This window comes from Oryza sativa, chromosome 11, assembly GCF_034140825.1.
Source record: "Oryza sativa Japonica Group chromosome 11, ASM3414082v1".
In the NCBI taxonomy this organism is placed as follows: Eukaryota; Viridiplantae; Streptophyta; class Magnoliopsida; order Poales; family Poaceae; genus Oryza; species Oryza sativa.
The window spans coordinates 27265804-27337062 of record NC_089045.1 but is presented as its reverse complement, the minus strand read 5'-3'; the positions used below and the strand labels follow the sequence as shown (position 1 = coordinate 27337062).

The 71259-nt window shown below is 44.9% G+C and overlaps 6 protein-coding genes across 7 annotated transcripts; 3 read left to right on the top strand and 3 right to left on the bottom strand.

Annotated features, from left to right (window-relative positions):
• Positions 1-22626: 22626 nt before the first annotated feature.
• Positions 22627-24290, bottom strand: LOC4351001 (uncharacterized). Its single transcript, XM_015760110.3, has 2 exons — positions 24116-24290; positions 22627-23368 (listed from the first exon to the last, which is right to left on the bottom strand). Exon 2 carries the CDS (start codon positions 23334-23336, stop codon positions 22851-22853), a length of 486 nt encoding a protein of 161 aa, XP_015615596.2. The 5' UTR covers positions 23337-23368; positions 24116-24290; the 3' UTR covers positions 22627-22850.
• A 23-nt stretch (positions 24291-24313) lies between these two features.
• On the bottom strand, positions 24314-26436 carry LOC136351147 (disease resistance RPP13-like protein 4). Its single transcript, XM_066305753.1, has one exon. It carries the CDS (start codon positions 26404-26406, stop codon positions 24544-24546), a length of 1863 nt encoding a protein of 620 aa, XP_066161850.1. The 5' UTR covers positions 26407-26436; the 3' UTR covers positions 24314-24543.
• A 12979-nt stretch (positions 26437-39415) lies between these two features.
• Positions 39416-45968, top strand: LOC4351000 (putative disease resistance protein RGA3). Its single transcript, XM_015762358.3, has 2 exons — positions 39416-42600; positions 45594-45968. The coding sequence occupies exons 1-2, from the start codon at positions 39471-39473 to the stop codon at positions 45767-45769; spliced, it is 3306 nt and encodes a 1101-aa protein (XP_015617844.1). The 5' UTR covers positions 39416-39470; the 3' UTR covers positions 45770-45968.
• A 3153-nt stretch (positions 45969-49121) lies between these two features.
• On the top strand, positions 49122-51396 carry LOC107275719 (uncharacterized). The gene has a single exon (XM_015762359.3). It carries the CDS (start codon positions 49136-49138, stop codon positions 51329-51331), a length of 2196 nt encoding a protein of 731 aa, XP_015617845.1. The 5' UTR covers positions 49122-49135; the 3' UTR covers positions 51332-51396.
• Positions 51397-59345: 7949 nt separating this feature from the next.
• On the bottom strand, positions 59346-63455 carry LOC4350998 (putative disease resistance protein RGA4). The gene is made up of 2 exons (XM_015762357.3): positions 63091-63455; positions 59346-62983 (listed from the first exon to the last, which is right to left on the bottom strand). Exon 2 carries the CDS (start codon positions 62918-62920, stop codon positions 59564-59566), a length of 3357 nt encoding a protein of 1118 aa, XP_015617843.1. The 5' UTR covers positions 62921-62983; positions 63091-63455; the 3' UTR covers positions 59346-59563.
• Positions 63456-66675: 3220 nt separating this feature from the next.
• On the top strand, positions 66676-68894 carry LOC4350997 (disease resistance RPP13-like protein 4). 2 transcript variants are annotated; one of them, XM_015761565.3, is made up of 2 exons: positions 66676-66741; positions 66809-68894. In XM_015761565.3, the coding sequence occupies exon 2, from the start codon at positions 66891-66893 to the stop codon at positions 68658-68660; it is 1770 nt and encodes a 589-aa protein (XP_015617051.1). In that variant the 5' UTR covers positions 66676-66741; positions 66809-66890; the 3' UTR covers positions 68661-68894. The 2 variants fall into 2 exon arrangements, with proteins under 2 accessions (XP_015617051.1, XP_015617050.1); XM_015761564.3 differs by having other exon boundaries at positions 66676-68894.
• The last annotated feature ends 2365 nt before the right edge of the window (positions 68895-71259 follow it).

The following is a 71259-nucleotide window of genomic DNA, read 5'->3' as shown; positions in this document are numbered from 1 at the left end:
TGTTTACGTCAATTGTAGCAAGGGATGTGCTCATCATCATGTGACGGGGGCTGGGGCACATCAAATAGTTTGTGCAGGAATTTCAACTTGTGAAGTTTGTCTTATTTCTAAAATTTACTCCCATGAACTGAAACTTGCATTTATAGCCCTGAACATTGGGAAATTGTGAAGCTGCAGAAATTGCGATTCGTCAAGTTTGTGTCTAGTTAGGCCCAGTTTAGTTCACGAAAATTTTTTTTAGGGTGTCACATCGGATGTTTGATCAGATGCCGGAAGGGGTTTTTGAACATGAATAAAAAAACTAATTTCATAACTCGCCTGGAAATCGCGAGATAAATCTTTTGAGCCTAATTAATCTGTCATTAGCACATGTGGATTACTATACCACTTATGACTAATCATGGACTAATTAGATTCCAAAGATTCGTCTCACGATTTCCTCCCTAACTCTGCAATTAGCGTTTGTAATCTATATTTAATGCTCCATACATATGTCTATTGTTTTTGGAAAAAAAATTAGGAACTAAACCAGGCCTTAGTTCCAAATCAGTTGAATTAAATGTTACTACTTTCATATGAAGAAAAAGTTATTGAAAACTTGTTAACTATAAGTTACTTCTATAATAGCATAAGAAAGAACGAAGTTACCTCAATTTCTATTTTAAATTACTCCTTTAAATCCACTAAACATTGTCCCCCAACGTGTATCAAAAGGGCACTTCTGTGTGATGATAAAGTTAGTGATAGTCATACATCAAAACCCACATATCAATGCAGATAAGCTGCCACAGCTGCAACCAACAACATCATAACGCAACGGTAAACAACAAGCAAGCAAACAGGCTATTAGAAGTAGATGACGTCTGTTTACAGCTCTGCTCGACCGGTCAATCGCGCCCACACTAGGGTTTACCAGACTGTATGGTTATTGCACGGTTATTACGTGTGGTAACTTTTTCAGTTTTGAAACCACGGTATATCTCGTGATAACCGTATGGTTACCGTGGTAACCACCAAACCGCGAGGTAGCGATAACCTCACCCTCACCCTAATCTGTTTGGTAAACCCTGACCCACACTATTGCTGCCTGCATCATCGGATATGTGGGATTGTGCGGAACTTTTATTATATTGTTTCAACGTTTCTAATATTTTATTTGTAAAATAAGCCCTCCAAAACATATTAACTTTTCGACCGCACCATATCATAGAGGGCATGACAAAAATAAAGAGACGTGACAATTTTATGTTGGACAAGGTAGAAGCATTGTTTTGTCATGCTAGTCCAATTGGTGTACTGGTGTGACCAAAAGACTTAGATATAAAAATAAATTTTAGAACAGTTTATTTTTAAAATAGAAATAGAAATGTTAAGAAAATCGACTGTGGGACTGGAGGATAAAAGAGGTCTGTTCAGATTCGTTGTACTAGATTATGTCCCATTCAAGTTCTAGGTTGGCTTTTTTTATGGAGGGAGTAGGAGTTTGTGCCAATACAGTCTCTTGCATAACTACCTGCTCCTCTCTCTCACATCTCCTCTCTATCCTCCACATGAGATAATGCTGAGCTGGATAGTTTTATCGTTAGCTTAAACATTTTTATTGTATTTGTTCTAAGGGTGTTGTCGGTGATATGGGACCGGGAGTATCATGACTAGAGGCTTGAGGCAGACACAATCGCCCACGTGGCCTGGCACCTTCGGGGACGTCGGGCCCGAGGGTGAGGTGTCCGCCCTCCTCCTGATTTCCCCCGAGGGGGGGGGGGGGTCGGGTTGCGCTTGCCCTGGCCCCGAGGGCCGGGGCACCCCGACCCCCTTTAGGAAGTCTGCGCCACGTATATGGGATAAGTGAGCACAGCTGTGCTCACCTAACAGCATTTATTGCAGTCTGGTCAAGCGTGTCACGCTGCATGCAGTGCGGCACGGCGCGTCCCTTTATCCGGTCTGTGACCAGTCACAGACCGGTCAGATCACGGGTTAGGTGGCGACTGGCGGTCTGACGCACGCCATGCCCCATCCCGTCAAGACGAAAGCCTCTAGTCACTCGTCTCAAGCCGGCGTTAAGCGTGTTATCTCTTAGAGATGACACGTTAGACCCGGTCGATATATGCCAGGCTTCATCTTAACCATTACAGGCAAGATGTTGTGTGAAGAAGGGCAAACATGCACGTTGCCAAGATTACACGCGGTGGACAAGAATGACCGATTTGTGACCGGTCTGACACTTACCATATCGTCAGCGCACAGCCATGTTCCCACGACGCGCTCACCCCCGGCGGAAGTGGAGGTAGGTGTGGGCTGTCCCATCGGAGCGTCATTCGGACAGCAACCGTGCTGATCTCCGCCCATTCAAGAGAAAAAGAACAGTCCAGTTTGGAAAGAGAAGGGTGCATGTGGTATCCCCTTGAAGTATAAAAGGAGGACCTTGCCCATAGAGAGGGGGTTGATTCTTTCCCAGATTATGAGCTTAGAACGGGGGTGAAGTCAGCTCACACTTGTAGCTCATTCATACGCAGATCCACCAAAACACAGGAGTAGGGTATTACGCTTCTCAGCGGCCCGAACCTGTATAGATCGTCGGTGTCTCGTGTTTTCTGGCTGGCATACGATATTTCCACATACAGAGAGAGTGAGAGCTTGAGATTTCACCCTAAGCCCCCGGCCGAACTGGCAAAGGGGGGCCTGCGCGGTCTCCCGGTGAGGAGCCACGAGCTCCGTCATCTGGCGCGCCAGGTAGGGGGCTCAGCGTGTGCTTTCAGAGCTCTCAGACTCTTCCGTGTGCCCCAAGTTTTTCTTGTTCAGCCTAATGGCCGAGCAAGGAAAAACGCACGACCTCTCGCCGAGTGTGAGCGGCGACGACGGGGAGCCGAATCCACGCCGTCGAGCTCGTACTCCTCCACCCCCTCCGCGCCAAAGCCCTAAGCAGGGGGAGGCGCTTGAGAGGGTCGACAAGTCCGCAGCGTCACCGGCCGCAGGTGATGCAGGAGAACGGCGAGACGGGGAGCGTCGCCTCCTCGTCTACGGCGACGGCAGCACGCCTCAGGGTGCGCTTCAAGCTGCTGGCGCGCTCCTACGACACCCGCCTGTCGTCCATGACCCGGAGTCTCCAGCCCAACGATGGCTGGAAGACGTGGCCAACTTGGTCATGACGGCACAGCAGCGCCTGGGTGCTGGTGGACGGTCCGCCACCACCACCAAGACCTCCGGCGCCGCTACCACCGGCTCCGTGTCATCAAGGCGGAGGGCGCGGCGAGCGGCGGCGGCTGCACGTCATTCGGCTGCCACTCCCTCGTCTACACCGTCGACTCGGGAGGATCAGCATGGGGAGCCGGATGCCCGCCTCAACATCGGGCGCCGGTGTAATAGCCGGCGTACTCCCCGTGCAACGGAGGGAGCCTCCTCGTCCAGAGTGTCACCCCGACATGGACGTGAAGATCAGCCCTCCGTGCCCCCGGCCGGTGGTGTTGGCTGTAGAGCCTTTGTGGCGAGTCTTCGGAACGTCCGTTGGCCCCCAAGGTTCCGGCCCACCATCACCGAGAAGTACGATGGGAGCGTCAACCCCACCGAGTTTCTCCAGGTCTATACGACCGGGATTGAGGCCGCTGGGGGTGACGACAGGGTCATGGCGAACTTCTTTCCCATGGCCCTAAAAGGACAGGCGCGGGGTTGGCTAATGAACCTGCCACCCGCGTCGGTCCACTCCTGGGAAGATTTGTGCCAACAGTTCACCATGAACTTCCAAGGCACATATCCGCGCCCAGGCGAAGAAGCGGACTTGCATGCAGTACAGCGAGGCGATGATGAGTCGCTTCGCTCGTACATTCAGCGGTTTTGCCAAGTCCGCAATACTATACCATGCATCCCTGCACACGCGGTGATCTACGCGTTCAGGGGGGGCGTGCGGCACAACCGCATGCTCGAAAAGATCGCTTCCAAAGAGCCCCAGACTACCGCGGAGCTTTTTCAGCTCGCGGACCGAGTGGCTCGTAAGGAGGAAGCGTGGACCTGGAACTCCTCCGGTTCCGGAGTGGCAGCTTCGGCCGCCCCCGGATCCGCCGCTCAGACAGGGCGGCGTGATAGGAGGAGGAAGAAGAGGTCGAACCGTTCCGGCGACGAGGGTCATGTCCTCGCCGTCGAGGGCGCTCCGCGGGCCACCCGAAAGGGGAGGCCTGCGAGCGACAAAAAGAAAGAGGCCGGAACTCCCGGCAGGGAGCGCCCCGCCGGCAGGTGGTGCTCCGTCCACAACACCTCCCTCCACGATCTCGCGGACTGTCGTGCAGTCAAAAACCTGGCTGAGCGAACGAGGAAGTGGGAGGAGGACAGGAGGCAGGAACGCCGTGAGGGCAAGTCCCCGGTGGTTCCATCCGGCAAACGGCGAGGTGAGGCCAAGCAGAAGGCCCCCGCTGTTGACATCGATGATGGTGATGATGACCTAGGTTTCCAAGAACCTGGGGCCACCATTGCCACCGTCGATGGAGGAGCGTGTGCTCACGTCTCTCGCCGGAGCTTCAAGGCTATGAAAAGAGAGCTTCTGGCCATGGCCCCTACCCATGAGGCGATGCGTCGGGCGCGGTGGTCGGAGGTCGCTCTCACTTTCGACCAGACTGACCACCCACCGTGCATTGCCCGGGGAGGGCAGGTTGCGATGGTGGTTTCCCCCACCATCTGCAACGTGAAGTTGGGACGTGTCCTCATAGATGGAGGAGCGGCTCTCAACATCCTTTCCCCCGCGGCCTTTGATGCTATCAAGGCCCCGGGGATGGTGCTCCAGCCGTCTCAACCGATCATCGGTGTGACGCCGGGGCACACGTGGCCATTAGGTCACATTGACCTACCGGTCACCTTCGGTGGACCCGCCAACTTCCGCACGGAGCGGGTGAGCTTCGATGTGGCGGACCTCAGTCTGCCCTACAACGCGGTCCTAGGGAGACCCGCGTTGGTGAAGTTCATGGCGGCGGTCCACTACGCCTACCTCCAGATGAAGATGTCGGGCCCCGGTGGCCCCATCTCTGTCCGTGGCGACCTTAAAGTCGCGCTTGCTTGCATTGAGCAGCGCGCGGACCGCCTCGCTGCTGCGTCCAAGCCCGAGGGTGGTGACGAGAGGCTTGGCCCTTCTGCCCCCACCGCCCCGAGGCAGCGGATGGCCACTTGCGACGAGGTCCCGGTCAAGGAGGTTGCCTTGGGCGACGGCCCATCCAAGACCACACGGATCGGTGGTTTTCTGGATGGCAAATAGGAAGACGCGCTCGTCTCCTTCCTGCGGGCAAACGCTGACGTCTTCGCATGGAGACCAGCGGACATGCCCGGGGTCCCCAGGGAGGTGATTGAGCACCGTCTCGCCGTGCGGCCGGGCGCAAGGCCGGTCCGGCAGAAAGTGCGGCGGCAAGCCCCGGAACGTCAAGCTTTCATCCGCGAGGAGGTGGCTAGACTTTTGGAGGCCGGGTTCATTCGTGAGGTCATCCACCCGGAGTGGCTGGCGAACCCGGTGGTCGTTCCCAAGGCGAACGGCAAGCTTCGGATGTGCATCGACTACACCGACCTTAACAAGGCATGTCCTAAGGATCCTTACCCCCTGCCTCGCATAGATCAGATCGTCGACTCCACTGCGGGGTGCGACCTTTTGTGTTTTCTAGATGCATACTCTGGTTACCATCAGATTCGCATGGCTAGGGAGGATGAGGAAAAAACTGCGTTCATTACCCCCGTAGGAACCTATTGTTATACATCAATGCCCTTCGGGTTAAAGAATGCAGGTCCTACTTTTCAGCGTACTACTCGAATTTCTTTGGGTAGTCAAATAGGACGTAATGTTGAGGCGTATGTCGATGACTTGGTTGTAAAAACGCGCAACCAAGAGATCTTACTTTCAGATCTAGCGGAAACTTTTGAGAATCTCCGCTCCGCCCGCATAAAACTGAACCCCGATAAGTGTGTGTTTGGTGTACCTGCGGGTAAGCTTCTCGGGTTCTTGGTCTCTGCCCGAGGCATTGAGGCCAACCCCGAGAAGATTCGAGCTATCGAGCGGATGCGCCCCCCCAGCAAACTTAGGGACGTGCAATGCGTCACCGGTTGCATGGCCGCCCTAAGTCGTTTCATATCAAGGCTGGGAGAGAAGGCGCTACCCTTGTTTAAGCTCCTCAAGCGCTCGGGGCCGTTCACTTGGACGGAGGAAGCTGAAAATGCCCTCGCCCAGTTGAAGGCGTATCTTAGCTCTCCTCCGGTTCTAGTCGCCCCGGAGCCAAATGAGTCCCTGCTACTTTACTTAGCGGCGACCCCCCAAGTAGTTAGTGCAGCGTTGGTTGTGGAGCGCGATGAGGACAATCCTCATTCTGCGCACCCCCGCTCTGTGCCGACTTGGCCCGAGAGCAGGCAGGGAGGAGAGGCCCCCGAGTCGAACGGTGGCCTAAGGCCCCCGACGACCGGAGTCGGCCCTCCACCCGCTTGTCAAACGGTGCTGGGTGCCCCCGACCCTCAGGAAGGCCCCGAGGCCACTGAGGGAAGGCTGCACTTAAAGCCCTTTGGCCCCGAGGCTAACCCTGTGCTGACTCAACCCGGGAAAGAGCAGGGAGAAGAGGCCCCCGAGCCGAACGGAGGCCAGAGGCCCCTGACGACCGGAGTTGGCCCTTTGCCCGCTTGTCCGACGATGCCAGGAGTCCCCGACCCCCAGGACGGCCCCGAGGCCACTGTGGGAGGGCCGCTCCTGTCATCCTCCGACCCCGAGGTCATCAGCGCAGAAGACGAGTGCGCCCCGAGGGGCCACTTGGACGAAGAACGCCCCGGGGGTACGGCCCCTAACGAGGAGGATCGGCCCCGCCGAAAGGTGCAGCGGCCTGTCTACTTTGTTAGTGAGGCCCTCCGGGACGCCAAGACCCGATACCCACAGGCCCAGAAGATGCTTTACGCTATTCTGATGGCCTCAAGGAAACTGCGCCATTATTTCCAGGCGCATCGGGTCACTGTGGTTACGTCTTACCCCCTCGGTCAAATCTTGCATAATCGAGAGGGTACAGGACGAGTGGTAAAATGGGCAATCGAGCTTTCTGAGTTCGATCTGCACTTTGAACCACGCCACGCTATCAAGAGCCAGGCCCTCGCCGATTTTGTGGCAGAGTGGACCCCGGCTCCAGAGACCGTCTCAATGCCCGAGGCCAGCGCGAACCCCTCACAGCTGCCTCACGCCGCCCACTGGGTGATGCAATTCGACGGTTCTCTGTCTCTTCAGGGCGCCGGTGCAGGGGTCACGTTGACCTCTCCGAACGGAGACGTCCTCAGATATTTGGTCCGTCTCGACTTTCGAGCGACTAACAATATGGCAGAGTACGAGGGACTCCTTGCCGGACTCAGAGTGGCGGCTGGACTGGGGATCCGCCGCCTCTTGGTATTAGGCGACTCCCAGCTAGTCGTTAACCAGGTCTGTAAGGAGTACCGGTGCTCTGACCCACAGATGGACGCCTACGTACGCCAAGTGCGGCGTATGGAGCGCCATTTTGACGGGATAGAGCTTCGGCATGTGCCCAGACGGGATAATATGATTGCCGATGAACTCTCAAGGCTCGCGTCCTCGCGAGCCCAGACCCCACCAGGCGCCTTTGAAGAAAGGCTTACCCAGCCGTCGGCGCGACCCGACCCCTTAGGGGAGACGGATGCGCCTGACCGGCACCCGAGGCCCGTCGGAGTCCAGGCCTCGGGACCCGAAGAGAGCGTTCCAAGCTCCCTTAGATTGATTGCTTGGATCTCTGAGATCCAAACATACCTCACAGATAAGACTCTACCTGAGGACCGCGAAGGGAGTGAACGCGTACAACGCATTTCCAAACGCTATGTGCTGGTAGAAGGGACCCTCTATCGGCGCGCGGCTAATGGAATCCTCCTGAAGTGCATTCCTCAGGAACAAGGCGTTGAGCTTCTTGCTGACATCCATGAGGGCGAGTGCGGAGCCCATTCTGCCTCGCGCACCCTGGTTGGCAAGGCCTTTCGTCAAGGATTTTATTGGCCGACAGCTCTCAATGACGCAGTCGATCTGGTCCGGCGATGCAGAGCGTGTCAGTTCCACGCCAAGCAAATTCATCAGCCGGCCCAGGCCCTGCAGATCATACCACTGTCATGGCCATTTGCTGTCTGGGGGCTTGATATCCTGGGACCGTTCAAACGGGCCCCGGGCGGGTTTGAGTATCTGTATGTTGCGATCGACAAGTTCACTAAGTGGCCCGAGGCTTATCCGGTTGTCAAGATCGATAAGCACTCTGCTCTTAAATTTATTAAGGGCATCACGGCCCGTTTTGGAGTGCCTAACCGTATTATTACGGATAATGGCACCCAATTCACTAGTGAGCTCTTCGGCGACTACTGCGAAGACATGGGCATCAAGCTCTGCTTCGCCTCACCTGCCCACCCCAGAAGCAATGGCCAAGTGGAGCGCGCCAATGCAGAAATCCTCAAAGGCCTTAAAACCAAGACCTTCAATATTCTCAAGAAGCACGGCGATTCATGGATCGAGGAGTTGCCAGCGGTGCTCTGGGCGAACCGAACCACACCGAGCCGAGCGACCGGGGAAACGCCTTTCTTCCTCGTCTACGGCGCAGAAGCGGTTCTCCCATCTGAGCTCACCCTGAGGTCTCCTCGGGCCACCATGTACTGCGAGGCTGATCAAGATCAGCTTCGTAGAGATGACCTCGACTACTTGGAAGAGCGAAGGCGGCGCGCGGCCCTCCGAGCTGCGCGCTACCAGCAGAGCCTGCGGCGCTACCATCAGCGCCACGTCCGGGCCCGATCACTCTGCGTCGACGACCTCGTCCTACGCCGCGTCCAAACGCGTGCTGGATTGAGCAAACTCTCACCAATGTGGGAGGGTCCGTATCGAGTGATCGGTGTCCCCCGGCCGGGCTCGGTACGGCTGGCCACGGGCGACGGCACGGAGCTGCCAAACCCATGGAACATCGAACACCTTCGTCGCTTCTACCCCTGAAGGGGGGGGTCGGGTGTCAGGTTTTGGCTCGGGCTAACCCCGCACCCCCCCCTCGGGTGTGCAGGGTTAGCCGGGGGCTACCACACATGCATATATATTCCTTTCAGCATTTCAATAGAAGCAGTTTCAATTTCCTAAAGGTTGTGTCTGTGCCGTTTTTTCCTTTTGAAGAATCTTGACTTGAAATAATGTCACTCGTGCTCAACCTTGCCCTCGGGGGCTCGGTTCGGTCGGCTAAAATCGCCAAACGGGGCCCAGAACCGAGCCGTGCCCCGGGGCGTGGTGAACTCCGGGGGGGAATCGGCAAAAACCCACAATCGGGTCACCCATACCCCTCGGTCACCACGTTCCCGGCCTGGCCAGTCTCGACATGCGGATCTCCCCAGGCACTAGCCCCGACCCGAGCCATTCGAGGACCGGGACTTGGGCGCGAGCCCTTATTCCAAGCTAAGTCGCAAAAGGACCATGGCACAGATCATCCTCAACTCATATATATAGCAAAATAAAACTAACACAAAAATTTTTCATCATTTCTCATTGCAGATTAAGTTAAAATTGTACAAAAAAGAGGCATGAAGGCCTTAGAAGAAAGAACAAGAAAAAAGATAAGAGTGGCGGGGGCCTGGGGGCTCATTCATATGCGCCCGGGTCGCCGGCCTCGTCGCCACCGCCGTCCTCGCTGCTGGTGTCGCCTTCCTCGTCGGAGCTGGGGGCGAACGCAAGCCGAGGGGCCGAGCCCTCGAAGCCGTTGACGATGTGGTCAGCAGCATCCCCGACCCGCGCGCGCGCCTCGTCCTCGGTCCCGGGAGGGAACTCCTCCAGCGCCATCCATGGGGAGAAGTTGGGATCCCGGGCCTGGTAACTCGCCAGCACGAGTTCGACCGCCCCCCGGGCGAGGTCCCTCGAGGATGCCTTAATGGTCTTCTCGAGCTCCTCGGGGAGTCGCTCGAGAACCCAAGCCATCCTGTTGAGGTGCGGTGCGAGGCCTTCCAGATTGGTGGGGGGCACCGTCGTCTGGCCTCCCCAGAGGCCTGCTTGCCGACCGGCGCGCTTCATGCGGGAGACCGCGTCCCAAAGCATGCCGGGCCCAATCTCGCCCGCCAAGCGAAGGGCCTCGGCCTCCCCGGTGGAGGAGTCCAGCGCGCGCTGCATGTCAGCGACGGTGTGTTCGGCAGCCGCGAGGCGAGCGGCTAAGTCGCTTTCGCCCGCAGCCGCCCCACCGATGCGCGCCCCCGCGGCCAGCTCTTTCTCCCGTGCCTCGAGGTTAGCAGCCCGCTGCTCCAGCGCGGCTCTCTCGGCGCGGACGCTTTCAAGGTTGCGGCGCGCCTGCTCCTCTTGCGCCGCCTCGCGGAGGGAGAGGCTGTCCGCCAGCCGTCGCGTCGTGGCCTCGGCCTCCTCGAGAGCCCGCTCCCGCTCGGCGAGTGCATCCTCGCGAAGGCGGAGCGCGGACTCCTCCTCGGCGCAGGCGGCCTCGTGCGCCGCCAGCGTCGCCTCCCGGAGAGCAGTGGTGGCCTCGCGGTCCATCAAGCCCCTCTCCACGGCGCCGGCATGTTCTTCCAGCGCCATGGCACGGGCCTCAAGGGCCTCCTCGCGCCGCCGGGACGCCGCTTCGGCTTCCGTTGCCCGCCGCTCTCGGGCAGCGGCGGAGTCGAGAACCCCTTGGGCGGCGTCGAGCTTGCTCTTCAGCTCCGCCTCCCAGCTTGCGTGCTGAAGACGGAGGGTGTCTTGCACCTCGACCATCGCGGTGGTGGCGACGAGGGCGGCCTCTCGCTCCTCCTCCACCTCCCGGGCGATCTCCGCCAGCGCCGCCTTGCGGGCTTCGAGCTCCGAGATGTGGCGGCGGTGGGCCTTACGGCCCACCTCCACCATGGCGTCCACCGAGCGCCGCCCCTCCTCGACACGCGCCCATGCGGCCTCGAGCTCCGCTCGTTCCGCTCGCAAGGCCTCCACCTGGGCGCTAAATCCATCTAGCACCGCGGTGTTTGCGGCGGCCAAGGCCTGCATAATGGGCTCGGCGCTCACTGGGGCGACGAGAGAAGAGGAGAAAAGCCGCCTTGGAGAAAAGGCGACGCGGCTTGGCCCCCCGGAGGATGCGCTGGGCTCGGGGATGTCCCCCGGGCCCGTTTGGTCCTGGGCGTCGCCCGGTGAGGTAGGCCCAGGCGACGCGCCCGCGGCCTCGTCGCGAGCCGCCTCGGAGGATGTCGCCTGAGGGCCGCCCGAGGGAGTGGGCCCGAGTGACGCGCCAGCAGCAGCTGCCGCTTCAGCCTGGCGAGCCCGGGCGGCCTCCTCCTGGGCAGCTTCTTCGGCTTGGCGAGCCCGGGCGGCCTCCTCCCGAGCAGCCTCCTCCGCTTGGCGAACCCGGGCGGCCTCCCGGGCGGCCTCTTCAGCTTCCCGAAGGCGGGCTGCGGCTTCACGCCGGTCAGACTCCCGCCTCCGCTCCTCTGCGGCCGCTGGATCTTCGACCTCGGACTGGCCGGACTTGGGGCGGCGGGAGGAATGCGACGGGACATCGCTGAAGCAGAAGAAAAAACCAAAAGACGAACAAAATGAGTAAGAAAAAACTTCTCTTTGGGAGAAAGGTGGTCGCAATGAGAATGAGACGAACCTGCGAGGGGGTCGGTTGAATGACCACCTTGGAGGGGAAATTAGGTTTCCCCGGGCTGGTTCCGTCTCCCCCATCTTGCGGAGCCGCTTCTTCTTGCGCTCCCCCTCGGGCTGTGACGTCGGCGCAGCCCCCTCCGGGCGCCGACCGCTGGTACGCACTGCCCCGCCCCCTCGGGGAGGAGATGGGGGAGGTATTCCTCCCAGCTTCCTCTTCCCCGGGGCGTCGGCAGGGCGGCTGCTCCCCGAGCCCCCGACGCGGGGCCCAGAAGCACGACCCCCTCCTGGGGCAGATTTTTTCCCCGGGCGGCTCTCGCCCGCGCCGTCGTGGCCCTTAGGGGCTCTCTCCTCTGAGGCCCCGACCCCCAGCATAATGGTTAGAATGGAGACGCGGTCGGGATCGATGCAGAGGGGGAGGATCTCCTGAGGAAGGCGAGACGCCTCCGCGGAGCTAAGATTCAGCACCCTTTGGACTACGATCTTGAAGTCCTCAGGAGCCCAATCACATCTGGCTCCCTGGTGGGTCCGCATGTAGTCTTCAGGCCCAGTGTACTCCCAGGCGCTCCGGGCGCGCCGTTGGAGCGGCGCAATCCGCCGACGGAGGTAATCGCCGTACACCATGGCCCCGGTGAGCCCCTGGGATCGCAGGCCCGCCAGGCGGTCGAGGACGGCGTCGTACTCCTCCCCCAGATCTACCGGCGCCCGCCAGCTGGAGACCTGCGCCGGGGGCTGGCTCGGAAGTCGGAGGCGCGCTTCGTCGGCGAGGGGGGTGTAGAACCAGTCGCTCTTCCAGTCGTCCCACTTCTTGCGGAGGACGCAGGGGATGTAGCGGTTCAACACCGGCCCCCGTGGCTGGAAGTAGCAGCCGCCAACCACCGATGGCGGTGACACCGACTGCACGGTGAAGAACCACCGGAACAGCTGAAGAGAGGGGCGCACCCCAATGAACATCTCGCACAGGTGTGCGAAGATGGCCAATGTCATCACCGCATTGGGGGTGAGGTGCGCCATCTGGAGATCGTAGAACTCCAGGACATCCATGAAGAAATGAGAAAATGGCGGGACCAGCCCAGCCATTGCGAAGGGGAGGAAGAAGATGGACCGCCCCGGGTAGTCTGGTGCCGGGCGCCCCTCGCCCAGCATCACAATCTCCCGACCGGTGGCGGACTCCGGCATGAAGCGGCGCGGCAGTCCGGCGTGCCTCTCATTCACGATGCGGGAAGGCGGCAGTACACTGCCGTCGAGCAGAGCAGAGCCCCGTGCCATGGCGGTGGAGGAAGAGATGATTGGGAACGAGCGCGTGTGGCGAAAGTAGGGCGTGGTAGAGAAAGAGTTAGAGCTCAGGCAGCGAAGGCAAGAGGAACAATGGCGAAAGGAAGGGAGCAAATCCTTTTCTCGATGCTTTTATACCCTTGCCATCGCTGGGCCTGGCTCCTCGTTTCTCGCGCCCACTACCTCGCTCCCTCGTATCTCGCTATCTTGCTCCCTCGTTTCCCGTGCCCACGCTTCCACTAATCCCATTCGCCCACTTACGGCGCTTGAAGTGGATATGCGGTTGTGGCAATCGAAACGGATTGTATCGTGCGCGCGTTAATTACGCTCGCCAACCGAAGCGGCGTTACCGTATCTCCGGGCGAGACAAATCTGCTCACCCAGATTCGCGCGCTGCTCAAGTGATGTGGCAGTCTTGAATAGACCGCCCATTATGGACAACCAAAGTTACCAATACCAATGTGCATGGACTGGGACCGTTGGGGATTTTGCCCAACTATGCAGACCGGTCCCACCTGTCACCAGGCTTTAGGAGTGGCGTCACACCTGACCGCTTCCCTTGGGAAGGGAAATTGCTCTGGCATAACGCCGGGGGCTACTGTCGGTGATATGGGACCGGGAGTATCATGACTAGAGGCTTGAGGCAGACACAATCGCCCACGTGGCCTGGCACCTTCGGGGACGTCGGGCCCGAGGGTGAGGTGTCCGCCCTCCTCCTGATTTCCCCCGAGGGGGGGGTCGGGTTGCGCTTGCCCTGGCCCCGAGGGCCGGGGCACCCCGACCCCCTTTAGGAAGTCTGCGCCACGTATATGGGATAAGTGAGCACAGCTGTGCTCACCTAACAGCATTTATTGCAGTCTGGTCAAGCGTGTCACGCTGCATGCAGTGCGGCACGGCGCGTCCCTTTATCCGGTCTGTGACCAGTCACAGACCGGTCAGATCACGGGTTAGGTGGCGACTGGCGGTCTGACGCACGCCATGCCCCATCCCGTCAAGACGAAAGCCTCTAGTCACTCGTCTCAAGCCGGCGTTAAGCGTGTTATCTCTTAGAGATGACACGTTAGACCCGGTCGATATATGCCAGGCTTCATCTTAACCATTACAGGCAAGATGTTGTGTGAAGAAGGGCAAACATGCACGTTGCCAAGATTACACGCGGTGGACAAGAATGACCGATTTGTGACCGGTCTGACACTTACCATATCGTCAGCGCACAGCCATGTTCCCACGACGCGCTCACCCCCGGCGGAAGTGGAGGTAGGTGTGGGCTGTCCCATCGGAGCGTCATTCGGACAGCAACCGTGCTGATCTCCGCCCATTCAAGAGAAAAAGAACAGTCCAGTTTGGAAAGAGAAGGGTGCATGTGGTATCCCCTTGAAGTATAAAAGGAGGACCTTGCCCATAGAGAGGGGGTTGATTCTTTCCCAGATTATGAGCTTAGAACGGGGGTGAAGTCAGCTCACACTTGTAGCTCATTCATACGCAGATCCACCAAAACACAGGAGTAGGGTATTACGCTTCTCAGCGGCCCGAACCTGTATAGATCGTCGGTGTCTCGTGTTTTCTGGCTGGCATACGATATTTCCACATACAGAGAGAGTGAGAGCTTGAGATTTCACCCTAAGCCCCCGGCCGAACTGGCAAAGGGGGGCCTGCGCGGTCTCCCGGTGAGGAGCCACGAGCTCCGTCAGGTGTGTTCGAAGGTACATAGGTAATGGTTAGAAACTCTTCCTCCGAGTATGCGAAACAGAGCTACTCATTAACTCATAATTAATTGTATAATCAATTAAGTATTAGCTTAAAAAATTAAAAATATAATTTTTAAACAAAATTTTCTATTATTTTTTTTAAGAAAAAAAATATCGTTTAGCAGTTTGGAAACCATACACACGAAAAATGAATAGAAGTTAGGAAAGGGTAGAACCGAACTTGCTATAGCTACTGCTGTTTACGATACATATAGGTTTGTGCACGAACGGCTGGGCCTTGCAGGTTAGGGGAGCCCTAATGGACGATCAATATATCGTGTCTCTTTACCGGTGCGCGATCAATTCTAACCCCTTCTAGTCTCTCCTCTCTAACTACTGCATGTATATAGGGCGGCGGACGGCGCATCGCTCTCGCGTTTTCCCTTTTTTTTCGGTTTCTCTTTTCTTTCCTGTGAGCGCCCCGCTTTTTCCTTTTTTTTTTTGTTTTTTCTGTTTTTCTACCGTACCTTTCGTTTTGTTTTTTTCTTTTCGTATCTTTTTCTGTTTTTAATACATATGTATACAAACTTTATATACGTACAAATACAAACTTTATATACGTGTATTTTTAGGTTTTTATATGTACGTATACCAATTTTGTATACATGTATACAAAGTTTGTATACACATATATAAAGTTTGTATACACATATATAAAGTTTGTATATGTGTATTTTTGGGTTTTTATACGTATGTATACCAATTTTATATACACGTATACAAAGTTTATATACACATATATAAAGTTCATATACGTGTTTTTTTTTAGGTTTTTATACGTACGTACAAATACAAATTTTATATACGCGTATACAAACTTTGCATCCCGTACGTACACATATATAAACTTTGTATACGCGTATGTAAAGTTTATATATATGCATATAAAATTTGTATACGTGCATATTAAAAAACCGAAAAAACTGAAAAAGATACAGAAAGGAAAAAAACAGAAAAAACATGCGAAAAAAAGAAAAGAAAACCGGACTAAAGAGATACGAAAAGAAAAAAAAACAGAAAAGAAGAAAACACTAAAAAATCAAAAAAAAAAAAGGAGAAACCGCGTGCTGCCCGCGCCCCCCTCTCCGCACACGACGCGTGTCCAGTCGCGCGGGGGAGGGCGCGCGCGGCTGATCGCTGATCAGCCCTTTCGTGCAGGTTATTCTTCGTTGATGCGTAGATAAAATAGATTGGGGGTGAACTCGATTAAATTACAGATTTCTATCCAAGAATTGAGTACACTGAACTCCAGCTAGGAATCGGATCAAGTCGGCAGGCTTGACTCCAATTCCAACCTAGCTAGCGCGCTGGAGCTACAAATAAAAGCAGCATGAATATATCTAGGTTTCTCACAAATCCAATCGATCCCACAACAATTAATTAATATTGCAGGGTGCCATCGTGACATCCTGATCCCGGAGAGATCGACTTGCATATTCTGCGACAGTTTGATCATGGCAAGCTCACCGGACCAACCCAACCAAGAGAAGGAGAAACCGCCGTCGCCGGCAATGGCTGGAGGCAAGAAGAAGAAGAAGACGACTGCAGGGAGGAAGGTGAGGATGACACAGGAGGAGATCGACAGCTACATCAATTATCAGACAATCAGGATGCCAGATGAAATATTCCCAATAGTAAGCAAGGAGAGGTTAGCATGCACGGACTTGTCTGATCACAAAGGCGACCTCCCTGTACCCATGGACCAGATCGACGATTACGTCGCCAAGATTTTTAGGGAGATAAACCAGATTGACGATCAGTTCATGAAGCATAGAGACGGGATCCTGAATCAGTACTACCGCAAAGGTTACGCGATGCGAAAGGCCACCGATGACGATGATGATGAGCAAGAAGAAGAAAAAAAAGAAGAAACATCGTGGACGCGGTTTTTCTGCACCTAGGTGCAGCAGCACCTAAGCTAAGAGACGTCGATCTGTGCAGTGATTCGTGCTGTATTTCCTGACTTTCCACGCAATACGCGTACCCTTTTGTACAGCTCGTAGTATCTAACCTGCAATGTACATGTACACAGCTAGGTGCCGGGCCCACCACATCTGCTGGTCAGGCAATGCATTGCTTTGCATGCTGTATTGCTGTAGCAATGGAGCCCACTGCACTGACATCTGCTACACCAGACCAGTGGAGAGAGGGAGAGCAGAAAGACTTTCTACGAGACTTTTTACTAGTACTAGGCCCTATTTTTTTTAATTTTTAATTTTTTCGTTACATCGAACTTTTCTACACGTAAATTTCCAACTTTTCTGTCACATTGTTTCAATTTCTTCAAACTTTCAATTTTGACGTGAAACTAAACACAGGCTTTGTTGTTTCCTCGTGAGATTTGATTCATCCTAAAATTTATTATCTTAGATAGGTTAAATCCCGTCATAGATATCTTTTGTGATGGAGGTAGTACAAGGCTATTGAAGAGGTTATTTGAATAGTTTAAGGATGATTATTTATTTGTATCCTTTAATTTGTAGAAGTCCATGGTTCCATGCAGGTAAAATATCACCAAAATGGTAGTAGCGCTGATAAAAGACAGGAGTACAGGATTGATGGAAGGGTCTGGTTTGGTTCCCAGCTCTTTCTTCAAATTTTTAACTTTTTCATCACATTAAAATTTTTTTACAAACACAAACTTTCAACTTTTCCGTCACATCATTTCAATTTCAATCAAACTTTCAATTTTGACGTAAACTAAACCCACCCAAGATTGGCAAGATGGATTCATGCAGGTTTGCTTTCATGGGGCGAAAGGCTAATATAGGCCGTGTTTAGTTTCCCTCTAATTTCCAACTTTCCATCACATCATATCACATCAAAAACTTTCTTACCCATATAAGTTTATAACTTTTTTTTCAAACTCCCAACTTTCTTTAAACTTTAAACTTTTTTTCAGCAACTAAACACACCCATAATGATTAATTCCGTGAGGTCTGCAGTTCTTAAATCTTACTAATTATTTCAGAGATGGACTTTTTGCAGTCAGGATGACTCCAATTTTTCAGCTAAAAAGAACACCTCTCCCTCTCTCCCTCTCTCTCTCTCTCACACACACACTCATACGGAGTACACAGCGAGGCGACAGCACGTCCTCTCTCCTGTCGTTTAATTCGAGCCAAAGAAAAACCAGAACACTTCTGCTCTGCTCTTGTAGGAGTACATACTACTCCTCTGCTCTGCTCTTGTAGTAGAAGAGAAAACCAATAAGACAAAAAAAGACAATTGATGACCCACTGAATTGTGGCAAACAAACTTATAGGAGTTTTACATAAAATTTGGGTGATAATTCAACCTCACAGCTATTTTAGTTAGTACTTTAAAACATACTCCCTCCGTCCCAAAAAAAAGACAAACCCTGGTTTCCGTGCCCAACGATTCACCGTCCGTCTTATTTAAAAAAATTATGAAAAAAATTAAAAAGACAAGTCACGCATAAAATATTAATCATGTTTTATCATCTAACAACAATGAAAATACAAATTATAAAAAAATTTCATATAAGATGAACTGTCAAAGTTAGACACGGAAACCGAGGGTTTGCCTTTCTTTTTGGACGGGGAGAGTACATGTGCATCCGAAGTGCAGAATATCTGATGGTATGAGAAAAAAAGTTCACCAAAATTGATTAGGGGTGTGTTTAGTTCCAAAGTTTTTTTCCAAACTTCCAACTTTTTCCATCACATCAACCTGTTATACACACAAACTTTCAATCACATCGTTTCAATTTTTAACCAAACTTTAACTTCGGCGTGAACTAAATACAGCCTAGATTCGAATGGTATCAATGAATCCATATGAACAAAGCACCGAAGTGTGGTGGAACAAGGAATGAACAAATCACATTACCAGAGCTCAAAGATCAAAAACAAATATAAAATCATGCTCGTCATCTCAGCATTTTTTTCCATGAATTCGTACCGTCTCTATCTCCCAAACTTCTTGGACAAACGAAATTTAGAGGACTCACATTGACTAAGGAAAAAAAAAAAGAAAACTTGACATCCATCTCCGTCTACAACACCTCAGGAGGAGAGACGAAAATGAATTTGAGAGAGAGATAGAGAGAGACTTCAACCAAGTATGAATGATGAGAGTATATTTCCATTACAACTGCATAAAGTTGCTATTGGCAATAAAAGAGGTGAATTTTCATTGCAGCAAATGATTTTTTTTATTTATCAAAAAGGGGGACAAATTCAATTGCAAGATGGAAAAGGAACCATGGATTCACGTCGAAAAAAAAGAACCATGAGGGATTTACCAGACTGCTTGGATCATTGAACCATTGTGGGGTATCAAATTTAGGTAAATTTGGGGGGAAAGAGAAAAGAGTAGGGAGATTATGGACTGAAGACAATTAAGATATTTCTTCCTCGTCCCTCAATCTACATTACAAATTCAAGCCCTCAGCCTGCTTCCGTGAAAGAGAGATGAGTGAAGTAGATGCATGCAAGAGGTGAGAGAAGTAGGAGGGTCTAGATACAGATGGAGAACAGATCGGGGAACACAAGATGACATTTGGGTAAGAAGATGCATTTTCTAGAGAAATTAGATTTGGAATATTTGTCCATCCTACTCGCGGAGAAGATTGCACTGATCTTGTTTCTTCTTTTTTTTCATCTCAAAAAAGTGCACTGATCTTGTTTCAAGATTCAATAGAAAAAGAAATGAACAAGCCAACTGGGAATCTCTTTCATTTAACAAAAACATTAAGAGAGAGAGGGTAAGGGAGAGAAATAGAGGTTTTTTCTCTCTCGAAAAAGTGCACTGATCTTGTTTCAAGAGAAAAAGAAACGAACAAGCCAACTAGAAATCTATTCTTTTAACAAGAACATTAAGAGAGAGAGGGGTAAGGGAGAGAAATAGAGGAAGGGAACACAACAGTTGAACAACAAGTCAACAACATATAAGTCTTCATGAACAAATTTTGGTTAAAATTGGAAGAATAAGAAGAAGTTCAAACAAATCTTCTAAAACAAAACTAAAAACTCTGAAGAAGATTTGGAAGAGGCAATATGCAACATTCTGGAAGAGGGCAGAGAGAGAGAACGGTAGAGAATGTGAACCCCTGAAACCAAGCATCCAAATATTTGACCACTAACTACACCCACCAGTGATCCTGGCGAAGATCATCCGGTTGCCGCACACCAACGAAATTTCTTTGGATGAATAAAAGATGTGATTAAAAGATGATTGAACAAGAAAGTTTCTTAGACTCTATTTAGATCGGACTAAAACTTTTAAATCCCTTTCACATCGGATGTTTGAACAATAATTATAAATATTAAACGTAAACTATTAATAAAACCTATCTATAATCTTGGACTAATTCGCGAGACGAATCTATTAAGCTTAATTAATCCATGATTAACCTATGTAATGTTACAGTAAACATTCTCTAATTATGGATTAATTAGGTTTAAAAAATTTGTCTCGCGAATTAGCTTTCATTTATATAATTAGTTTTGTAAGTAGTATATATTTAATACTCTAAATTAGTGTCTAAATACATAGACTAAAGTTAAATTACTGGATCCAAACATCACCTTAATAGTAGTACTACCCAACACAAATGGAAGACTGGAAGAGGGGCAGCTGTGCAGTATAAAGGAGTGGAGATGATGTGTGATCGGGCAGTGTGCTAATACGAAAGCAAGCAGTTGGAGCATGTGAGAGAGAGAGGGAGACTTATACGGTGGGACCCACCTTGTGTATTTCGATGGCACCTGCCGTAAATGGAGGTAAAGTGGATAGCAGATGGAATACTGCAGCTGGGTACTGCGTACGTGCGAATCTTAAAGCACATCGTGTGGTGTTCAGCCTAGGTGCTGATGCAGAAAAGACTTTCCCGAAACATCGTCTCCTGCAGATAATTCACAAGGAGAGGAGGAAGAAGCGTTAACCGATACAGCAGGCGATGAACAAGCTCGAGCTCCTAATCCTGGTCGGAGAAGGTTTCGGCCCGGCGTTTCCATCAAGGCAGGAAAAGTTAACAAGCTGAATTAGCCAAGAAGCGATGTGCTTAGCACTTTGCTGATGCAGAGATTGCAGCAGCCCAATTGTTTATCTTTTTTTTTTAAAAAAATAGTTAGCTGTCATAGTTATATATCTTTCTGTGTACTTAAGTTCTGTAAGACTGGAACTGATTCCATGAACCAGCTTAGTTGGTTCTACTAAGAGCCTATTTGGGGAAGCTTTTAGCAGCTACAGCTTTCATAGAATCTCTAGTTGCCAGAAGCTTCCTCAAACTGTCTAGCTTTTTACCTAGATTCTGAGAATCTGTAGTTGTAGAATCTAGAAAATGAACTAGAAGCCAAAAGCTGGGTTTCCCAGCTTCTCTAGATTCCCACCAGATTTTCACTAGCTAGTTTCTCAACAGCTGCTTCTCAGAATATTAAGCTCCCCCAAACAGGCCCTAAGTTTCATAGTGGTAGGCGCTCGAATAAATGTTTAATGCTTTAGAGTGGAAATTATTAATTATTAATAATGTTTAAGTTTCATTGTATATTTGTACTACAGCATAGCGAACCAGCATTATTCATTATTTCTTCATGCAATATGAGGGGAAATTTCTCATTGTTAACTTTGCTCATTTGTCCCATATATATTTGGTTGGCTTTGTAAAATGCCCCCACATTTTTTTTCTCTTTGGGGTATTATCTCACCTATGAAAGCCTCCCAAAGTCGAATTTATTTTGCTGACCTTTTGCTTGAACTGCAATAACCAACACGATGACAAAACTGGGATCGAAGAAAGGGATGTCCCCTTTTACCTTTTTCAATCGAATTCATAAGAATAGTTGTGGGATCGAAGAAAGGGATGTCTCCTTTTACCTTTTTCATTCGAATTCATTAGAATAGTTGTTAATTCATAAGAATAGTTGTGAAAATTTAGTAGAAAAAATTGATAATACAGAGTAGAATGATACCTACTTCAAACATAATCTAGGGAAATAAATTTGGGTATGAATATATATATTCATACTTTAAATTTGTCTCTTTCTTGATGTATGAGTTGAATTTAGGCTTAAGATATTGCGGAGTAATACATGTATGTCGTCGAAATGTTGTAAACAATTTCATAACTATTTAGGTGTTTGAGTAAATACAAGTATTTCCCCACAGATCCTCTCGTCCTAACATAACATAAAGAAATCAACAAGTATGTACAATAACCAACTACCGATAAAAAAATAAGAGTAAATTTCACTTTGGACTATGTTTTATTACCCATGTTTCACTTCAGATCACTATTTATTAATCAATATTTTCAGTTTGGACCGAGTAATCTTAGCTTTGTTTCACTTTGGACCATCTCGACTCTCTTATCAAGCGTATGAACGATCTAGAGTATGTCAGTTCCCACCTATCAATAAACTCTCACGGTCATATGCAATATCATTTCTTTGGTATATGACAAGTTAGAGGTAGATGGATAAAAAAAGTTAATGGTGATCCAAAGTGATATGGACGCAACTCAGAATCGGGCGCCCGATGGGGAGGGGGGAAAATCGGGCGCTGACGTCAGCATGACACATGCATAAAAAACCACTTTAAACTATTTATTTTCTTAAGTAATTTATCTAAATCATGATCCGATTGCACCATTAAATTCGTTGCAATTAAATCTTTAAAACAAGACCACACATGGATATAATCCAACGAAAAAATTTTAGCTTATTATTAATTTTTTTTTAAATGTTGCACGATGTTCCACCAAGTATATCGGAATTGTTTCACTGAGTAGATAGAAAATGTTCCAATCGTTTAAATTGGGTGTTGTTTCAACTTATATAAAAATAATGTTTCGGCAAATAGCGAAAGAATGTTTCAGTTCACTGCAACATTTGATCCATACATAGTGAAACATTTTTTATGAAAAAAAATGAAACGGATTTTCTTAGTAGAGAGTTTTCCAAAATATGTAGGTGATTTATTGCAAAAGAATGTTTCAACTCACTGCAACATTATATTCCGATTTTGCTCTCTCCCCCGAGCGACCGAGGGAGGATTCCCGAAGTGACACAAAGGTAAAAATATCAATGCAAAATGAAAACATTGGATAAAGGATGATCTAATCTAAAATAAAACATTGGTAATAAAATATGACTCAAAGCGAAATGTACTTTAAAAAAACAATTATAATTTGCTCCTTCTCCTCCCTGTGGCTTCTTCTTGCTGTGGCCAGGACACGCGAGCAACAAAGATAAAAATACCGATCCAACGTGAAAACATTGGATGAAGGATGATCTAATCTAAAATTATACATTGGTAATAAAATATGACCCAAAGTAAAATACACTGAGCTCTGTTGAATTTGCTCCTTCTCCTCCTCCCTGTGGCTTCTTCTTACTGCGGCCAGGACACGCAAGCAGGTCGGCGCCGGCCTCGTACTCGACGTACCCTCCCTGCTCGTACTGCGTCCTCACAGCCTCCGTCACCGCGCGGATCCCCCTCTCCCACTCCGCCGCCAGCGCGTCGATCCCCTCCTCCTCCTTGGTGAGGCCCCTCACGTGCTCCAGCGGCGGCGGGTCGAACGACATGAGCAGGTTGATCTGCGGCGGCGACATCCTCACCATCTTCTTCCTCCCCTCGTCTCCGGCCACCGCCGCCGCCGTCGCTTCTCCCCTGTTGTTGTTGTTGCTGCTGTTCTTCTTCTTCTTCTCCGGCGAGGATCCCGAGGACGATGACGGCGCGTCCACGGCTGCGGCTGCTGTCTCTTTCCCTTTGTCCGGCGAGCTCGCCATGATAGTCACCTCCGATGCCTCCTGCTCCTAGCCTGCAATGCAAAGATCCGTTTCTCCAACCCGAGTCCTACTAGGCTTCAAGTATAGTAGATTGGTAGAGTTGTGATACTCCACGTACTCCATTTTTTGAATTCAAATATGTGGCTGACTTATCTACTGAGTTCTACCAAACAGATACAGATGGAAACTAATCCTATCCTACCATAACAAACCGGATACAATACGATCTTATCCATATAGTCTAACATGATTTGCTAATTCACATAGATTCATCAGATGGTAATTAGCTGAATTCTTCGTACACTAACTACAATTCCGGCAAGGATAGGATAAATCTTTCTTATATAATGCAAGTAGAGCCCGATTGCTATTTGGCTCAGTTGGTGTGGTACTATGGGCTATAAACATGCATTAATATTCATCTATTTTCTTCGACCCAATCAATTTTACAACTCAAACAAACAGGCCCTAACATCTTGAGGAAATGTAACTCTTCGTGCACGAAGAATTGTAGTGAGCATGTTTCCTTTGTGAATAATTTCAGTGTAATTTTAGGGTCCCTTGTACCTGTTATATGTTAGCTGTTATGTTCTATATTGTAATCGAGTTCTAGTTCGATCCTAATCTGTCATGTTCTCTGTATTGTAAAATGAGAATTTCTTCTATATTGAATTACTCACCCGATTTATCACAGCATTGTAATATCATGAGGAATCAGCAGCATTGTTAAGCTGAACACAAAAAGGTTGTTCACTTATGTAAAATGCAAAAGGATGTACCTGACGGACTCCACAAACGGGAGCAGCAACTTGTATTTTGGTACCACATTTTTGTCTTGTCTTGACTCTTGTCTCAGCCCTTCTACAACAGGCCAGACCATAGGATTCAGCGAATTTCTTCAGACATGGAGAAAAAAGGGTAAAAAGGGTTCCTGAACATTATAGCCTGAAAATGTAGCAGGGCTATAAGAAAGTATATGACCGATATTGTTCTTATCTGGAAACAACCAATCACAACATCTTTCAGGAAGGCAGTACAATGGCAAGAACCAGCTAAGTTGCTTGTGAAGGAGAATAGAATGGTAACTCTTTCTTTTCTTTTTCAAAGACTCAATAGAAAGCAGTAAAACCAGCCCATATATCCTTCAGAAAAAGCAACCAGTACAGGTTGTTGCAAGCTGAGGCGACCAGTACACTGGATATCTGGATCATTGTCCACGGATGAACTTTGGACATGCATGGATCTCTGTATTTTCAGGTTTGAGCTTCCTGAATGATCGTTTAAGCCGATCGTGATCATACTCGAGATCATTCAGAAATCTCAGCCGAAGCACCTCTGCCTCCCAGCCCTGTTCATCTCCAAGTGTCATCAGTTTTCCTCCCCTAATGTACAGCTTCTTAACACCCTTCGGTGTAACCCACTGAGCGAAATCCGTCAGCGGGAAGCATCGGAGATCTAGCTTCTTCAGATTTGGAGGAAGCGCAAACTTCATTTTGTCGATCGGTTTTTGATGCGACGATGCTTCAATTTTCCCTTTGCTATCAGAAGCCAGCACACCCCATCTGATCTTGAGCGATTCGAGCGCCCTGAACTCGCCCAATTTCATGAACTCATCATCTGTCGGAACAGCCATTGTGCCAATCACAATGCCAAGCTTCCTGAGCTTGTTCAGCTTGGTGAGCTCATTGAGATGGCAGGGCTCTCTTCTGCTTGGATTTGCAACCACAAATCCCTTGAGGACCTCGAGCCGTGTGAGCCGGCCAATCCCTTTAGGCATTCCGACGAGCAGGTGGCACTCAGACAAGTCGAGATACCCCAATCGATCCAGCCTTGTGATCCCTTGCCCCAATTCCTCCAGATTATGGCATGCCCGGAGATCCAGCACGGTGAGCTCACGCAGCCTGCCGATCGAATCGGGCAGGGACTCGATTCTTGAGATTCCCCTGAAGCTGATGTACCTGAGATTCTTGCAGCTCTCCATGTCCGCGAGGTGTTCGACGCCGCTGAGCTCGATGTGGCTGTCCATGGGGTTGGCAATCTGCTCGAGGGGGCCGAACTCTCGCCACTGGCCGAGCTGCAGCGCGCGCAGCTCCTTCTTCCCGGCGAACCAGGCGTCGTCGAGCTCGAGGTATTTCTGGTCGATGTTGTAGATGGCTCTCGCCTCGGCGCTGAACCCCGAGGACATCCTGCCGGCGTTCAGGCACGCGCGGCGCGCGAGGGTGAAGTCGTTGCCGGAGTCGAGGTCGAGGAAGGCGGTGCGTTTGGCCACGCCGGTGAGGAGGTCGCGCATCCATGGCCGCACCGTGCAGCGGTGGACGGTGGCGCAGAGATGGCCCGGGATCGGGACGATGAGGCCCTTGGCGATGAGCTCGTCGAAGCGGCTCTTCCCCTCGGCGGCGGAGCGGACGAAGCCCTCGCCGAGCCACCAGTGGATGAGGAGGCGCTTCTTGATCACGGCGCACTCCGGGAACGCGGCGAGGGTGAGCACGCAGCCGCGGAGCCGCGCCTCGAAGCCGCCGATGGCGAGGCCGAGGTGCCGCATCTGCGGGCCGCGACGGATCTCCCCCATCCTCCTCGTCATCACCACGCCCGTGGCCGGCGCGGTCGACGGCGGTGGGGGACCACGGCGTTCGTCGCCGTCGCAGGGGAACCTGTAGACCTCGCGGATGCTGGCCTTGATGACCTCGATGTCGGCGTCCACGGCGAGGAGAGCCTCGTGTACCTGCTCCACGTCAAGCCCAACCTGCGCTTGCTGGAGCGCGTCGTCGATCTGCTCCTCGACAGGGTCGAAGCCGTAGAGGATGCTATTTTCGGCTTCGTCAATGCGGCGGAAGACGCGCTGGAGGTAGGACATCTCTCCTTGGACCTTCTCCAGCAGCGCGCGGGCCTCGACCCTAGCATCCTCTTCGGCGTCGCGCACATGCACTGGTAGACGACGGCGACTTGGAGCCGGCGCGTTGTCGAGGACGGTCCTGATGGTTGCTAGTCGGGCGAGGAGTGGGACGAGGATGTCCTCCTCGACGCCGCGGGCCGCGGGGTTACCACGCTCCTTGGACTGAGCGACAGACATGGCGCCGTGATCGGGACTGAATGACTGACTAGCCTCTTTGCGATCCGGATCCCCTACGTTAATCCCCTACACAAGGGTCTGTTCTGGGACAGGCTAAATCCAATTCCCCCTTCATTTTCAATTTAGGTGAAACTAAATTTGTTTAGCTAGACTTAATTAGCTCTAGGAGAAATGAAGTTGAAACTAAAGCTCTGCCAAAGAGACCCTAAATCTAAGTCTCTATTTACCCCTAAAAATTTGGAGAGTTTGATTGATCCATTCTTCACTCAGTAAATTGATAATCTCATCTCTATGCTCCCAATTGATAAAGCTCCTAGATCAGATGGTTTTAATGGCCTATTTGTTAAGAAATGTTGGCCTATAATTACACATGACTTTTAAAGGCTTGCTGCCCACTTTCATGCAGAATGCACTGATCTGCAATGCATCAACACATCCTACATTACTATTGTTCCTAAAAAGCTTTCTCCTCAAAAAGTAAATGATTATAGGGCCCATATCTTTGATGATTATAAGTTTGAAAATCTTAACAAAGCTGATGGCAGATACGATGCAAGGAGTGATCCTCAAGCTTGTTCATACAAACCAATATGGGTTTATTAAAGGCAGGACAATTCAAGATTGTTTAGCTTGGTCTTTTGAATACATTCATCAGTGCGAGCAGTCCAAGAGAGAGATAATTCTTCTTAAGCTTGATTTTGAGAAAGCTTTTGACACCATAGAGCTTCTTCTGCTTGTGTTGCTTATCAGATATATCGGCTCTTGCTTCGATTGCTTTTGCTTTCTAGATAGGGTTTCTATATCAATCACTCTGAATAGTATCTATCGGCTAGTTTAAATCTATTAGACATATTATTAACCTTGAATTGTCTCGGTTAGGTCCGATCTTGTAGGTTATCGTGTGTTAATTAGATTTATTCAAGCCAATAAGTTATTATCATAGTTTCATCAGAGTTTCAGTCCATGAGGTAATGGTATCTACTTATCATAATATGAAATATTTTATTGATTGGTTTACAAAATTTAGTATAATCGGCTAGTTGCTGTTTTTATTATCTTCAATGTTACACTGTCTCGGTTAGGCCCAATCTATCAAGATTGTGGGTAATAGCTACAAATTATTACCGATTATATTCTGGTTTACTAGAATTGATTTTAGTTTATTCACTAATAATGAACAATGATAAGTTCTAATTAATATCTAAATACATTAGCCTACATCTGGAAATCATATATACTTGTTAAATCTAGGTTTTATTGTTGTTGAATCTCATATTGTCTCAGTTGGGTCTGCTCTACAAAGATTGATTATAACAAGATTTAGGTTTAGCGTGCATATATATCTATATGTATGTATGTATGTATCTCATCATCATCATCATCATCATCATCATCATCATCATCATCATCATCATCATCCATATTACGGCCGATGCTATTTATTTCCATTGGTTGTTGCCGATAGACCAGCAATCACTATCGGCATTCTCTCAGTATACGATTTCGTATCGGCTTCAAAGCCAATTGGCCCAAGGACTAATATTTCCTTTATAACCTTGGTAGTTGTAGGATCAAACTAACTGACACGCTCTGAACCCAATTTGATAGTACCTGCACTAGAGAAACCAAATATCTCAGGCCTTGATGTCTGCAACATTTTTTGCGTCAACAGATAGGAACCTTTGTTAGGAAATAGAGCATACTCGATCATGCATCACTTTGAACGTCCATTTCCATTCCATCTGTCCTGTTGTGGTGGCGCTTCCGTCCGTCATAAGATGAGCATGTTAGCGGGGGTTGTGTGCATGGGATAATGGATCTATCTTTTCTCTCGCCCTTTGCTTCTCCAATCCAAAGACGTGGATGGAGTTGAGTGCAACCAGGACGTTGCACTCTGGTTTCTTCCATATCGTGTTCTTTTGGTTGCAAACGCGTGGTGTGACTTGTTATTTTTTTCTCATTATAGCATCTTAGGGCTATGGTCTTGTAACTATTTCTTTATGTTATATCAATATGAAACCTCACACTCTACAATATTAATATAAAATCTCACACTATTTTATATGGTTCGTTTCAAAAAAAAATGGTTAACATGAGGCTTAAGTTGTAATTTTAATCATAAATAATACGATGGTGCTAAGAGATAAAAAATTAAATATATAATTTAAAAGTTACGACTGTTCAAAAATTTATTGTTACAAATATATTCTAACTCAACTACTGAAAGAGAATAATGGGGGAGAAAAGGAGAATGTGTGAAGCGGAGGAGAGGCCAGAAGGTCAGGACCCACAAGGAAACGTGCATGCGTGACGCGCCGTGATGGGACTGTGGAATAGGTGGCTTGCACCCAGTAGTTGCACCACGTGGACCTGCTTTTATAAAATCTAATACAACGATTTGGAATATTCTTTATATATAATTTAACTATGCGTGCATGTGAAGTAATCTATGATAATATGATCTGTATCAGCTCCTTTTTATAAATTTTCATTTGGATGACATAACAAATGTGATGAGACAAAGTTAAAATATGGTCAATATGGGTGATGAACTGTTAATTTAATTGCGGGGGAACACAACAATTCAAACATATTAAAGATGTATAATAGATTGACTATGAGATAGTCTTCAATTTTTTCTGAAACTTATATATTTAATGTATATATTTTGGAGTAATGTATAATTAGTTTTAACATGAGAGTCCTTGTTCTTTTCTCATGAAGATATAGATTTTACCTCGGTTTTCGTTAGCACGCTTTTCAAATTACTATACGGTACGTTCTGTGTGAAAGCTTTCTATATAGTTGTTTTAAAATATCAAATATATCAATTTGTCAAGTTTAAAATAATTAAAACTTAATTAATCATATGCTAATAGGTTTTTTTACGTGCGCTAACTTAATCTTCATCTTCATGAGATTCAAACACCACCTTAACACTGCTTAGCTATAAATACACATGGAGAAAAAGAAAATGTGAAGTGTACTGTGTTAGTTTTATGTAAAAATTAGCTAGGATATTATTTATTAATTAGTTCTACATGGATCAGCATATTAGTTCTAGAATTTGAGTTTATACTTAGAGCAAGTATAATAGCAGGCTATAAGCCAGCTATAATAACATATCAGGAATAAAAGGGAAGAGAGAGAAGAAAACAGACTATAAATTTATAGCCAGCTGCAATCTGGACTCAAGAGGTTGTGTGTCTATGAAATATGTGACCGGGTATTAATGGTGTAGTATATTTTCATAGGTAATGACTATTATATCAATGGTTTAACTAGATTAGCTATATATGTTTTGAAGCTAACATTTAGCTATATTATTAAACTTACTCTTAGCCGTTAGCTCGGCCATTAAACCTAAACAAATAAAAGTCACCTTAACATTTGTTTTTTTTTCTTGAGGACGTTCGCTGGAGAACCAGCAGCGCACGTCGCTGGAGAGCCAGCTAGCTGTGCCTCGTGGGAACAAGCTGGCCGGGCGTTTCGTTCTATGGAGCCAGGCTATTATAGGCGATTAGTAAAATACCCTGCATTAATTACACCACATAATGGCGGGTGGTTAAAGTTTGATCTTCACAATTTACCAAAGCACTCGAGCTGATTATAAAATAAACACATCAGGTCAGTCCATCGATCCCGGATTCTAACAAAGATTTCCCAAAGACATTGAGGAAAAGTGACTCTTGTCCTAATTAATATATAAAATTACCCCCTTCGAGCTTCATTTTGTTTGGCAATATCTTCAGATCTTCTCCTCGACTCCTATATAAAATTGGCCGATATTGTTTTCAACCGATGCGCAACTCTAATTTTAGAAACCGAATTATCTCATCCAAATCCGCATCGAATCTATTGCAATCTCCGTATATCTTACCAATTTTTGTTGTTAACACCCTGCAGTCCAGTGCACACTACTCATTCTCCTATCGAAGTTTTCGTGACTTTGGACGAGGATTTGCGGATGTTACTCGGCAGCTGGGAGATCTGGATCTCCGGACAAATGAGATGCACAACATGCTAAACCAGCATGTCCAGGAAACCCACTCATGGCAGCAGCATACCAGTGAGGCTGTGACCAGATGACGGACATCAACGCCGCCATTCAGCAGTCAGGCTGACATGACGGTCTACTTCAGATCGCATGGATTCGATCCCCATCATGCACCCTAGCAAGAAGCTAGCTTGGGGGCTCTCTCCTCCACTAAGGTAACTTTTATCTTTCATTTTTTATTGAATCAGAAAAAGAAAAACGACAAAAGGTTGCAAAGCATAAAAATTACCAAAAAAGCTATCATATACGCGATAAGAATGTTTTAAGATTTCCCACTTGAAATGATTTGCTCTGTTATTATTTCTATCTAGTATTTATTCCCTTCGTTCCAATTTATAGGGCACCCTCTTTTTTTAAGGAAAATCAAACTCGGTAACTTTTAACTAATAATCATACTAACCATATATATGCTAAGTATTATGCACGTTATATCACTAGATTCTTGTTTTAAAGTACTTTTTTGTGATGCTAATTTATATTTGTTGGGAATATAACATGGAATAAATTAATGTTCATAATATGTTACTGAAGATCGTGTAAAAAATATAGGCCTTATAATTTAGGACGGAGGGAATAGTTTACAGCTTAGTCTTCACTATAGTTTTTGAGTTTGTTGGTAAAAAAATCTTTGCCTTCAACATGAAACTTGTGGGTTGCATAAAGCATGATCTAAATCTAGATTGTTGTTGGATATGAATTGGTGAAATAGAGTTGTTATGATCTTTCTCTGAGTGATACTGGAATTCTAGAGCATTTGTTTTTTCAAAAAGAATAAAATTTCCCTCACCAAAGGCGGTGGCCGAACCAATCTTGGCGCCCGCGCCACTGAGCTTCCACGTGGCGATTCCTTCACTTTTGATGACTGTTATACCCGTTTTTCGACCTACAACCGACTTAACTACCGTTATTAGGAGGCTACAAATAGAGGATCCCACAACACACCTCAAGGAGCAATTCCCTCTTCCACTTTGTATTCTCTATAGTTTCTAAATGGAATAAAGCTTAGGAGCTTCGGTCCTATAGTCTTGTTGGAGTTCTTGGTATGTCTCTAATATTTCCCTCTTTGTGTAAGAATACAGTTGAATTAATAGAATTATACTTTGTTTATTTATGCTTATGGTTTATATATTTCTTTATTGAGTATATGTCATATGAGTAGTATATACTTTGTATATATACTTCATCTTTGACTAGTCGATCCATGCTATGATAACAGTCCAATAACCTTTATAGATTGCTCTTGTTTCAACTTGTTCATCCATAGGGTGAGAGTCTCGGGGGAGTTAGTGATATTATTTACCGGCATAAGCATGTGCTTAGGCTAGATAAATGCCATTGGATGTGGGTGTGCCCCACGGAAAGTGAGGCAGGCGGCAGGTGGTGATAGCGTTGTCTGTCCTTTGTATTCCTTCACGTCTGGCTCTGACGTAAGAGTGCATAAATGCTATAATCACGCTGGCAGACTAGAAGGGAGTGGTCTCTCGATAGTACCTGGGTGCCTAGAACTAAGTCATATGTTGTAAGCATCTATATATGTTAAGTGTATACTAGACATGATTAGTATAGAAGTACATACAAATCGTAGTTTCCTAAAGCTATTTCCATACTCGATATTCTTATAGAGGTGAATCTCATGTGTGTCCACTACCTTATCATTTATTATCCTAACCCCTTTTTAGACTATGGTGAATTAACTATAGGTTGATTAAAGAGATATAAACATATCTTCATACCGTCACCTTCCTTGTGGAAATATAAATACAATACCCTTGGAATACTCATTGGTGAAATGCTACAGCGGTATCCGTGCGCTTACGAATTTATTTGTGATCGTAAGAAATACCAACAGTAATCTCAATGCAAAAATATAAGGCATCATATTTTGTCATGTTTAGAAAATGTAGAATATAGACCTTACAAGTTGAGTTAGAATTTAAAATTAGACAGCACAATATGGATAATCTCCAAGTAATTAAACTGTGGAGTAGATCTCTTAATAGTGGGCAAGATAAACTCACTGTCTAAAAACATGATCTCTAAGCAAATATATTCTAATGAATATACCACAACCGATGTTTAGGATTCTACTACCTTGTACATATCCAAATTTAAAATAATCTCATATTTCAAACATATTCTCGAAATAACACATGTACGTAATATCATAAGATGTAGACCTCTTAGTAATTAGCCTAGATTATGACTATTGTAGGTAAAGTATAGGGCTACATCTCTATATGTTTTAATTGTAAGTCAAAATATGTAGTCTAACATGCATTAAATCCTTCATTAATCATTTTATACATAATTAATAGGATTTGCTAAGTTAAAATAGAAAATTTAAAGAGTTTTGCAAATTATTAAAATAGAAAATTTAAGGAGTTTTGCAAATTAATAGAGTGAGTAAGTGGGAGTGTGGGGCCGGCGGAGCGACAACCAGTCCGACATCGGCGACCACACAACGCCGGGGTTGGTGGCGCCAACCACCGATCCGAATCCTCGCTCTGGCGCTGTAGCCCCAGCGCAACCTCATCGATTGGCGAAGAAGGTGGTGGAGACGGTGAGTGCGGTGCCAATGAGAGAGGCCGAGAACAACATCCAAGATCACACCAAAGTTAGGCATCGTATCTTCGCAATTGATTTCCTTCTCTTCATCTTCTCCTTCACGGGCATTTCTGATAACGTGTTGAGATTCAAAGCGAGAGCGAGAGAGGAGTATCTTGTAGTTGAACATAGTGTGGACGTCCCCTCATGATCATGAGGACTTCATAACCAAACAGAATTAACATGTGCTAATTGTTCACTAAGCCATGCCTAATCTTCAGTTGCCAATCCCATCCAATATATGGATGATGAGATAACACAATAATTTCATAACAGCATGTTCCATTCCTCCAGGACGTCCCCAAATTAAAAAAATCTATTGCAAGTTTTTTTTTAGCAATTCCATAAAATAGTAAAGAAAAAAAGAAGGACAATCTGTTGCAAGTTGTTTAGAAATTCAGCACGGTAAAAAAATAAAGTCAATTAGGTTTCTTAGCGAGATTCCGTAAACCAATAAATTAACGTCAATAGTCCGTAATATAATAGTCAACAGTACCACAACTAAATGGAGACGTGGTAGTACATTTATGGATCGGAGAAAATGAGCGAGCTCATTTCCATCCCCATAACATAACTTAGGGAGAAAAGGGTGTACTACTACCACTGAGTTTATTTGATGTTTGGTGTAGAACTTTGATCACAAAATTTCTATTAAAATACAACGATAATATCTAAAAAATATATTATTACAAAATTACTTATAAGTAAAATCTAACTTTCTTTTCTCAGACTAGATATTACGAGAGTTAGCTAGGCTGCGTTCGGTAGTTGGTGATTGAGAGAAGATTTCTCTCGTTCTTCACGAGCACGTTTTCCTAACTGCTAAACAACGTATTTATTGTAAAAAAATTATATGGAAAAGTTGTTTTTTAAAAAAATCATATTAATAGAGTAACTAGTACAAGCGCAGCGCGCGCTAAGTACTACTCCAAGCATGCATCAGCCAGGCTCACCATTATTAGAGTAAACAATTTACTTCGATAAAGCAAATTTTCTACTTCCGGTATATATTCTATTTTTCCTGTACCCGACCAACCTCTTTCTCCACCACACTTCATTTTTTTATTTTTTTGGGATCTGAATCGATCCACCGTCCCAACCCATAAATCGGTAACGCACCATGCAGGAGGACGATGCACCCCGACGGTTGACAGCGGTGGTCGGCGAGCGATGCGCACCAGGGAGGAGGATGATGACACCATGACGGTTCATGGTGGTGGCCGACCTTTTTTTATGGGGGGGCTTCCCACCCTCAACCTCGTCCGTGTGCTCCCCCATCTCGCACGCAGCGAAGACGGGAGAACCAGCCATCGCCATCGTCTTCATCAGCCCCCTCATGTGCGTACGCGCCTCCCTTTCCCTCTCCTGGTGGCAGCGGCAAGCCGTGGTCTCTGGATAGTGAGTAGAGACATGCTCAATCGACGGATGCAAGAGGGGATGGTCTCTAGCCAGCGGAGTTCGCTTCTCCTTCCATCGCCACCACAGGTGAGCCCATCAAGCGATTGATTCCTTTCTGGCAATTTAGTGCATTCACCGTCGGTTTGTCGCTGTACGTTTCTTGGATGGACTGCACTGCAGTGCTGCTGCCTGAACCGGTGAGGCTGAGGCGTGGAGCATAAAGGCCACGATGAAGCTCCGGGCCTCGCCGCCGGACGCCGGGCAGTGCCTTCGCCAGCAAGGGGGAGATGTTCACCCAGGCCAAGAGAAACAACCAGCGGGTACTCCACATCATTTACCACGGCGACGACATTGACTGAACAAGTAAGTAAGGAAATGACACTCCAATTTGCATATGCATACTATACTTCACATTCACGCATGAAACACCAATTTCTTTTTTAAAAATCAAATTAGCGTGCAATCTGCACAATTACCTTATCTGAATTGATGTGCTGCATAGGTTCTACATGTGCACATCGTTCTCCATGTGGCTGGCTGCAGAGTATATGGTGGAGTCAGCCGGTGACAAAGGTTGTTTGCTTTTTTTTTTGCTCGTCGTCTCTGTGACATGAACAAGAATGTTTTTTTTTGCATTTTTTTCTGGTTGCTAGACGATGGATGGCCTTATGGGTATTGCCGAGCTCATCTCTATACCGCGCCACTACATCCTTCCGTGATTCCATAGCCCACCGTCACTTGCCACCCGGTTGCCTTCTCCACCACCAGTCACAAGATATAGACCAGCCTCTCGATCCTTGTCGCAAGATCCAGCAAAGCCACTAGGATCCCAACTTCAAGATGGATTTTTAGCTGAACCATTTTTTCTTTTCTAGTTTGATTCACCTGTGTGATTGAGCCTATGAATTTTTCATTCGGACAATCATTTTGTGATTCAAATTAACAATACTCTGTGAAAAATAATTAGTATCAGTTTTTACTCATGTATTATGTATTAAACACATGAGTAAATATATTACTATGTGGTGACTACGAGAACATGGACTACATTGAACATGGACTACATTGAGAGAAAGGTGATAATTGTTTTACTTGCAGACTACGAAGTCTAAACAATATTTGTAACACTGGTAAAAGAATTGCTAGCGTTGTAAGTTGGTAGTATTTTTTTAAGGCCATCTAGGAATGGTGCCGAACGATGTGGGGGCATTCTTGCAAGTAAATTTGTTACTTGTGAAGGGGGCATTCATGCGAGTAAATTTATTATTTTTGAAGATACAGAAGTGGGAGGATGGGAGCAAATGGAAAACTCTAAAGAGTAAATTTGTTACTATTGAAACATGGGAAACACTATAAAAACATAAAAGTCAGAAAGAAAAACTAGATGGTAAATATTTTAATTAAATGAGAAAAAAGATCTGAAAAGAAGGAACGAGAAAACTAAAAAAAAATCTAGATGGTTAATAATTTATCGGGCGCTTCAATGGGGCACGGATGAGATGGAAAGGAGAAAAAGAAACACGGAGGGGGGGGGGGGGTAAAAAGTGAAAAAAATGGATGGAGGAAAGGTGAGGGTGGGGTGGTAAAAAGGGTAAAAACCAGATGGAGGGAGCATTTATTTCTAATGATTTCTCTTCTTTTAGCCACACTTTTTCCCATTAATAACAAAACGAATTATTCCTGTATATAAAATATTAGTTTCAATGGCTTTTGCTACTATAACCTTCCCAACCACAATTTTCTCTTCTACTCCCTTCAGTTATTTTGGGACAATTGCTCATTTGATGGCTTTTGCTGCTATAACTTTCCCAACCACCATAGCCGTTTCCTTATCATGCCCCTTTTCCCCCTTTTTTTTTTTGGTTAGAATCGGTAGTTAAAAGATATTATGCTCTTTTATGGTGAAAAAATTTCTAATAAATTGATTGGTCTAGACAGTTAGATCTAACAAATAAAATTCTAAAATATTCTCCACGGCTACAACAAGTACGTACATATGCGCCTTCTTTGCCCTTTTTTTTTCTGCGATAGCTAAAATAGAATTTTTGCGTGTCCCTTAATGCATATTCACATTGATGTCTCACATACATAATGATCTCGGATGAAGTAAAACACACCATGTGTACTATTATAATTTTTTTTGGCTCAATTTTGGAGGCAGGGTTTTAGAAAGGGCGGATTTATCTCATACCGAGTTGTACACTCAACACAGATATTGATCTCAGAGGAAGTAAAACATACTATGTCTACTGTTATAATTTTTTGGCTCAATTTTAGAGGCAGGATTTTAGAAAGGACGCATTTATCCCATATCGAGTTGTACACTCAACACAGTTATGTTTATGTCCCAATTTAAAGAGATCAAAAGCATTTCAAGAACGAGTGATAGAACATAGACCTCTAATACTCCAAAAGAAGTAGAAAGGACATATGGAATTCAAACAAAATTTGGGCTAAATTTAAACAAATTTTGTTGAATCCAAAGCCCAAAACAAACTGCAAAAATCATTGGAACTTTTATTTGCTTGAAGTTCAATAACTATTCTTAAGAAAATAACTTTCTTAAAGTTTATCACTCCAACGCGAATATTTGATATGTATTAAAAAGAACATATAGTTTAGATGACAGTTCATAGGAACCAACTCTATTGTTGCGACATAATACTTTCCTAGAATTCAAGATTTCATGGTTGTAAGTAATTTTTATTTAGAATTTATGTGTTGCAAGGATAATTAGCATTCAAAATAGTCACAAACAAAATATCTATTATATTATTAAGACAGCTCGAAAAGAAGGCACCACGTTCGCTGTGGAGGCTAGAAATTCCCACATTAATCGGAGAAAAAGAAAAAAAAAGAAAAGGAGAGTCCAAGTAGGAATACAATCTAAAAATAGCTGAAATTCGGAATAAAAAATAAGCAATATTAAAAGAAGTTTCCATATAAGAACCCAATACAAGATTAATCAAAATTCGAAATAAAAATAAAATAAAATCCAAAATTAGAAAAAGGAAAGGAGAGTCCAAGTAGGAATACAATCTAAAAATTGCTGAAATTCGGAACTAAAAATAAGCAATATTGAAAGAAGTTTCCATATAAGAACCCAATACGAGATTAATCAAAATTCGAAATAAAAAAATAAAATCCAAAATTAGAAAGGAAAGGAGAGCCCAAGTAGGAATATAATCTAAAAATAGCTGAAATTAGGAATTAAAAATAAGCGATATTGAAAGAAGTTTCCATATAAAAACCCAATACGAGATTAATCAAAATTCAAAATAAAAATAAAATAAAATCCAAAATTAGAAAAGGAAAGGACAGTCCAAGTAGGAGTATAATCTAAAAATAGCTGAAATTCGGAATTAAAAATAAGCAATATTGAAAGAAGTTTCCATATAAGAACCCAATACAAGATTAATCAAAATTCAAAATAAAAATAAAATAAAATACGAAATTAGAAAAGGAAAGGAGAGTTCAAGTAGAAATACAATTTTGAAACAACTGAAATTGAAAATAAAAAATAAAAACATTAAAAGAACATAATATGATATTAACTAATTTTTTTAAAAATTAAATTCTGAAATTAGAAAAAGAAAAATAAGTTTTCAATTAGGAATACAATTTATAAATAACTAAAATTTGTGATAAAAATAAAGACTATTAAAAGAAAAGACCATCTAAAACACATGACGAGATAAATTAAGTAACATGCCTACAAAGGAGTAGAGTGGTGGCGGTTGATACGACATATAAAAATTGTTAATAAAACACCAAATAGAATCGTAATGACGATTAAAAGGAGGGACATCAGTTAGGCCATGAAGCAAACAAGTAAGGCAGTTGCTGGGACTTCTAGAAAGTAAAAAAAAAACATTGATAATCATATTTGATTTTTAAAATCTTAATGACAATAAAAAGGAGAAGCAGCGGGCAGGGTGTATAAGAGTATAGTTGCAGAGCTGCCGACGGTTGACTAGACTTCTAAAAAATTAAAAATGAATTAAAAATAAATAGTAGGCGACGGACGGGCTGTAGAGGGGCATAGTGGCATCGTTTGATGGGACTTCTAAAAATTATAAAAAATAAAACTACAAGTCCAATTTTTAAAGGTTCGGAACTTCCAAAAAGTAAAAAAAAACCCAATGATAATCATGTTCGATTTTAAAATCTCAATAACAATAAAGAAGGGAGGTAGCGGGCGAGCTATAGAGGAGTACAATGGCAAAGCCGCTGATGGTTTGGCGGGAATTCTAGAAAGTAAAAATGAACCCAAACGATAATTATGTTCGATTTTTAAAATTTCAATGACAATAAAGAGAAGAAACAGTAGACGGGCCATAGATGAGTATAATGGTAACGTTTGACGGGACATCTAGAAATTATAAAAACAAAACCCAACGTGACAATAAACTCTAAAAACTATGAAATCCAATTTTTAAAGGTTCTAAGAAGAATGAATAGAAATAGTGGTAGATCGAGCAAGCAAATAAAGAAGGAGATGATATAAGGGGTAGCAACTGGTGTGACTTTTAAAAACTATATAATTAAAAACACGAGGATGATAAGGTTTGGTCTTTTAAAGTATTATAAGATAATGAGATAGCTATTTAATAAATTTTAAGTAAAATCATACTAAAAAAATATATGATTTTGTTTGGGTGCTAGCCGCGCAATTGCGCGGGCCACCCAGCTAGTTTAAAAAAAAACAGGTTGAGAATAGAATCATCACGTATATACAAATATTATATCCACATGTGTAGAGTAATATTTCAAGCAACATTAAATTAGATGCCCGTGCATATGCGTTCTGGTTTAAATTTAGGTTTGGTGTGTGATCTGTACTACCCATCGAATTTTAAAGAAATGGATCTAGTCAAAGAAGTACAGGATGAATGCAGAGGAGCCAACTCTGTAGTCTATATGCGACGGGACTACGGGAGCGAGGAGATCAGCCGAGAAGCAGACTGGGAGAGAGGTGTTAGAGCGTTAAGAGTATCAGGGAGCCATGGATGTCGCAGCAGATCTGCAGAGGGTGATCGACATTCTGAGCTCGGCGCGCATGGAGAGCCAGAGCCGGCTGCTGGAATTGGACGCCCTGCTCGGCGCAGTGCGTGACTCCATCGCGCGCTTCCCCAACATCATCAACAATATCATCGACAGGCGAGATAAATGCCTTGTGTTGGCAACATGTGGAGATTATGATCGCCGTCTCGAGGAAGCGAGAAGATTGTTCGCCCACCTTCGCGGCGAGCTTGAGGCAATCCTGAGCAGGCAGGTGGAACCAGATTCTTGGTATCAGGTAACCGCTCTCCACATTAGCAACCTCTTCTTTCGCCGTGCCACCGTCCGTGAGCTTAGGAGTTTGTTGAAGAAGCTTGCGGGGCTAGAGGAATCACTTGCCTCCGTGCCAGAGTCTGGAGAGAGTATGGACGAAGACTTGTATCCAGTAGGAACCTCGACGAACGATGTGGGTCCCGACGACTATGTCAAAAGTCCAATGGTGGGGAGATCAGAGCTGGCGGAGAAGATGCTGGGGAGGATGTTGCTCGCCGACGGCGAGGAGGAGGAGGGCGACGGGCCGCTGGTTTTACCGATAGTGGGAGGGCCTGGGATGGGAAAGACATATCTAGCCCGGTTCCTATTCAACGACGATAGGGTCAAGCAGGCGTTCCAGGTGCGGCATTGGGTGCATCTCTCACCACATTTTGATCTATCTGAGGGTGTCAGTACGATTACAAGCAGCTGGTTGGTCGATAGGAAGGATGGGCCATCCTATCTGCAACAAGTAATTTCCAGTGTTCTAAGAGGAGGAGCGAAATACTTGGTCGTCCTGGATAACGTGTGGAATGTTGGCCAGCACGACTGGCCTGAATGGGACAACCTTATGCTGGCATTCCCCCCAAATGGCAGGATCCTTCTCACCACACGAACTCCCTCTATCATACCACGGACGGCCGTCGTCATGCGAACCACTGAGGCTTACTTCTTGCAACCACTGGACCAGGAATCCTCCAAACACGTCATGGACATGTACCTTCCCCCTTATCACGAGTACGGTATCAAGTTGGTCGAAAAATGTGCCGGTGTGCCTCTGCTGTTAGAGTACACATCATTTCTTATACTTCAAAGGGACCAGCTAACTCTGATCCGGTGGAAAAGAGTTCTGGAAGGTTCTTGGAGGATTCAACAAGAGGAAGAACTGACTGATGTCTTTCAGAGAGCTTATGCCAGTTACCAGCATCTCTCGTCCGAATTGCGGAATTGTTTTCTTTTTTGCTCGCTGTTCCCATTGGACTTCAACTTCACTGCTGAAGAACTGGCTGATCTTTTTGCTGCCAAAGGCTTTATACCGTCGACCGTGCCTGAAGCCCAACGAATACGATTCCTCCAACAGTTTCTTGATGAGTGCTTTTATCCGGTGGAAGAATATGATCATGGAGGTAGGCATATGTACAGGATGCACAAGATATTGCACATCTTCGTGCAATATGCAGACAGAGTTTCCAGCTCAATCATCAGAGTTGGTCAGTTCAATGCTGTTCAAGACATTATCTTGTCTACTCGGAGTGCATCACTGCTCGTTCATCCTTCCACGGAATCGCTGCCAATTTGCATGTCCCAATTGAAGATGTTAAAGACATTTATTTTGCTACAGGAAGGGAAAACGTGCTCATCTGATCGGCAGTGTGAGATCAAACAGATTCCCCAAGAATTGTGTCAAACACTTCGACATCTTGAAGTCCTCAGTTTAGAAGCCACTAAGATCAGGAAGCTCCCTAATAAATTCGACCTACTCTTCCACTTGACATTTCTCAACCTATCAGGGACAGATATCAGAGTCATCCCCAGCTCAATATCCAAACTACAACTTCTGCATACTCTGAAATTATCCTACTGTGGAAAGCTCCAAAAACTGCATCGAAATATATGCAGGCTTTCTCGGCTACACAAGTTAGACCTTGAAGGATGCCGCTATCTTTCTGAATTACCTCAGAACATCAGTAAAATTAATAGCCTTGAGTATCTTAGTGTTCTTGGATGTGCATCACTTACTCGAATGCCTCACAGATTCGGAAATCTTAAAAACCTTCAGACATTGCTAGGGTATGTTGTTTCAAACAGCAATGTAGTTATGCTGTCAGAGCTGCAACCTTTGGCAAACCTGCACAGGCTAAGCTTAGAAAGACTTGAAAATGTTTTGGATCTGAAAGATGCAAGAGATGCCATGCTGCAAGATAAGCTAGAACTCGAATCATTGGCACTGAGGTGGAACATGGATACTGAACATGCCAATACAGCAGCCTATGAACTAATTGAGATTCTTCGACCGCCACAACAGCTGAAAGAGCTGGAGCTTGTTGCGTATGAAGGTGATAAGCTTCCATCTTGGATGACACACACCGAACCATATCTTAAATCTCTGGTTGAGATAAGACTGATTAATCTCACAGAATGTAAATCCTTACCTCCTCTGGGGATACTACCACGTATGAGGATAGCCGAGATAAGTGGAGCTGAAAGTATCACCTGCATTGACAACAATTTCTATGGTCACAATGGCACATTCCCCTCTCTGGAGAAGTTAACTTTCTCTTATATGCATAACCTTGAACTCTGGGAACAGGCAGACAGGACGGGTGCGTTTCCTTGTCTTGCAGAAGTGGAAATTATTCACTGCCCCAAATTGAGTGCTTTGCATATGGAGCTTCCATCTGTTGAAAAGTTGACCTTGTGGATGAACAACAAGATGTTATATGGTTCAAAAGGAGGCCTTAGAAGTGTGGCAAGAAATCTGGAACAAATATCAATCTGTTTTGGGGAAGAGCTGGAATCTTCTTCTAACTTTGAGGGTTTGCAAGATCTCGCCAGGCTCAAGAAGTTAAACATATGCGGGTGTCATGAGCTGACATGCCTCCCGCAAGGTCTGCAACATATTTCTTCTATTAGAAGCTTGGCAATTGACAATTGCAACAAACTGGAGACTTTACCAGAATGGTTAGAGCACCAACCTTCTCTCCAAGTTATACGTTTGTCGGGCTGTCCTGCGCTACATTCTATTTCCGAAGGCTTGCTACGTGGCAACAGTATCGAAATACATATGAATGACTGCCCCAATTTGACAGAACAATCATCAGGTATCTTAACACTTCAGTACATTTTTCAAAGAGTAAAATGCACTAGCGGTTCTTAAACTTGTCATGAGGTTTCACTAAGATCTACGAACTTGCAAAGCACACATCGAAGTCTCTAAACTTGGTTTATTGTATTATCTCAGTCCAAAGCGTCGTTTGACCGTGGTCTTGTCTACGTGACACGCCACGTGGACGATGACATGGCGTTTTTTTCCTTCCCCCTTTTCTTTTTTCCTCCTATTCTTTTATCTTATTCCTCCACTAGAGCCACCTCGAGCTCCCCCACGTTGAAGAGGCCAAAGAAGAGGGAAATGAGAGAGGAAGAAGTGAGAAAAAAAAAGAAATAATAATAATATTGTGCCATGTCATCGTCTACATGTCATGCCACGTAGGTAAGACCACGGTCAAATGAGACTTTGGACCGGGATGATACAATAAACCAAGTTTAGGGACCTCGATACACACTTTGCAAGTTCGTGGATCTAGATGAAACCTACTTACAAGTTTAAGGACCGCTAGCAATTTACTCTTTTTCAAAAGAGAGTAATATCTATTGGCAAAATTTCTAGTTCCAGCTATTATAGTGATAACTAGAAAGAAAGCCCGCGCAGATGCGCGGCCAATTTATTTATTGTTTATAAAAAGAATACTGAAATAAGTCATATCTTAACAACACGCTAGCTTATAATTGTAAAAGAGAAATATTTATACCGTGGAGTAGATCAAAGATTTTGACATAATAATGATAATAACAGTCATGTTCAAACAAAAATCATTTTGTTCCAGTTATATATAATCTCGCCTGTCACCATGTTTCTCAAACGTATGAGTTAATTAATATAGGTTTTTTTCTTTTATTATACATCTAACTTCGTGGGTAATATATATACGATGGAATAATCTATATTGTCAAAATTATTTGTGCCACTTGTTTTATTTGTGGGGTGCTAATTGTTAACACTATTTAGATGAGAATCACATAATTATAAGGGATATAATGTGGTTCCACGTGACATTTCCGATTATACGCAAGTATGTTTTTTTTTCTAGCCAATAATAATCTCTCGTATGTATGTACGTACTTTTTCTTTTTGTTGACAAATATTTTTCTCTCATAGGGGTTAGGTGTGCATATGTGTATTCATATGGTGGATCTGCACATGTTTGTATGAGTGTCTGCGATTACCTTTTACCTTTTAGTAAAAAGATACTTTTAAGAAAATTGGTGGGATGGCGTGAAGCGGCGCAGCAGTACCATGAGGCTTCTTAGACAATCTTGTTAGGAGTAATTGCTACATATATGCATAATTTGAGAAAAACCTTAGGACTGCAAAGAAAGAAAAAGAAAACTACCCGATGGGGTGTTTCGTATACTCACTCTTCATTTTTTTTTCTTTTTGACATTTCTTGTGTACGTATACACCTAGGGAGGAATTAGCTAGATTCTAGACTCAAGGGATTAGTTGAATAGATCTAATATAATGGTTTAAAATAATAGATCACCGATTTGAGTGTACATTAATAGCTAGATGTTTTACTTTTTTTCTTATAAATTTTCTTAGATTCTCTCACATGCCATCTTTAAAGTGTTTGTAGGAATGTAAGAACGCTATTACTTATAGTCACAATGGATTACTTGAATAGATCTAATGTAATAGTCGAAAATAATGGATCCACCAGTTTAACTGTAAATCAATGGCTAGATATTTTGCTTTTTTGTCTTATAGTTTTTCTTAGATTTTCTCTAATTTATTAGAGCATCACGTGGCATATAAGGAGTTTTTGTAGGAGTGTAGAAACACTATTACTCATAATCACAATCTATTTGTACTCAACTATTGTTTGTTGTGCCTTGATGGCATCCTCTACTTATCTATCATTTCTTGATGGTTGCCCACTTACTATCTTCCTTTATTTTCTGTACTTGATCACACACATGTCCATTGCATGTCAGCTAAATATTAGGTGCACTATGCACGGATACCTTGTAAACAATATGACTTGGCGATTGGTGGATAGTGGTTTGTATATAGAATCTATATACATTAGGATTAGTAGGAACATACGATCGATACATTAGGCTGTTTTGGATTGACAAAGTATATTATATACTACATATTAAGTGTTTAAGTACAAAAGTAATAAATTTAAGATTAAGTTCTAAAGTGTTTATTGGATTGGCTACTCCCTCGTTTATCGTGATCATGCCTTCCGAACTACTAAATTGTGCATGTTTTGCAAATACTTCCTATACAAAGGTTTTTTTAGAAAAATAAATCTATTTTCAAGTTTGTAATATTTAATATTTAATTAATCTTGTGCTGACGACCTACGTCGTTTAACGTGCCCTGGATAATGGATAAGGTCAACCAATGAGCTAGATCAAATGTAGTCTAAGTAGGAGAGAGGATGTTGGTTTCAAAATAATATATTTGTTCGTTAATTTTCTAATAATATATAAATAAAGAAAACCATAATTTAGTAATGTGACATTATTTTACCGTACAAGCGAGTAATTTTTAATAATACTAATCAAATATATTTTTATAAATTAAAGCATAAAAGCATAGATAATATGGAATCGAATTATTAGTTTGGGAAAGAAAAAAAGAAAAAGAAGTACGTACGTATTTTTGGGAGGGTGGAAAATAATGGGTCCACTAGATTTAATGAAAATCAATGGCTAAATGTTTTGATTTTCTATAGCGCCAATGTGGTGACCTGAGAGTGTTTGTAGGGATGCTATGTGGTGGCTTAGGAGCGTTAGGAAGTTTAATTGACTTTTAGTATACCATCATCTTCTTGTTGCCATATGTGAATAGTTATCTTCCAAAAAAAATTCCCTTTAAAGTGTAATCTCGCAATTGTATCATGGAGTATTTTTCTCTTTCAGGAAACGCCACAAAAAAATTTATATTTAGAAGCTTTCTAACTTGCTGCTATTCACTTGTTTCAATCAATGATATGCTTTTAAGGGAAGTACATTGTTCTTGTAGGAGGATATTCTACTACTCAAGTCAAGAAGCACAAAGAAATCATTCGGCTTGTTGAAGAAACCATCAGTGAAGATGACTATACCATCCTTGGAAACACCTTACTTGAAGATGATACTTATCTAGAGGAGGCTTTTTTTGGTGCTCGAGTAGATACTAGGAGGCACCACGTTTCCTAATGTTAATAGAACATGGGCATGTTTGGATGTACTTAATGTTAATCTTATTAAAACTAGCTGGGTGGCTCGCGCAATTGTGCGGCTAGCACCCATATAAAATTATCTATTTTTTAATATGTTTTATTTAAAATTTGATAAATAGCTATCTCATTGTCTTAAGTATTTGAAATACCAAACCTTATCATCCCTGTGTTTCTAATTTTATAGTTTTTAAAAGTCACGCAGTTACTATCTCTTACTTATTTATCACTCCTCTTTTTATTTGCTTGCTCGATCTACCACTGTTTCTATTAATTCTCTTTGGAACCTTTAAAAATTAGACCTTTTAGTTTGTAGAGTTTATTGTCTCGTTGAGTTTTGTTTTTATAATTTTTAGAAGTCCCGTCAAATATTGCCACTATACTCCTCTATATAGTCCATCCGCTGCCTCCTCTCCTTATTGTTATTGGGATTTTAAATTTGAATATACGTCATCGGCCAGTTGGTTTGATCTTGCTACCAACAAGAAATAAAAAAGAACAAGGTTAAATCCATAAACAATAGTCGATTGGCTAGACTGCCGATGACGTATCATTTAACACCAGGGCGATGCGATATGAATCAGATCGGTAGTGAGAACATGTAATGCAAGAATAAATAGATCTACTCGATCAGCTATAGATATCAATAACTATATAATCCGAATTATGCTTAAACCAAGTGATTGGGATAGATCGGACAGCACGCCGAGACAGTATAAATCACGTATGTCTAAAAATACTTTAAAGTAAAGATTATATAGATTCATAGCATAGCCGATGAAGCAAACCTAATATGTATTGGCTAGTACTCCGATACTAATCTGTACCAAGATATCAATGAAGATGAAATATACTGAACCAAAATCAATCTAATAACAGGATGACCTAATAGATTAACAACAAGCTTAATATATTCTGACCAAGCGATATCTTAATATAAAGGGCAGGTTTAGCATATCAAGTAAGTATACAAGGAAACAAGATGACTAAACCAGGTAAGATCGGCTGAATCTCTGATGCTATCTCTACTAGCAATTATAAAACAAGTTAGATATTATGGTTCTACACGTTACTTAATAGATCAAACTTAACTGATGCAACATTAAGCACGAAGAAAAACACAAGATCTAAACAAGCTTATAAAAGCCTTTTTTAGATGGTAGATATGCTATATAATCTAATTCAATGTTGGTATCTAACCCTATCGGCTGTCTTTGATGATAGAGACTAGCCAATGGGGTCAGATAACGATATTGATCTAGATTATATAGCATATATGATAACTTGGCGATTTACATGAACAGGATTAGATTGTCATGAAGATGTAGGCACTAATCCCGAGAATGCAAACCGCCATAACAAGCTTTACCTTTTCGTCTGAGATCGAACCCAATGCAGCCCAACTCGAAAGTAAGAACTCATCGAAAACAATAAGTGTAGATAAAGGTGGTGATGCGCCAAAAGTATTATTATTGATCTCCTTTTTTACAAGGTGTCCGGCCATATTTATACCTGAAATACATAATATGTCATTGCTGGACACGACTCTATCTCTATTATAACTTAAAAATACGAATAAGCCTCTTAGGAGGACTCTTACCGAAAATATCTCTAAGAAAACTACTAAAATATTAATTAGATACAATTGTCTTCTTTGGACTCTTTCCACTCGTGGCAATGCTTGTGCGGCGCCTCAACCGATCCCAACAATGATTCTAGAACCATCTTCCGGGGATCGGCTACATCCGCTTCTCCTTGTCTGATTCAGTGTCAGCCGATGCAGTCAATAGCCGATGCGTACTCTGTTTCTGAGAAACAAAGTCTCTCCAAATCCGCTTTGATTGTAACTTCGAATCCGATCTATGATTTACCAAATTTGGTCGTTAACAGTGACGGGATGTAAATTTTTTGTGTGGGATCTAAACACCCTCTAAGTCACTGAAATCAACATGCAGAGTCCCTCAAAGTCATTTCGAGCATGCAGAGTCCCTTCGATCGTGCATACAGAATTGATCGGACGACATAGGGCCTGTTTTGATCCTACCCTAAAATTTTACATCTCATCACATCGAACGTTTGAACACCTACATGAAATATTAAATATAGGCTAAAAAATAACTAATTCAACACATTGCGACTAATTTGCGAGACGAATCTTTTAAGCCTAATTGCTCCATGATTTGATAATATGGTGCTACAGTAAGCTGTAAACATTTGCTAATGATGGATTAATTAGTCTTAATAAATTCGTCTCGCGGTTTACTGACGGATTATGTAATTAGTTTTTTATTAGTGTCAAAAAAAACCCATGCGGCACCCTATATCATATCCGACACCCTATATAATATCATATCCGATGTGACACTCTAAAATTAAAATTAAGTTATACATGTGATATCCCCTAATCTAAACACACCCCGTAATGACGCCCGATATTTATCTCTCCAATTGGGTGTCCGACTCGAAGTTGCTTCCGTCAAACCCGCATAACTCAAACCGTAAAAACAGCTAATTTCCGTTTTAGACTGGGTCGATGTGTAGATGAACACACCCCTAAGCCAGATAACGACTAACGAGCCAACCGTTGGCTGATAATGCAAGTTGACCAGCGAAGTCTAGAGCCAGCGGAGTCTAGAGAGAAAACTAGCTTGGAATTAATAGGTGGCAACTTTGCGTTAAATATTTGGGTCAATGGGCAATGGCATCTGGCATGTGCGCTTTAGTTTGCAAGAGATCACACCTCCTTGTTGCTCTCACGATAGAGCAAATACTGTGTCCGTAATGATTAGTTGACTTTAATAGTTCAACTGGATGGCCCAGAAAGTATTTTCTATATCTAGGTGCCACATCTATATGTATACATGTAATTTAAACAGTTATATAAAAATATCATAAAATTTGATAAGATAAACCATGATAATATGAGACATCATACAAACATGCAAGTATAAATTCGATCGATATATGAAGAAAAAATAACAAATTTTATCTACAATATACGTGTACTATTCACTTTCTGATTTTATTATTTTTCTTTCTCTAGTTGTACAAACGATGTTACTAATTTTTTTTCAATTTTTTCTATAACTATTTATGTCGTATGTAAATGATGGATGCTATGGCACCTAGTTATAAAAAAATCATTGTCCATGGATAGCCATATAGTAAACAAATGTCCAAACTGAGAGAGAACGGTTCGTTTTTGCAAATGAAAAAAAGAAAGCATTCCTCTTGTGCAAGCACAGTGCTAAATGCTTATCCTCGATCGATGATGCAGGAGGAGCTTCACTAGCAGCTAGCCGGGGAGATTGAAACCAGGGAGCATTGGAGAATTTTGGAGACGGAGATGAACCTGAGACGGTTACGGGAGGTGTGGGGTGAGTGGGAGATCCGCGTTCTTGTCCTGTCCAGCCTATCCCTTCAGGTCTTCCTCCTCTTCACCGGCGGCCTGCGCAAGCGCAAAGCCGCTTGGTGGCTGCGCATGCCACTCTGGCTTGCCTACCTCCTCGCCGACTACATCGCCATCTACGCGATGGGCAACCTGTCCCAGAACCAGAAGCTCTGCGACGGCTCACTCGATGGCGAGATGCACCTCCTCGTCTTCTGGGCCCCTTTCCTCATCCTTCATCTCGGGGGGCAGGACACCATCACCGCCTTCGCCGTGGAGGACAACGAGCTCTGGCTGCGTCACTTCCTGAGCCTGCTGTCGCAGGTCGCTCTCGCCGGATACGTCTACTGGAAATCACGGCCCGGCGTCCGGCTGATGATCCCGGCGATAATCATGTTCGTCGCCGGCATCACCAAGTACGGCGAGCGGACGCTAGCGCTCAGGGCGGCGAGCATGGGCTGCCTGCGCAGCTCCATGCTCACGCCGCCAGATCCGGGGCCAAACTACGCCAAATTCGTGGAGGAGTGCCAGTCGAGGACGGACGCCGGGCTGGTGGCCAAGATCGTCATCGTGCAGGAGCGGCCTCCAGACGACGACCACCATGTCGAAGTCAAGCAGCAGGAATATGGCGACCTGGTGTACAGTGCGCACAGGTTCTTTCAGATCTTCCGCCGCCTCTTCGTCGACCTCATCCTTAGCTTCCAGGACCGGATCGACAGCCTCTCCTTCTTCCGGAGGCTGGAGATGGAACAGGCGTACAAGGTGGTGGAGATCGAGCTGGTGCTCATGTACGAATGCCTCCACTCCAAGGCCCTCGTGATTCATGGTCGCCTAGGCCGCGGCCTACGCTTCTTCACCCTGGCCGCGCCGGTCGTGTCGCTCGTGCTCTTCACCCGCGCGTTGGGTGATATGCGAGGCTACTACAAGCAGGTTGACATCAACATCTCCTTCGTGCTCCTGGGCGGAGCCATCTTCTTGGAGACCTACGCGATTCTCCTGATCGTCGTGTCCTCCTGGACCTACACCGACATGCGCAGGACAGAAGCGCTCCGCCCCGTGGCAGCGGCGGTGTTTTGGCTGATCGGCCTGTTCCAGCCAGAGAAGCGGCCTAGATGGTCGAACAAGATGTCGCAGTACAACCTGATCAGCTATTGTGTCAAGGACAGGTCCCGCTGGTACAAGAAACCCATGGAGTGGCTGGAGTGGAGGTGGAACTTCCGCGTGAAGACGATGTGGGACAGCTGGAGGTACACCACGAGCATCGGCGTTTCGGAGCAGCTGAAGAGCCACATCTTCGAACAGCTAAAGAGCAAGGCAAGCAGCATCAGCAAGGATCCCAAGAGCTACCGGAAGGTCGGCGAGCACCGTGGCCAGTGGGCGCTCCAGCGCAAGGGTCTCTACCAGAAGCTGGGCTGGAGCGTCGACTGCGAGTTTGACGAGAGCATCCTCCTCTGGCACATCGCCACAGAACTCTGCTTCTACAACAAACATTATCGGGCTCCGGCGGAGAAGGATGATGACGGATGCTGTATCAGCTGCTCCTCGTCGTCCAAGTGTCTCCGGTGCCTCTGCGTCTCCAGCTCGGCCCCTGCCGGCAACAACGACGACGATCATGGCACCACGGCACGAGAAAGAGACCCGGATAATCTGGTGACCGTGAGCAGGGAGATATCGAACTACATGCTGTTCCTGCTGGTCATGCGCCCGTTCATGATGACGGCGAGCATCGGTCAAATCCGCTTTGGTGACACCTGCGCGGAGGCCAAGAACTTCTTCCGGCGAGACGACGAGACCAGGGACGAGAAGGGATGTGCTAACAGGCTCACGGACGTGGACACGTCGATCGCAGAGCCACGGGACGTGAAGGGGGACAGGAGCAAGTCGGTGCTCTTCCAGGCGTGCAAGCTCGCGAAGCAGCTCATGGAGCTTGAGGGCATCACTGAGGAGAGGAGATGGCAGCTCATGGCCGCCGTGTGGGTGGAGATGTTGTGCTATTCGGCCGGAAAGTGCAGTGGCAATGCCCACGCGAGGCAGCTCAGCCAGGGAGGCGAGCTGCTCACCGTGGTGTGGCTGCTCATGGCGCACTTCGGCGTGGGAGACCAATACAGGGTGGAGTCTGGCCACGCCAGAGCCAAGCTCATTGTTGATATCTGAGACTGTTACATAAGAGGATGACTAGGGAACACTATAGCTGTGTTTATTTCCCTTCAAACTTCCAAAAATTCCGTCGCATCAAATATTTGGATACATGCATGCCGCATTAAATATGGACGAAAAAAATAATTGCACAGTTTACAAGTAAATTGCGAGACGAATCTTTTGAGCCTAATTACGCCATGATTTGACAATATGGTGCTACAGTAAACATTTGCTAATGACGGATTAATTAGGCTTATAGATTCATCTCGCAGTTTACAGGCGGAATCTGTAATTTGTTTTGTTCTTAGTCTACATTTAATATTTCATATGTGTGTCCGTATACTTTTAAAAAAAATTGTCTGTGGAACTAAACACGGCCTATATCGTTCCTTCAAGAACACTGCAGTACTGCAGTTACCAGACAAGATACATATAGGTATCAAATTCTAGCATGTTGGTACTATGCTGATGTTAATATGATATTTTAGGTGTTAGAAATGATACCCATAGATACCAATATGATGTCATCATAAACTCTAACAACCAACACTACACCATTTTCTGTTACATAAAACTCTTTGTGGCTTAAGGTGGATACAACTATTTGCCTGGCTGTTTGGTTTACTGCAACTAGGAAGGTGGCCCGCGCGGATGCGCGGGCATTATATTATTGAAAGATAAGATTATTGTTTGTTCGAAAATTTTGTCTCATAAATTAAGGGCAAACTAATGTTTGGATAATGTTATTTTATAATAATTTAAGGGTTCTATTTTTCTTAAAGTATCTTAAAAAAATCATTCACAAACTTTTGAGTAGGAGATGGATTAAGTACTTATGACTTTTGAATCATGTTTTTTTTTCTCGAGTAAATAAGAAACTATTGCAAGTTAATTATTATACAATCCATTTATAGAGCAAGATACTTAAAATTCTTATGATTAAATCATCTCATGAAGACGCATGATATAGTAAGAACGGGAGGAAAGCGCATGCATGGAAAAAAAAGAAAGGGAAAAATGAAAAAAGGGAGAGGAAGCATACGTACCCACGTACGTAGGTGCGTACCTATGCCCCGGGAGGAGAGGTGGAACCTCGTACTATCTAGTTTGTTCTAGGATCAATTTAATCTAATGGTTTATAATATTGGACATACCGATTTAAGTGAAAATTAAATAATAGATATTTTGCTTTTTTTTTTCTTAGAATTTTTAATAGTTGCTTTAATTTATTAGAGCACCACGTAGCAGTTTGAGAGCATTTTAAGAAATTTTAAAGGACTTAACACATGTAATTAGAATATTAACCACATAATATATATGCATGGGGCATATGGTATTATTTATTGCAGCTTCGTCCATGTTTATATACATCTAGAGAGAAATTAATTATGTGGCTAGCAAGCCATTAGATGTCTAATTAATAGCAATTAATTTTGACACCTATTTACAGTTGTTCATAGTAGCTCTTACATATTTATCTTACGACTTTGATTATCTGTTGATCCCCAATTTACTGATCACCATGACTCACATGAAAAAAAAACATGTACTACTTAGGATTTAGAATAGCTTATTTATATGATAGCTATTTGAGGGTACAAATGAATGAATTGACTTCTAAAAAGATAAACTGTTGTTTAAAAAAGACACTATTTAGAAACTTGAAAAGCGTGCAAACGAAAACCCAAACTATGGAATTGGGAAAAAAAAGAGGGTTAAACTCTCTTATAGCACGCTTGTCTTAGTAAAAGTTCTATTAATATTCGTTAATATTATGCTCACATTTATAACATAATGATTTCTTTCACCTGTACGAATAAATAGTACAAAATCCAAATATGACATAACACAATACATTATAATTATTCTATAATCAACTCTTAGTTTCAGGTTAAACAGAGCTAAGTGTTGGAAAAAATTCAACCCGCGGTGCTTAATTATTCTCTCACGGCATCACACCTTTAATTTACTTTACATGTTATTAATAAAATTAATCAACTCCATATATGACTTGATATGTGGCAAAGTGGTAGCGTAGCGGCGGTGGTAATCACCTTAGATGCCTTAGACACGACGCTTTGTCACGCGTACAAAAGGCAAAAGTGCAGACGTGCATTGTGTAGCGGGCCAAAAAAGAGAACTTCGAAAGCTTTATTTATAAGAAAACAATAGATCCGATGATTTAAATAATGGGTCCACCGGTTCTAGTGTAAGTGTAAATTAGTTAATATAGATTTTAAATTGTTAATTTAATGGGTACATAATATAATATAATAGTGTAGACTTTATTTTGAAACAATGCATTATTGGAGAATAATAGTCCAATGTAATAAAAAATAAATCCAGTGATTTAAATAATGAGTCCATCGGCTTAAATGCACGTACAAATTAGTTAATATAGATCTCAAATTGTTTATTTGATAGGTACACAATATAATTATGTAAACTTTATTTTTAAATAGTGCATTATTGGAAAATAATAGCACAAAGTAAACCCTCTTCCAACACTAATACTATTAAGACTAAATCAGTCTATTGGGAACTAATGAGTACACCGGTTTAAGTGGTAATTATTAATTTTATGGGTAACATATAATGGTCTAAATTTTACTTTTTAAAATTGTAGAGCTAATTTAGTTACATGCAAGTTGTACGATGGTAGATTCTATATTTGTAAAATTATGATTATTTAAAAAATATATATCCATATATAAATAGAAAAAAAGAAGAAAAAAGGGGAAAAAATAAGCGAAAGAAGCGTACGTACACATACGTACGTATGTATACAATATAATGTGTGAACTTTATTTTAAAATAGTGCATTATTTAAAAATAATAGTACAAAGTAATGAGTACACCGGTTTAAATGGAAATTATATTACATTATTAATTTAATGGGTAACATATAATGGTGTAAATTTTATTTTCAAAAATTGTAGAGCTAATTTAGTTACCTATGAGTTGTATGATGGTAGATTCTCTGTTTGTAAAATTATGATTATTTAAAAAATATATATCCATTATATAAATGGAAAAAAGAAAAAAAATAAGCGAAAGAAGCGTACGTACACGTACATATGTACACATATAACTGTGTAAACTTTATTTTAAAATAGTGTATTATTTAAACATAATAGTACAAAGTAATGAGTACACTAATTTAAATGAAAATTATCTTACATTATTATTAATTTAATGAGTAACAGATAATGATGTAAATTTTATTTTCAAAAATTGTAGAGATAATTTAGTTACCCCTGAGTTGTATGATGGTAGATTTTTTGTTTGTAAAATATAATTATTTAAAATATATATATCTATTATATAAATGGAAAAAGTAAAAAAAGGAAAAAAAGAATTGAAAGAAGAAGCGTACGCATGAATTATGATTATTTAAAAATATATATATCTATTATATAAATGGAAAAAAGAAGAAAAAATGAAAAAAAAAAGAGAAAGGAAAGAAGAAGCGTACGTACTTATATAAATGAAAAAAAGAAGAAAAACTGAAAAAAAACAGAGAAATGAAAGAATGTACGTACGTATATATCTAGGGAGGAGGAGAGGTGGGGCCCATAGTATTTGGTTTGGTTTATTTTAAGATCAATTTCATCTAACGGTGTATAATATTGGACCCACCAATTTAAGTGAAAATTAAGGGGTAGATGTTTTGCTTTTTTCTTAGAATTTCTAGGATTTTCTCTAATTTATTAGAGTGCCATGTGGCGACTTGAGAGCGTTTGTAGGAAGTTTAATGGACTTTTAGTATATAATAGATAATAGATATAACTGTATATCCCTTATGAAAATATGTGGAAATGCTTAAACCCGGGCGACCGGTGGGGGTGGAGCAGGATCGGGCGCTCCCCCCCCCCCCCACGCGCGCGCGTGATCCTGTGGGCCTATTAGGTGTCCCTATTCCCTCCTGCCATGTATCTCCACTACATACTCTATTGCAACAAATCACCTACATATTTTGGAAACCCTTTATTAAGGGAATTCGTTTCATTTTTTTTCCACAAAAAATGTTTCACCTAGTGTACTCACAATGTATCACTTTGTATAGATCTAATGTTGCAGTGAATTGAAACATTCTTTTGCAACAAATCACCCACATATTTTGGAAACCCTCTATTAACGAAATTCGTTTCATTTTTTTTGTTCCACGAAAAATATTTTACCTAGTGTACTCACAATGTTTCACTATGTATAGATCTAATGTTGCAGTGAATTGAAACATTCTTTTGCAAAAAATCACCCACATATTTTGGAAACCTCTGTTAAGGGAATTAGTTTCATTTTTTATTTCACCAAAAATGTTTCACCTAGTGTACTCACAATGTTTCACTATGTATAGATATAATGTTGAAGTGAATTGAAACATTCTTTTGCAACAAATCACCCACATATTTTGGAAACCCTCTATTAAGGGAATTCGTTTCATTTTTTGTTCCATCAAAAATGTTTCACCTAGTGTACTCACAATGTTTCGCTATGTATAGATCTAATGTTGCAGCGAATTGAAACATTCTTTTGTAACAAATCACCCACATATTTTGGAAACCCTCTATTAAGAGAATTCGTTTCATTTTTTGTTCCACAAAATGTTTCACCTAGTGTACTCACAATGTTTTGCTATGTATGGATTTAATGTTGCGGTGAAATGAAACATTCTTTTGCTATTTGTTGAAACATTGTTTTTATATAAGGTGAAACAACGCCCGATTTAAACTATTGAAACATTTTGGGGCAATTGTGTTTCTGCCCTTCTTTACGATTCAATTGTGATTTTACCCCTGCTTTTTAATTAGGGTTTGTGATTTTGCCCCTGTTTTTTTATTCCAAATTTTGATTAATCATTTTTTTTATTTTTATTCCAAATTTTGATTAATCTCGTATCGTGTTCTTATATGGACTCTTCTTTCAATATTGCTTATTTTTAATTTTAAATTTTAGCTATTTTTAGATTGTATTTCTCTTTGGACTCTTCTTTTCTTTTTTTTCCTGATTAATGTGGGAATTTTTAACCCCCACAGTGAACATGATGCTCTCTTTTAAGGTTGTTTTAATAATATAATAGATAGATAGATATTATCTCGATTATACATGAAAAAGGAATAAGGGCAACAATAATGTATATGGTAAAAGTAGTCTATAAAGATGGGACCCACATATATGAACTTTAACTATTGTAACCTTCACAATGTATATGAATAGTAAATAGTATTAGTAGGAGAGAAGATATAGAGACAAATAATATATTTTATTCTCTATGGGCAGCCCATATGCTTATGGGTAGCTTTTGTTATTTCTTCCCTATGGACTAGTTCCACAATGTTGCTAGGTGGCTGAATCAAATATTATATTGCTTATGGACCACTTTTGAAGTACATTGTGGATGCCCTAACAACTAGGAAGGAGAGGAAGTGCAAGTACGTAAACTCTTTGCTCACGGGGATGCTAACGGTTCCTGTGCTTTCCCAGAAACTGCGAATCCGAGACCATGTGTGCGATATCGTTCTGACTGCGACCCAAGACCGAAGATGGATTCTAATCTCTCGGGTGGACATCCACCCTTTTTTGCATGTCAACTAAATGATTACAAATAATTTTTAAAAAAATTTACAAGATAGATTATCACTTCACAAACATATAAGTTCAACTTCGACTTCTACAAATTGTAACAAAAATAACAAATTAAACTCTAACTAGCATACGTATATTCACAGTCAAATTTGTTATTTTTGTTACAACTTGTAGAAGTTGAATTTGAATTTGCATGTTTGTGAAGTGATATATTACATATTAACCTATTATGTCAAAATTTTTGAAAACTTTTCATAACTTTTTAGATAACATGTAATAAACAGGTGTATGTCCACCGGAGTGTTTAAAACAGTTTCCCCGCCTTGCTCACACCCCTAGCCTTGTGAGCTGCCGAGCCGATTCTTTATCTCTCGACCCGCTCAACAAAAGTCGATATCCAGTCCCTCACCAGCCACCTGTGGACCGAAGTCCCTCTCTCCTCCCACCACATTTGCTGGCCCTGCATGTTACCAAAAATTCAACAAGTCCTTTTCCTTTGTCCAGAAAATCAGATAAATTTCCAAAACTTATATTTGTTGATCCCTAATTCCGTTTGACTCTGTTCCACTTCCAGTAATACTCTAAAATTGTGACATATTTAATGGCACTAGTAATTAGTTTTAATATGATCTTTTTTTTTGTCCCTTGTTTAGGTTTTGATTGTTTGCGTATAGTTGCAGTTACCGGATTTACTTCTAAGCATGGATTTCTTGAAGATTCGTGAAGCTCAAGACCTTGAGCAAGGCAAGCCACCTTGGACATCTTGAGCCTATATTTGAACTTAATTATATTGCTTGCAAAATATTTATGCATTGATAGGATTGCACTTGAGCTATTTGCCCCATCTGCGAGGCAATCGGTGGACCTACCTAACTTGTTGCATTTGATTCTCCCTTGTTAATTGCCATATCATGTTTCCTTGAATCCACCTGTGTTGTGCCTCGGTATTCGTGCACTCTGTGTGAGTATCGACGGTCGCCCTCAAACTTAAAATCTGAGAAACGCCTTGACTAAAAACTTGGTTTACAAAAACATTGGAAAAACCCAAGCCTGGGTCGGTGCATTGTGAAAGAAAATGAGTTTTAAAAATAAAACTCACGACACAAGTCCATTCCTGGGCGGGATGCTTGTGCGGTCGCTTTGAAGGATTGATTCCTTTGGAATTACATCCGAGCATATAACAAGTGCGACCATATAGGTGAAATGGAACACCCCTGGCTGAGTAACTAGCTAGGCCAGGGAAACCTTGATGCCAAGGGACAAGTGGATTCGTCGGGGTGGTGTCAGGGAGAACCCCTAGGCTTCCTGGCACAGCATGGTCTGGGACCTAACCTGCTGTTGGTCTGAGACCCCTCTCGTTGGCATATGGTGACCCTGTGCCGGCTTTGGAAATGTCTTGTCGTGAAAACCTTAAAGTCACCAGACGTGGTTATTCTGCACGGGCTAGGTGACCTAGGTTAGTAATGTCATGTGGGTAAAGTGTACCCCTTTGCAGAGATTAACGAACTATTCGAACAGCTTTGCCCACGGTAATGGGCGGATGTGAGGTGATTCTTAGCGTAGTTTTTGCTTTACCCTGTTTTATGAAATGGTGTTGCCGTTTGGGAAACCTGATGTTTCAAAAAGCAAGTGGCTGTTAGGGAGACATTGGGACAGGGAATCCCTGGAAGTATCTGGTTGTTTGGAGGCAACCAAACTCTGAAAGATTGGAAAATTGGTTTGGTTTGGGAAACCAGCTTAGGCCAACTCTGGGAGGTGTGCAAATCTTGCAAATAAATTGGTTTACTTCTCACTCCCGACCGAGCTGAGACTTGTCTCACGCTGGTTGTGGAAAGCACATACTTAGATTGTTGAAAACTGGAAAACAAAATCGATTGCAAAAATAACGGTCCCCTTGAAGCTTGCAATAACCACCTAAGTTTCCCTGACTTGCTGTGTACGTAAGTAACCTTGCTCTCTCTATATATAGTTCTACCAACTTTGAAGGTGAAGTTGAAGTGAAGTAAAGATTAGGGTTTCGTCCTAGTTCCAAGCTATTGCCTGTGGTATTGGGTATTCATTCATTGGTTTCCACTGCCTTTGCTCCTGTTGTTGCTGCTTCCGCGTCGTCTGTTGCATTATCGGGTTCCCCTGAGAGCTGCAGCCTAAGTTAAGGTAAATAAGTCCTCTATTTAAATTCAAGATTGTAATGATTCATAATTGTCACCGTAGATACCAGCGCTATGTTCTGGGACTAGTACCGATATCGTGGTTTTGTAGGAAGTGGTTTGCGCCGTTTTTGCTACGACACGCTTCTATCAGGTGCTGTTGTATGGCGGTGCCGGATTGGGGTGTGACAATGGTTCTATCTTTTAAAATCTTAAGAGAACGAGATGACTATTCAATAAAATTTAATGAAAATCCACCTGCTAGTGTATCATCGATGTAAGTAATAAAGGCAAAGTAACAAGGATAGTGTATCTTGATAGCCGTGAAACTTATATAAAATACATTGGAGATACCGATCAGAAACATTTTTGGCATCTATAAATAAATCTAAAAATTGAAACTGTATGTGGATAGGATTATGAGAAAAAATGACGCAAAAGCTTGGTCATTCACATACTTGATATATTTGTGCTAGAGTTCTTCTATCTGTTTTTGAACTATACCGCTGTTAGTTTACTCGCAAGTTGTGATCCCTCTCAAACCCTGTGGGACGGATGGTAGCATTGGACAATCTGATATGACCAGGGAGCTCAGAGCAGTGCATTCCAGTAAGTCCGTTAAATTTTGGAACTTCTGGCATCCAATAACTGACAATCTTTTGAGTGCAGTAAGATTTTCCATACCCGGCGGTAAGTTCTCCAGTTCATCACATCCAGAAATCTTTAACTCCTCAAGGTTAGAAAGCATCGTTAGACCCTCACAATTTGATGATGCTGATAGCTCTTCACACAGTGAAATAGATAGGCTTTTTAGACTCCTAGCAACACCTGCCAATCCTTCTCTGCCAAGCAATTCGTGAGGACTCATCAATAGAGTCAGCTTTTCAATATTAAGATTCATCGACAGCTTGTGAAATTTTGGGCATTGGATAATTGACAACTCTTTAAGATGTTCACATATAGCACCATTTTCCACCGGCCAACATTGTAGGTTAACCATATGAGAAAAGACGATCTTCTTTAGAGAACGGAATGTATCAGCATTCAGTTCACCGTGTAGCTCACTGCTGACATTTTTTATGGCATTCATTCCACTGATCTCTAGAGTCTCAAGTTGATGTAGCTGCCCAAGCGGCGGGAGACTGCTGCACTTCAGATTAATCAATCTGATGATTCTGATCTGAGTGAGCTTCTTAAGTTGTGGATTTGTGTTGGCCATCCAGCACGGGAACGTTTCCCCTGCATAAGAAATGATCTCCAGTATTTTCAACCCTGGGTTGGGCTCTAGACAGTCCAGTAGCTCCTTCACTTCAGAACTTGATTTTCTGTTTTCAGCATCCATATTGCAATTAAGTGTCAAATGCTCGAGCTCATGTTTCTTTTGCAGTTGTATTTTCTCGGCATCCTCATTGGAAATATTTGCAATGTTTTCCAAACCCAGTCTTTTCAATTTTACCAAATCCCGCAGCTCCAATATGGGATTGTTGTCACCACTGGTTGCAATGTACCTTGGCAATGCTTCAATCTTGGTTAGTGCACTCAGCCCACAAGGCATTTTATCCAGTGAGGGACATTCCAGTACATTTAGCTCCTTCACATTTTTCAAGTTGCTTATATCCTGAGGCATCTCGGATAGATAGTAGCAACCTTCTAGGTCTAACCTTTGTAAACTTGTCACGGATCCTATATTTTGTGGTAGTTTGGTAAGCTTTTCACAGCGTGATAGCTGCAAGGTTTGCAACAGTCGGAGCGAACAAATTGAATCAGGCAGTTTTCCAATATCAGTTTGAGAAAGATTGAGGTACCTCAAAGAGTGAATTTTGCCAATATAATCTGGAACTGTCGCAATGCATGTTTGAGAAATGTTGAGGGATACCAGGTACTGAAGTCTGCCAATTGATTCAGGCAGTTTGTCAATATCGGTTTGGGAAAGGTTCAGATACCTCAGATTTGAGAGCATTTCGACTTTCTCAGGCAACTTATTGATCTTGGTTGCCTGCAGGTCCAATACACGCAAGTATGTGAGATAGCGGCAGTAATCAGAAGGGATCTCTTTGATTTCAGACTTCTGACCAGACAAGACCATCTTCTGCGTTCTGAGTAGGATCAGCGTCCTCAAATCTGTGTGCGCAGTCAGCGACCCTGGGAGCTCCGTAGTTGTATGATCAACTGTGAGAGACATATATCTGATATTGGAATGTTCTTTCAAAGCAGCAGAATGATCACCCACAATAGCTTTATATAGTTCTTGCCCTTTGTGCCGTGCAAGGATGTGCAATACTCGATGCATCATGCATCCTCTTCTGATTCCCCCATTAGACCCAGGATTATTGACAAGATCAAAGCATTCACTCTGAAGCCTGCTGATATCACCATCCACTTGGGCTTCCCTGCTTGTAGTCTGTGTTAAACCTTCAGCAACCATCAGGCTAATCATCTCGTCAGTATCAAAGATGTGATGATATGGGAACAAGGAGCAGTAGAGGAAGCACCGCTTCAGATGTGGTGGAAGATGGTTATAGCTGGCCTCAGCGATGTGCAGCAGTCCTTGGTTGCCAGCACACATCATATCAAACTGTTTTAGTGGATCAGCAACCTCGTTTGCACAGATAGATTCAAGAGAAGAGCTCAAGAACTTTATGATGGTGGGCAAACCGCTGCATTTCTCTGCGACCTTCCTCTTACTCAATTCTTTAGCCGCAGCAGTAGACACGGTAGCGTTGCTACTGCCACCGCCGAGCAACTTCTCAGGCAGCTCCCCATTGATCGTTTGGAGCATCTCCAAGGTATGCTCCACCGAGAACGGGTGCAGGTGGTAGATTACTGCAGAGCTTATAGCAGCAGCCGCCGCAGGAATCCTGGTAGTGACGATGATTTTGGTCTTTTGCGTGCAATTGCCGTAGAGGAGATCCATCAGTTCCTTCCACTTACGAGGGTCTTCGTTCCAGACGCCATCGAGCACAAGCAAATGCTTCTTATTGATCAAGCCTTCATTTAGATCTGAATTTAGAGACCACCAGAAGCTTTCAGCATCTTCGCCTGCCTTCAATTGATCGCTCAGCTTAGACATCACCTGCCGATAAATCCATTCTGGATTGAAATCTTGGGACACTGTAACCCAAAGAGAGTAGTTGAAGCCATGCGTAGTAGCACTACACATTTCGCACAGCAGATGCCTGGTGAGCTTCGTCTTCCCGGCCCCGGCCATTCCTACAATTACGACCACTTTCGTTCCAGGATGTTCGAGGATCTGCCGTACCTTACATCTGTCCTGTTCTCTTCCTTTGACAAGGAGGTTGGCTTCTTTTTGATCGGCAAGAGACCACGTATCGTCGGGGTCAGCGCCGAGACCAGGCTCTGGCTGCTGGTGCTCCGGCGGCGGCAGGAGATCGGCGACGTAGGTACTGAAGAGGCGGAGAAGCATCCTCACGTCCTTCACGGCCTCTTCCAACTTTCTGGCGATCTTGGGGCGCAGCTCTAGCGGCTGCGGCAAAAGCTTTTCCTGCAGCAGGGAAGACGAACGGGCCGAGAGAAACGCGAAAACACCATATGCCGCCATCCCCATCAGAGCCACCGAACGCACGCGGTGCATGAACGGGGAGCGGCGGGCGCTGGCGGAGTAGCTATCGAGGGCTTGGTCGACGGTGAACGTGACGCGGCGAAGGTCTGCGAGGAAGAGGGAGTAGGCGGCGCGGGCGGAGTTGCCGCTGTCGACGACGACCAGCGGCTCCGCGTGAGCCATCTTGCGCTGCACCTTCTCGAGGACGGTGTACAACTCCTGCAACTCCAACTCCGCACCGGCCGGCCAGTCGCCGCCGTCCCTCATCGCCGCCATCTTCTGCAGCAAGCTATACACCTCCAGCTCCGACATCCTGCGGCCGCCCACCGTTCGCTTCTTCTCTACGACAGGTACAACGCCGCCACTCCGTCCGATCTGGTGGGAACTCGAGAAGGTAATAATCAGGAAATGAAAAGAACATCAGAAAACAAGAATAAGAAGAGGAAGAGGAGGAGGAGGAGAAAGAGCTAGCTCAATTTTACCACTCAAGTGCTCAACTATGCCGCCAGAGCTGCGAAATGCACTTTCCCCTCCTTTTCTCTGATAAGTTTGTGGACGTTTTTGCCCCTAGATCCACACTAGGGAGGATCGAGATCTGTCGCTCGGAGGCAGCTCGTGCAGAGCAGCGCGCCTCACCTCGCCGTCGCCGTGGCCGGCTACGGGCGCCGAACAGCAGCCTCCAGCCGACTTTGTTAACTCCAGACGACCGCCGCTCCAGAGGAGGCGACGGTGGCCGACCGCCGGCAACTCTTCGCCGCCCTCGTCGACTCCCGCCGGCCGCCAACTCCTGAACCAGACGGTCTATGTTCTGGGGAAACAGACAGGGATACTTTGCGTTGGCAACAGTGGTTGCTCACTTGCTTGTGCAGTGGAAAACTTGCCACACAGGACAGAACACTGCTGGACTTTTTTTTTTTTTTTTTTTTTTTGCGGGGAGAACACTGCTGGACTTGATGCTAGAGAATGCCCTGCAAATGTCTTTGAACTGGAGTGGAATTGCATGGCGGCTACTACATAAATTCTGTCTAGATGATGTGCAGTACTCTATTATGTTGATGTTTAGAGCTTAGAATTGTGAGTTAGGATGGTTTATCTTTACTGTATGAACCTTGATTGTAATATGGCAAATCCCAGGGAGGCAGGGATCATATTTTCCATCAGCTTTTTTTTTAATTTTTTTCAATATATTAGAAGAAAGCAAAGTTTTCGTTACACAACGCAATCGGCTGGATGTCCATTGCCAGAGGACAAGGAAAAAAGAGAAAATACAAAAGGATTGCTAAAGACAGGAAACTACTACTAGAGAAACGTTGCTCCTATAGAGAGGGAGGGTGGTGGCAGAGCCCCACTACGCTCCCAACAAGTCCCCAAAGGCCGCGGTGCTAGCAGAAGACCACAGACGGTCTTCCTGGAGGATGGACTCGAGAACCACAGAGACTGAGAAAGGAGTTGAAAACCCTAGAATTCCACTCTTTTCACAACTGCCAAGAGACCAGAAGAACTACGGAGTCGAAGCTCACTTGAAGATACTCAGGCAGACAGGCCCTAGAGGTCGGCTACCAAGCTTGGAGCGAGTCACCACGGGACGAAGTGGGGTAGCCTAACCAGGAATAGACAACACAAGATGCTAGACCTACTGAGCGAACACACAATCAAGGATAATGTGGTTCGCTGTCTCAGGATCTTGAGCGTAGACGGGGCAGACCAAATGACTATCGATACCTAGCTTTTGCAGAAGGTCAGCCATCCAGCAACGCTACTGAAACGCCAACCAGAGGAAGAGCTTGCATTTAGCAGGGCCTTTTGCATGCCAGAGCACATCGACGCAAGCTAAGGAGTGTTGCCCAAGGAAGAAAACCTGGTAGGCTGAGCGGGCCGAATAACGCTGGTCACTGATCCAACGCCAAACAAGACGATCCGTCATGCCTGGCGAGAGCTGGATAGGGAGCACTGCATCCTAGAGCATCAGGAATTGGGAGATGACTGGTACGGTGAGAGCGTCACGGATGTCCCCTACCTAGGAGTTGCCCACGAGGATAGAGGCGACCGTACCCAAAGCCCGAAGATAAGGAAGCACTGCAAGAGGAGGAGCCCACCGAGCGACCCTCAATCCACCTGTCCGTCAAAAATTAGTTGGTTGTATGCAAAGTTGCAAACTGAGAAAATGTATTTGCCCGGTTTTGCATTTAATTTGTTGTTTTCGATACCTCCTGTCCTAAACTATTAGATGAGATGGCAGAGCATCAGGGTCGTTCCTGGGCCGAAACGAGAGGGGCGACGGGCTAGGGCCCATGAAATTTAGGCCTCTACTTGCTCGACGGCGGCGGTGCCAGCGCCTCCCTCTGCCTGCAGCCGCGGCCGACACTTCACCCGCCGAACACGGCGACGGCGACCCGACCGCGCCAGGGGGGAAAAGTACACGCAAGGTCCCTCAACTTGTTAGCCAGATACAAAATCGTCCCTCAACCGCAAAACCGGACATCCGGCGTCCCCCAACTTACAAAACCGGTCATAATAGGTCCCTCGGTGGTTTTCACCCTGGTTTTGTCCCACGTGGCGGCTGACTCAGCGTGAGACCCACGTGGACCCCACATGTCAGTAAGCCACGTCAGCACTCTTTCTCTCTTTCTCTATTTCTCTCCTTTCCTCTCGCTCTCTGCTCTCGCACAGGAGGCAGCGTGCGGCCGAAGGGTGGTGCGGCCGGCGACAACGGCTCTCGGGTGGCGGCGCGCGAGCTCAGGCCGGTGCGAGCTCGCCGGCCTCCCCGTCCCCCTCGTGCGGTCAGCTATGGTGGCACGCGGCTGCGGCCATCATAGCTGATGCGGAGAGGAGAGCCGGTGCGGCGGCGGCGGCGGCGACGTCACCGACGCGGTGGGGAAGAGGGTCGGCGCGGCGGAGAGGAGGAGCGGCGGCGGAGCTGGAGCCACACGCGCGGCCGGCGGAGGCGGAATCGGCGGTGGCGCGGGGAGGCCGGTGAGCTCCTCCCAAGTCCAAATCCGGCGGCGAGGCGGGAGGAACGCGGTGACGACGGCGGGGAGGCATGGGGAGGCCGGCGTCGGCGTCGAGGCGTGACGAATGCGTCGGCGTTGGCTCAGGGGAGCAAGGCGGCGGCATCAGCTTCCTTTCCGTGCTCACCGACGAGAAGCGGCGGGTGACCGCGGCGGCCGAGCTGGAGCCACACGCGCGGCCGGCGGAGGCGCGGGGAGGCTAGCGAGCTCGTCAGCTAGGCGGTGGCGACGAGGCAGGAGGAACGCGTCGGCGTCGGCTTGGCGGTGGTGGCGAGGCGGGAGGAACGCAGCGACGACGGCGACGCCATGACGGCGCTCGAGGACCGAAGCCGCGACGCCCTCGACGGCTGCCACCCGCGCCCAGCTCCTTTCCTGGTGGCTGAGGCTGGGGGAGACGTCGACACCGTCTTCCTCGGCTTCGTCTACAACCACGCGCCGCCACCGTCCTTACCGCCGCCCGTCCCGTGCCTGTCTGTTGGGCGCCACGACCACGCTGGGTTGCCGCCGCCCTCCCCTTCTCCCGTGTCGCCGCCGCCGCGTCGCCGGTCGGCGGTCGTCGGACCTCCTCTCCCGCCTCACCCCGGCGACCTCCCCACCCACCGCCCGGCCCGCCCAGCCTGCCGAGAGGAGATAAGTGAGAGAGAGAGAGGGAGAGGAAAGATAGAGAGAGGTGATGACATGGCTTACTGACATGTGGGGCCACGTGGATCCCACGCTGAGTCAGCCACCACGTGGGATAAAACCGGGGTCAAAACCGCCAAGGGACCTATTGTGACCGGTTTTGTAAGTTGGGGGACGCCGGATGTCCAGTTTTGCGGTTGAGGAACGATTTTGTATCTGGCTAACAAGTTGAGGGACCTTGCGTGTACTTTTCCCGCGCCAGGGCCTCCCTCCACTCGCAGTCTCCCACGACTGTCGGCCCAATAGCCGCGGCCCAATTAAGCACGACGCATTGTTAGGGTTTCTAGTTTTTTTGTGCAAATTACAATCTTACCCCTCCCGGAGATCTCTACCGATCGGGGAAAGTCTAGTACTCTGGTAATGGTACGAGGAAAGAGAAGAGCAACACAAGTAGAGTAGTTGTAGAGGCATCCACCATGTCCACTCCTGAAGCTGAAGCTGAAGGTGAAGGTGGATGCATCCTCTTCTCCAAGTACATCGACGACGGCATCCTCACCCCTCTCCTCTCCAGCCTGCAGGTCATCGGCGACGCCAAGAGCTTCCGCGGCGCTGAGAGCAGCTCCGACCTCGCTCAGCTCGACAGCATCCGTGACATGATGAGAGAACTCCAAGCTATCTTTGTCAAGATGGGCGAGAATGAGAGGCGCATCGTCCACCTCTTCGACCCCATCGAGGAGCTCGTCGACGACGTACTCAATTCCCTCGCCGCCGGCGGCGAGATCTCCACGCTCCAGCCGAAGCTCGCCGGTGTCGGAGTACAGATTGGCATCATCAGGGAGGCAATCTCAGGATCCTATAAGATAAAGATACAAGAGGAACCATCTCCGGACAGAGGAAGGGATGTGGAGGATTCGGCTTCTGCGCCGACGATGGCAGGGATAAGGAGATGTGTCCGTGACGGCGAGCAGATGGCGCACCTGCGGCGAGCCGTGCACGGTATGGATGAGCAGTTGAGGCATTGCCTCCTCTGCCTTGCAGCCTTCCCCGAGGGCGCCGTCATAAAAAAGCGGCTCCTCATCCACTGGTGGATCGGCGAAAAGTTCGTGTCATCCTTGGAGGACGGCAATGAGTTGTTCCAGCAGCTCGTCGACTTGCGGTTCGTGCGCACAGTCCGCCGCCGGGGGCACTGCGACACCGCCCACGCGTGCACCGTGCACCCGTGGATCCGCAGGATGCTCGTGGCCGTTGCAAGGAGCAGCGCGTTCTTGGAGATTGATCCGGATGGCAATGGCGCCTCCGCCTCAAACAACGATTTCTCTAGGACGCACCGCGCATGCCTGCACGATGGCGGGCTGCTCCAGGGCTCCAGGTTCCACCCGCAGCTCTCCACGATCTACAACGTTGGCCAGAGCTATGTCAAGCTGAGCACCGCGTGGTTCACCTACAGATCGCAACTCGGCACGGTGCAGCTCGGGCAGTGGCGGGTGGCTGACCCAGTCGACCAGATTGCCTATCCAAGGAAGAGCCACATCGAGCTGATCGACGACCACCACCTCAAGGGGATCGGGGCGTGCAAGAACCTGAGGTACCTCAGCTTGAGAGGCATATCGAGAATTATGGCCATCCCGGCTGCCATTGGAGAACTGGCCGAGCTGGTCGTGTTGGATCTCAGGGCGTGCCACGATCTGCAGGTGCTGGCAAAGGAGATCACCAAGCTGCAGAAGCTCCAGTATCTGGATGTCTCCGAGTGCTACCTGCTCGTTGATATGCCCGAGGGATTCAACAAGATGTCTCAGCTCCAAGTCCTCAAAGGGTTTTTGGTAGTAAACTCTAACAAAAGAAACACCTGCAATCTGGGCGAGTTGGTAAGCTTGAGCAACCTTCGCAAACTTAGCATCAGTGTTAGCAAGAAACTGAAGCGTGCAGAAGATGAGCTGAAAGTGCTTGCCAATTTTGCCAGTCTCGCATCACTGAAGATTACATGGGGAATGGTATCTCCACGAGATGCTGCCGACGAATCAGATGCTGCAAAATTTAACCTTGTTCTTCCCTCTAATCTTTCAAAGCTGGATCTCTACTGCTTCCCGTCGAGACAATTTGGGACGATTAGTTCTGACAGTTTAAAGAAACTGTATTTTACTGGTGGGAAGTTGCATAGTCTGGAAATTCAGAATGGGGAGTGCAAAGTAGAGGTGCTGCGCTTGAGATGCCTCAAGGATCTGCAGTTTTGTTGGGAGGAATTGCGTGAACTGTATCCAATGCTGGAGTTTGTCGAAGCTCAGCACTGCTCAGGAGTAGCTAATTGGCCGCTAGACAACAATAAAGTATGGACGAAGGATGCTGAAACCAGTAATGCTGCTTCTGCACAGTCTGAAGAACCAACTGCGCCTGATGTTTGTCCTGAAATTGTGGAAGAGGGATAAAAGCAAAAACATAGTTAAGCCGGTGTGTTTTTTTAGAGAGAACTGCCGGTGTGTAAGTTAAGCCATGCAAGGTGACTTTTAAAAAACTAGCTGGGTGGTCCGCGCAATTCTGCGGCTAGCACCCAAACAAAATCATATATTTTTTTAGTATGATTTTACTTAAAATTTATTAAATATCTATGTCGTTGTCTTAAGATTTTGAAAATCCAAATCTTATCATCCCTATATTTCTAATTATATAGTTTTTAAAAGTCACACCAGTTGCTACCCTTTACTTCTGTCATATGCTTCTTTATTTGCTTGCTCAATCTACCACTATTTCTATTTATTCTCCCTGAAACCTTTAAAAATTGAATTTTGTAGTTTTTAGAGTTTAATGTTTTGTTGGGTTTCATTTTTATAATTTCTAGAAGTCCCGTCAAACGCTGCCATTATACTCCTCTATGGCCCGTCCACTGTCTTTTCTCTTTATTGTCATTGGGATTTTAAAAATAAAACATAATTATCGTTCGGGTTCATTTTTTACTTTATAGAAGTCCCGCCAAACCGTCAGCGGCTTTGCCATTGTACTCCTTTGTGGCTCACCTGCTGCCTTCCTTCTTTATTGTCACCAAGATTTTAAAATCGAACATGATTATCATTGGGTTTTTTTATTTTTTGAAAGTTCCGAACCTTTAAAAATTGGTCCTTATAGTTTTTAGAGTTTATTGTCTTGTTGGGTTTTATTTTTTATAATTTTTATAAGTCCCGTCAAACGATGCCACTATACTCCTCCACGACCCATCCGCCGCCTACTCTTTATTGTCATTGGGATTCTAAAAGTCGAACATAATTATCATTAGAATTCATTTTTTATTTTTTATTTTCTAGAAGTCTCGCCAACCGTCAGCGGCTCTGCAACTACACTCCTATACACCCCGTCTGCTGCTTCTCCTTTTGATTGCCATTGAGATTTTAAATATCGAATATTATTATCAATGGGATTTATTTATTTTTAATTTCTAGAAGTCCCAGCAACCGCCTTGCCCGTTAGCTTCACGGTCTGCCTGTCGTTCCTCCTTTTAATCGTCATTAGGATTCTATTTTGTGTTTTATTAATAGTTTTTGTATGTCGTATCAACCGCCACCACTCTACTTCTTTATAGACCTGTTACTTAATTTATCTCGTCATGTGTTTTAGATGATCTTTTTTTTTCAATAGTCTTTATTTTTTATCACCAATTTTTAGTTATTTATTGTATTCCTAATTGAAATCTTTTTTATTTTTCTAATTTCATAATTTATTTTTTTTATTTTTGAATTTAAGTTGTTTAAAAATTGTATTCCTACTTGAACTCTCTTTTAGTTTTTCTAATTTTGGATATTATTTTATTTTTCATTCTGAATTTTAATTAATCTTGTGTTGGGTTCTTATATGGATTCTTCTTTCAATATTGCTTATTTTTAATTCCGAATTTCGGTTAATTTTAAATTGTATTCCTACTTGAACTCTTCTTTTTTTTTTGTTGCTAATTTTGGATTTTATTTTTATTTTTACTAGCAATAGTGCCCGTGTGTTGCAACGGGAAAAACACCGTTTGATGGTGTGACACCTTGAAAACCTCAAATCTGTAAAAATCAAGTATAATTTGATATATTAACAAATAGGTAGAACCGAGTCTAATTTGATCAATTAGCATAGGATTTAGGATTTAGTTTTAGATTTATTTTTTGAGCCTACTTAGCAGTTTATCCGACGGACTTTAATTTGAAAAATGTGAGCCACATTGTTTGATCAAATTTGCTTTCGGCCCAAGCCTTCCCAAGCCGGCCCAAACTTGGGCTTGCCCATCTTTGGCGAGTTGAGTCAATTCGACGGCCCACAAGCTGAGCAGCTAAGCGCGACCTACATATGCGGGGACGGTCCGATGCACTTCCGCGGCCCATTGGGCGTAGCATAATCAATGGCGGCGACGGCCCGACGCTGGGCGAATCTAAGCCGTCCGATCTAATGGACGGCTCCAATCGTCCCCGCGCCGAATGAAGCACCGACCGGGGAGAGGGGCAAAACCCTAGCTCCCAAATCCCTCTCATGATCCCATTTCTCTCCGGCGACGAGCGAGTGGAATGACGGTGGTCCGGCAAGCTGGTGCGCGCGTGCAGCGACGACCGCCGAGCGGCTCCTGCTTCGCCGGCTGGGGGACGCAAAACCGTGCCACGACGTCGGCGGTCCGGCTAGGTGGGCGTGCAAACGGCGACGAGCACCGAGCAGCCTGGACCTCGTCGACGGTAGGGGTGACGCCAAGCTGACGCTTCCCGTCTTCAGCAAAGGATGGTGGAGGGGTGCTCCAGGACAGCGTGCGCGCAGGGAACCCGACACGACTGCGAGGAGGTGAAGGTGCGGCGGTGCCGCTTCCTGGAAAGCTCCGGTGAGCTCTGGGGCTTCAAATCCGGTAAGTAACCCGAACCCTTAACTTAATTGATTTGGATTTGACTCTTATGGTTCTTACCCGAAATTAGAGTTCTTCGAATTTAGAGAATTTTGTCGGGAAATTTCAATCTATTTTATTCCCTCTTTACGAGTTAGGGGAGTTTCAATATCGTTTACCCTCTTTTAATT

Excerpts from the sequence above, each read along its gene's own strand:
- LOC4351001 (XM_015760110.3), bottom strand. The coding sequence starts at position 23,336 with ATGGCGAGCTCGCCGGACAAAGGGAAAGAGACAGCAGCCGCAGCCGTG.
- LOC4350998 (XM_015762357.3), bottom strand. The coding sequence starts at position 62,920 with ATGTCGGAGCTGGAGGTGTATAGCTTGCTGCAGAAGATGGCGGCGATG.
- LOC136351147 (XM_066305753.1), bottom strand. The coding sequence starts at position 26,406 with ATGTCTGTCGCTCAGTCCAAGGAGCGTGGTAACCCCGCGGCCCGCGGC.
- LOC4350997 (XM_015761564.3), top strand. The coding sequence starts at position 66,714 with ATGTCCACTCCTGAAGCTGAAGCTGAAGGTGAAGGTGGATGCATCCTC.
- LOC107275719 (XM_015762359.3), top strand. The coding sequence starts at position 49,136 with ATGAACCTGAGACGGTTACGGGAGGTGTGGGGTGAGTGGGAGATCCGC.
- LOC4351000 (XM_015762358.3), top strand. The coding sequence starts at position 39,471 with ATGGATGTCGCAGCAGATCTGCAGAGGGTGATCGACATTCTGAGCTCG. Across the intron at positions 42,601-45,593 it reads TTTGACAGAACAATCATCAG|GAGGATATTCTACTACTCAA; the intron begins GTATCTTAACAC and ends TTGTTCTTGTAG.